Genomic DNA, 72089 nt, shown 5'->3' on the forward strand with positions numbered 1-72089 from the left:
TCCAGAAAATGGGATCAGCATGCACAAGTGGCACTAGGCAGGAGACACAAGAGACACTGGTTCGATCCCTGGGTCCGGAAGATCCCTGGAGGAGGGCATGGCAGCCCACTCCAGTATTCTTGCCTAGAGAATCCCAAGAACAGAGGAGCCTGGTGGGCTTACAGTCCATAGGATTGCAAAGAGTCGGACATGACTGAAGCAACTTAGCAGACATGCACACATACAATGGCACAGAGTAATAAAAGGGCCAGTGATGTTGCATGCAATTCTGTATAACTACCAGAAGGTTCATTATTGTGGATCCTTCCAGACAGTGTCTGTGACATTTATCTTTGGTGCTCTAAAATCTTAAAACAACTGTTAAATTGTAGGTGTTTAAAAAATCAGGTCAATTTACAAAAGAAGGAATAAATGTGTTTTACATATTAAAAGATAATAAAAATGCAAATTTTATCTGATATTGTTTGTTGAAGCTCGGAGTTACTACACCAGAAATATGACCCATGTGGAAGAGCCACATAGTCCATTTTCTGATCTAAAAATATTCTTTCAAATATTTATGATGCATCATCTAGTTATTAGGGTCTGTGATAAACATGGTCCGTGTTCTCATTGAGCTTCCATTTAAATGGAGCAGATAAACAACTAACAAATGATTATATTTGCAAAGAAAACAAAGAGATTTTAGAGGATAAGCCCAAGCCAGATGCTCTAAGTTGGTGGCCTTAATATTTGAGTCCTAGAGGATGATAATGGTTGTCTTGAGGAGGCCTTACAAATAGCTGTGAAAAGAAGAGAAGCAAAAAGCAAAGGAGAAAAGGAAAGATATTCCCATTTGAATGCAGAGTTCCAAAGAATAGCCAAGAGAGATAAGAAAGCCTTCCTCAGTGATCAATGCAAAGAAATAGAGGAAAACAACAGAATGGGAAAGAGTAGAGATCTCTTCAAGAAAATTAGAGATACCAAGGGAACATTGCATGCAGAAATGGGCTCAATAAAGGACAGAAATGGTATGGACCTAACAGAAGCAGAAGATATTAAGAAGAGGTGGCAAGAATACACAGAAGAACTGTACAAAAAAGATCTTCATGACCCAGATAATCACGATGGTGTGATCACTCACCTAGAGCCAGACATCCTGGAATGTGACGTCAAGTGGGCCTTAAGAAGCATCACTACTAACAAAGCTAGTGGATGTGATGGAATTCCAGTTGAGCTATTTCAAATCCTGAAAGATGATGCTGTGAAAGTGCTGCACTCAATATGCCAGCAAATTTGGAAAACTCAGCAATGGCCACAGGACTGGAAAAGGTCTGTTTTCATTCCAATCCCAAAGAAAGGCAATCCCAAAGAATGCTCAGACTACCGCACAATTACACTCATCTCACACGGTAGTAAAGTAATGTTCAAAATTCTCAAAGCCAGGCTTCAGCAATACATGAACCATGAACTTCCAGATGTTCAAGCTGGTTGAAGAAAAGGGAGAGGAACCAGAGATCAAATTGCCAATATCCGCTGGATCATCGAAAAAGCAAGAGAGTTCCAGAAAAACATCTATTTCTGCTTTATTGACTACGCCAAAGCCTTCGACTGTGTGGATCACAATATATTGTGGAAAATTCTGAAGGAGATGGGAATACCAGACCATCTGACCTGCCTCTTGAGAAACCTATATGCAGGTCAGGAAGCAACAGTTAGAACTGGACATGGAACAACAGACTGGTTCCAAATAGGAAAAGAAGTACATCAAGGCTGTATATTGTCACACTGCTTATTTAACTTACATGCAGAGTACATCATGAGAAATACTGGGCTGGAAGAAGCCCAAGCTGGAATCAAGATTGCTGGGAGAAATATCAGTAACCTCAGATATGCAGATGACACCACCCTTATGGCAGAAAGTGAAGAGGAACTAAAAAGCCTCTTGATGAAAGTGAAAGAGGAGAGTGAAAAAGTTGGCTTAACGCTCAGCATTCAGAAAACTAAGATCATGGCATCTGGTCCCATCACCTCATGGGAAATAGATGGGGAGACAGTGGAAACAGTGTCAGACTTTATTATTTTGGGCTCCAAAATCACTGCATATGGTGCCTGCAGCCACGAAATTAAAAGACGCTTACTCCTTGGAAGGAAAGTTATGACCAACCTTGACAGCATATTAAAAAGCAGAGACATTACTTTGCCAACAAAGGTCCGTCTGGTCAAGGCTACAGTTTTTCCAGTGGCCGTGTATGGATGTGAGAGTTGGACTGTGAAGAAAGCTAAGGGCTGAAAAATTGATGCTTTTGAACTGTGGTATTGGAGAAGCCTCTTGAGAGTCCCTTGGGCTGCAAGGAGATGCAACCAGTCCATCCTAAAGATCAGTCCTGGGTGTTCATTGGAAGGACTGATGCTGAAGCTGAAACTCCGGTACTTTGGCCACCTCATGCGAACAGCTGACTCATTGGAAAAGACCCTGATGCTGGGAGGGATTGGGAACAGGAGGAGAAGGGGACGACAGAGGATGAGATGGCTGGATGGCATCACCTACTCGATGGCCATGAGTTTGAATAAACTGTGGGAGTTGGTGATGGACAGGGAGGCCTGGCATACTGTGATTCATGGGGTCGCAAAGAGTCAGACACGACTGAGCAACTGAACTGAACTGAAAGGACGATAAGGAGTTAATCATGGGAAAAGCTAAAGAAAGAGCATTCCAGGCTGGGTGTGTGTTATTTTGATTAGTTGAATTTTACAGTTAATAGAAAACAAAAGCTTATTGATATTTTGTTTTCTTCATCCTTATTTGATTTCCAAATTCTGATACGTTTAAATTTCAAATGCAGCACTAAATCCACTATTCCTACTGGAAAATGTTCTTTAAGAACATGCAATGCCCAGATGCTTTCCAGTATTAGAACTGTGAATGAAAGATTAGAGTTTCAATACAAGTCAGAAGCCTGCCTGGGGACCAGGTAGACTTCAGACTAAGCTGGATTTCTGGCTTCTTTATGATACAGAGCAGAAAAACTGTGTTCACTAGATTGTCTAATAGATTGACAATAAGACACAGTTCTGCTTCCTAAACAGCAGTGAGAGAAGCTTGCCCTTAACTGATTTCCCACATGATCAGATTCAGCTTACATTTCCCAGTGATCTCTCTATTGAAGCTTTTCTCCCCTCTTTGCAGTGTGGCTCCTCCCAAGAATAGGAATTCCCTCCTCACCTCTTTTCTGGTACTGCTGCTCTACAGTCATCTTCTCCCGCCTTCACTCCCTTGGCTTTCACTGTCCTTGTATCTCCAGAGAGTAGTTCTCCTGTGGGTTTTAACAACCTCCGACACTATTATGGCAGGACCGTGCTTCCACATCTCACAGAAGCCTGGGGGAAAACGTGTTCACCCTAGGCATAGATGTAGGTGGATATAGCCACACTGCTGCTGTGTTTTGCTTTCACAGGCAAGTTGCCTAAAACAGTCACAATCATATAGAATTTAAATCTCAGGATGCTCAATTTGACTTTATTAAGTAGAAATGCAAAAGCAAAATGATAAACTGCTAGTGGGGTCTTCTTCAAACCACACTGTTTCACTGCTGAGATTTATAGAAGGAATAATGGGAACGTACTAAAATTGCTGAAGTTTTATGCCTCTTCCCTTCCTACCATTTTCTTCAGGAGCTATTTTCTTGCTTACTTAACTTTATTTTAAAAAGACACTACGTGGAGCAGTAACTTTTTCTATTGCCAACTATAGGGGAAAAGTAAATGCAGGCACTAGGACCAGAGGAAATCTACCAGACCTACTGAAGTATGGACTCCTCGAGATAACAAGGCATTTCTCTTTCTGCCCAAATGCTCTTTTGTGCCTTTCCACCTAATCAGTTACAGTGTAATGCATTGGGAAGGGCAAAAACTCCAGTGCCAGGTTACAACAGCAGCCCTTCATATCCCAGTTTTATGCCCATCCTCTCTGGAGATGATCACAGCAAGAGTTGCAAGTGGAACAGACAGCTGCTGCGACTGGGTGATTGAAATGATAGCCAGTGGGTTAAATACAGAAAGATGGGTGTTTCTGGTATTTAAAGTACTACGGACCAGTGCCCAAATGGAAGAGTTAGACTACTTTAGAATATAGGGCACCCGAGACATTTTCCTTACTGTACGAACAACTAAGACTCTGTTGCAGCATATTCACTCCTGGATAACTCACAGAAATGCTTTTGTAGAAGTTCTATTCCTTTGCAATGAGTCAGTGTCTATAGACTCTGATTTTATTTAAGCATTAAAAAAAATATATTTATTTGGCTGTGTTGGGTCTTAATTGCAGCTCACAGGATCTTCCACCTTCCTTGTGGCATGCGGGACATTTAGTTGTGCATGTGGGATCTAGTTCCCTGACCAGGGATCAAACCCACCCCTTGTGCATTTAGGGCACAGAATCTTAGCCACTGGACTACCAGAGAAGTCCCTATGTGTAGATGGCACTTCCTTGTCTCTCTGTTGTAAGTTTTGTTTGAAATGTGGATATTTCGGATGATATATTGTAGCACTGATGGATTCTGATCTCGTACTCAGGGTTGGAAGTTGCCCCTGGTGCTTTTTGTTCAATTATTTAATGACTTTATTGGACAGAATTTTGTAGATGTCTTCCATAGATTCTATGGCCACTGATATCTCAGCTCATCCTTTTTACTCTTGACTGGCTTCTTAGCTGTTGCTTCCTTCTTAGGATAGCTTTGTTGTTGTTGTTCAGTGGCTGCGTCTTGTCTGACTCTGTGACCCCACTGACTGAAGCAAGCTAGGCTTCCCTGTCCTTCACTGTTTTCTGGGGTTTGCACGCAAACTCATGTCCATTGAGTCAATGATGTCATCCATCTTCTGTCGCACCCTTTTCCCCCTGTCCTCAATCTTTCCCATCATATCACATCATGCAATTGCTCAGTCTTGTCTGACTCTTTGGGACCCCATAGTCCTCCAGTCTTCTCTGTCCATAGGATTCTCCAGGCAAGAATACTGAAGTGGGTTGCCAGTTCCTTCTCCAGGGGATCTGCCTGACTCAGGGATTGAAGCTGGGTCTCCCATCTTGCAGGTAGATTCTTTATATTAGCATAGCTTAAAGGTCAACCAATGACTGGTTAGAGATTATACATAGACATTTTGAGCCAATGGCTTTCCAGTTGTTGCTGAGGGGTTCTATGTGTGGGGTGGGGCATACATTCAAAGTTCTCTTCACAAGTCTTCCCCAGCTTTCACTTCTTGCTTGTGTGAGTCTCAGATTTTACTAGCAATAGGTATATAAGTGGGAACTTTTCCAGTCTCTCTTAAACTTCATGTAACTTTTCCAACCTCTTCCCCTGGGAAGCTTATCAAAGTTTATTTGGGAGCTTATCAAAGCCCACTATGGCTATCTCATTCTGCTAGAATTAATTTTTTTTGGCTGGTTTGTTACTTTCCCCAAACAGTATTGAAGTCTCAGGCAGTGGTAAGGCAATGGTAATGTTCACCTTCCTTGATTGTTTGCCCCTGAGATTGAGATCCTTTCATTTTCAACAAAGCACTTTGGCTTTTACGCAGTGTTCCAGGTCAGATCCTACCAATACACAGCTGGGGATGCACCTCTGGAATAGTGAAGTAAGGATTTCTGAAAAAATAAACTTCATAAAAGCAACAAGAGCACCAACAAGTGTCAAAAACAACTGTTTCAGAATTCTGAAAATTAATGAAAGGCTTGAAACAGTCTGAGGAGCATTTATTCCAAAAAACATACTGTTTTGAGATTATGTGATTTTGAAAACACATAAGATCTTTAAAAAAAAAGTTAATTTTGCCATTATTTTGTGAATAATTGACATATGACAATCAACTCATCTTAGAGGTTCAATTATTCTGTTTTAACTACATTTTTAGCTCTAAATCTGTGGTTCTTAAAAATTTCTTGGTCATAAACAGCTTTGAAAATTGATAAGAACTATCAAACTTTTCCTTAACAAAATGTAGAATTTGCAAATTTTTGTATGTAATTTCCTGAACTTCATGGAGTTCTAAAAGTCCATCAGTGACTACCTCCCCCGACCCAGGGTTTAAGAAAGCCTATTGTTAAGGCAAAGTTCATACTGTATACTGCTTTCTATCCTTTTAAAATTTAACATTATAAACATTTTAAATTCTCATTACATAAGTATTTTTAAAAATTATTTTCAGTGGAGATATCTGAATATTTCCAGTTAAATAATTACTCAACTGGGGTAGGATAAAAGTATTTTAATATTAATTAATTTTGTAAAAATTACTTGCTGTGTGACCTTGAGAAAATCTTCCAACCTCGGTTGAACCCTGTTTTTGCCTACCTCCTATAATCATTGTTATGGTCACATGAAATGATTGTCTGAAGGAATTCTCAAAATGATACATTATGAACACATGAGGCACCAAAATCATTTCCTGCTTAATTAGGTTTCCTATAAATTGTGAAAGATGTACCAAAGGCTTTCTTTGCTTTAAGCCTGAAAGAATCATATCTGTCCTTGGCTGCACAAGTTAAAAAGAAAAATAAAATGGGATTCTCTGGCATCTATTTGTCCCTGGATTCTGCTAACTGAAGTTCTCAATTTTAAGTAGTGATGTAAGAAGAAAACGAGTTGATGTAACTGATTTGCGTAGTTTGGGCAACAAGTACTTCTGTGCCTGTGATAATGTTTCATGCAGTTGAGGAAGGACATAGAATTAGGAAGCTGGACACAAGACATGGAGGAAAAGAACCGGGATGTGGAGGCAGTAAGGTATGAACAAATGTTTTCAGAAAGCAAGAGGAGCTAGTAGCCCACTCAGGCCAAGACTAAATCTCTTTTTAGTGGTTTACATTACAATTTCTCTTTGTGGAAGGACAAATTAAACTAAGAAGCAGTGTGATAATACAAGGAGAATACAAGTTTTTGAGCCAGACATCACTTTGAATACAGATTCCCTGACTTAATAGCTACATGAACTTGGATAGGTTATTTGAACCTCTGTAAAGCAGTTATCTCATACCTAAACTTACAGAAACATATAAACAGATCTTGCTGGATTTCTGTGAGGAAGAATAATGCCCTGGCAATTGATCTGGATTCATGGTTGGTGCTCCATAAATGTGAGCTATTGTTTTGTACCAAAGGTTGGATAAGAATAGATTAGAAGGCAGTGAGAGGCTTAACTGTTAAATAAGAGCAAGCAAGGTCTTGGGTGGTGTGTGGTATATGAAGTTGAAAGTGCATTCATCAATAATGAGTAAAAATCATTTCCAGTAAGAGTGAATATATCAGGTAATTAGAGGTTGATAAAATGAACCATCTTAGTTGTCACATATTTTTCATCCACTTTGAAAGTAGATTTCGATTATAGTATGGTAATTACTTTGAGACCTGAGTGAACCTCTGGATCACTCAGTTCATGGGACTCATTTTAAGCCACAGTGGAGTGTACAAGAATAAATGTAAGCAGTGGCATACCACTAGTTATCTATTATCCCAGGAGATCTTAGTGTGGCCTTTAAGTAAGAGATGGCACTGGGCTAAAACTGGTGTCTTGGTGAAATTTTTCACATAGGAAGAAATGCCTATAGTATGGGATGAATTAGGTACTTGCATGTAGATGATAATATGCTATTTAAATATTGTAGAAAAGGATTTATTTGGATCACAGAGTCTCCCCAAATGGGAAGAATGTTCAGAAAAATGACTATTGGAGAATTTAGGGTCATGCATCATAGGAACTATAAACTGATTTTCAAGTAGATGTTAAAAAATGTGTTGGGTTGGCCAAAAAGTTCATTTGGGAAAAACTGAATGGCCTTTCTGGCCAACCCGATACTTTTACCCTCCACCTCACTAAGCAGGCCTGTGCTTAGGAAAGCAATCTTCTTGAGTCCAGCATGTTCAGGGATGTTTGTGCAGCCTCCTTTCTGGATGTAGACTAGCATTGCTTCCCATTGGGTTATCCTCTCATTCTAACCCGTTAGTTTCTTAGATTGATGCTGTTGTCGATGTTTTAGTGTTGTGAGATTTGACTCTTAAATGAGATGCCTTTTATGCTCTAGAGACAACAAAGCTATGCTTTCTTGGACTTTTAATATCTTTAGATTCAGTTCTGTATTTTTCCCTGTCTACTTTGCCCGGCTTTTGACAAAAGTTTCCATCAGAAAAGTTCAGACCAGAGAACAGGTGGAGAGCAGTGCTACCACTCAGATCACCTCTTCTCTTTTTTTGTGGATTTAATTCCCTCATCAGTCTTATTCTTCTACATCCTAGTCTTTTATGGTGATTTTCCTTTCAGGCAACATTTTTCCTTAAATAAATTATTCCCTAATAAATTATTCTCTGTTTCAGCAAGTATTTTCAACTTTGAAAATAATATTCCAAGTAATATTTAATGGAACCTGGATGAAAGAGAAAGAGGAGACTCTTTCTGAAGGTGCAAAAAGTAAATTAAATCTGTCAATTAAAAACGTGGTAGAAGACTGGCATGTTTATGAAAGTTCTTACATATAATAAGCCACATGTTTAGCTGTGAGATTAAGTTTGAATTTCATGTTGCTCACTTTCAAATAGCAATTTCTACATTGTGTTTTGGAAAGCTCAGGTTTGCTGCTGGCCACTTCATTAATAAATGCTATTCAGTTTTTCCTTCAATGAGAAAGGAAGACGTTAAATGTCTGTGGCATGCATAGAAATGAACAAACCTCCAAATTTTAATGGGAACAATGCCATATTTCTAGAATCATTCATTCCTTATCTTGTGGATGCATGCCTGCTAAGTCGGCCTCTGTATTTGCTTCAAATTCATCAGTTTGAGATGGCTGTTATATTCCATTCTTGCAGATGGAAAAAAAATGGAGCCTTTACTGAGAGGAGAAACATATTTTTAGTTTCACACCATGCCACATCGCTGTTGAATAGGTTTTTATGTTTAGTGCTTCAACTCTTGTAAGGTAGGTGATCAATTCAAAATTTACTCAGAAATCATTGAGATGATTATGAACCCATAAAAAACAGAGAGCTTGTTTTGTTTATTTAAACACTAAACTTTCACATTAAAGCTGGGCTGTTGCAGGTGGCATCTTTTCACAGTATCCTCAGTCTGTATCTCAAATGGATAGGCCCAGTGGTCCTAACTTCAATAGACAGCTTTACCATAGGTTAGTTAGGGACATAAATGAAATGGACATTAGGATTTTTTTTTTCTTTTCCTGGAGATACTTTTCTGGAGAGAGTTATCATTTCTTATATCATGTACAATTAGAGCTGAGACAAAGATTTTTTCTTTCCTCCTCTTTAGTTGTCACATACTCCTGTCTTCTCATTTACAAAGGTGATAAACAAGGCTCAGAGCCCACGCAGGGTCACCTAACCATAATGTGTCAAAAGCAATCTTAGGACCAGATTTTCTGGTCCCAGTTGAGGGCCATTTCATCAGTAATTCTGAATAGCTGGTTTAATATAGCCCCACAGTAGATTAAAAGAGCCAACACATTGGAAAAGACTCTGATATTAGGAAAGATTGAGGGCAAGAGGAGAAGGGGTGACAGAAGATAAGATGGTTGGATGGCAGTACTGACTCAATGGACATGAGTTTGAGCAAACTCGGGGCGTTAATGAAGGGTAGCGAAGCCTGGCGTGCAGTTCATGGGGTCGCAAAGAGTCCAATACAACTTAGCACCTGAACAACAATGGTAGATTAAACAATATTTAATACATTTGATGTAAAATTAAGAAAAGATCCTTACTATAATTGTAATATGAACTAAAGTAAATGATGGTGATAAGAAGCCCAATACTGAGATGGATAAGGACTTGGAATAAGTGAACTAACAATTCCAATTAAGGACATTTAGACCACCAGGTGGCTCAGTGGTTAAAAACCCACTTGCCAATGCAGGAGACAGAAGACACTGTAGGTTAATCCCTGGGTTGGGAAGATCCCCTGGAGGAGGGCATGGCCACCCACTCCAGTTTTCTTGCCTGGAGAATCCCAGGGACAGAGGAACCTGGTGGCCTACCATCTATGAGGTCACAAAGAGTTGGACATGATTGAAGAGACTTAGCACACATAGCACACATACATGTATTTATAAAAGCAGCAGTTCTTGAAAGTATCCATGTGTTGAAAATGGATACTTAGGCAAAATAATGCTTCTTGACAACTATAGTGTTTGATCTTGATGAATCCAGTCTAGATTTACATATTAAGGTTCTTCTACCTAATGGGCACTCGGCATGACTATGCTCTGATGCTACCGGGTAAAAGTCAAAGTCTTCTCTTTTCCTGAGTTCTCCCATTGGTATATCATGGTCAATTTTTTTTTTTTTAATCCTAAAGTCCACCAACTGACTCTAAGCTCCTTCTTTTGTTGACATTTTGCTTATTTGAAAAAGTAACATAAGTCCTACCATCTATGATCCCACTAGCCCATATGTCTTTTGGAACATCTGCACAAAACAGCATTTTAAAAAAAGACTACTCCTCCATAGTAGTTGGTCCATCACATACTTTACAGACTGCTTGACATAACAAAGATGTAAGATTTGTCCACCTACTCAGCCACCTGTGATCTCCTCCCTCAACACTTTGCAGGAAGCAGTGAAGCAGTCTGACAGATGGCCACAATTTTGGTTCCCTGGCTGGCTAACATAGGACGATATGTCCGTACTGATGAGGCAAGATCTGAAAAAGGATGAGCTGATGAGTAGGCTGTAATGTCACAACAGAACTATTTCTCAAGTAATGTTCTTAATGTTTATGCCAAATTTTTATCTTCTTTTCATTTGATATTTTTATGCCTAGATTTTTAGATCTGATATTTATATTTATAATAATCAAATAACTTATTGTTTACATTTCAGTTGAGATTGAGGAGGCCAAGTCTACATTAGGTAGCAGGAGTGACTCATTCCAGGGTATGCAACTCTTATTTTCCATGAGGCTGTGGCTAAAATTATTAACCTGTTTTAGATTTCAGACTTGCTAAGTATATAACTGATATTATGTCTGTAAAAATAAGGTAACTAATATTTACACAAATCAAGTAAGATGCTGCAGATCAAAGCCTTATTTTACAGTGCCTGGCACATAGTGAGGCATTCAATGAATTTAGCAATAATAATATTAATAGTAGTAATGATAATAATAATGTCTTTTGCAGTTAGAGGATTGAGGTAATTAAGTTTAATTGTCACTAAGTGAATCTGTGTGTGACTAGGAAGTAAAATTCAATTTGTAGAGAGTATTTTTAATGACTGCTAAGGTATTTTATTCTTTATAATTTTATATGCTGTTTTAAACTTATAAACTCATGCTCTCTTGACAAAGAATTTAAGGAGGATTGTAATAAAAACAAGATGTTTTGTATATAGTGGGGAAGTCAGAACTAAGAAATAGAAAAGAATAGTATATCCAGCACAGGATCCTTCACTGTTACTCTGTTGAAAATAAGATTGGTTTAAAATTTGATGCAGCTGGGACAAAAGGGTCATTTCATTCAGGCCTCATAAACATGAGAGGCCTTGAATTTAGAATAGTAGCATTATCTACTAATTCATGTATGTCTGAAGACCCAGAAATACTATGAGGCCAACATCTCCATAATAGAAGTTTAGTTCTGTGTCTTTTTGCTGAACCCATTGTCTTAAATATTCTAACTAATTAATATTTATAAATCCTCAAGTATCTTGGATAGCCTAATTAAATTTTATTGAATCTGTGTATATGCCCAAGACAAATCAATAACTTTTAAAATATAAGCATTTTAGGTATATCACAATTTTTATAACTCTGTTTTATTGTTTCTTTTTTTTTTTCTTTAATATAAATGGGGCCTCCAAAAGTGGAAATGGGCCAGGCTTCTCCTGACCTTTGGGATTGCTTAGCCAAAAGATCCAAATAGGATTTTTATCAGTATTTAATGGGAGAGGAGGAAGCAGGAAACCAGAGAAATTGTGGAGTAGCCTTGAAGGCTTGTTAACAATTGTTGCAGAAATGGAGATGGTTAGCTCTACTCTGTATGAAATAAGAATTAGGCTCCTACAGAATGTAGCAGTAAATACTGCATCCCTCACCAAAAATTATTGAAAACCCTTTCCCTGGAGTTTTAAGTCATTAAGCCAAACATTTAACCTTCTGTCTCAATGTGCCTAGTTGATATATACTGCTAAGACACAAAATACATAAAAAGTGTAAAAATATCAAAGTGATAGATTTGCAGTTGAGATGTATGAATAACTTGAGTTATTCCTATTTGCAACACAAACAAACAGCCCATTACCTGATCTTGAGTATGACCAGATAGGATGCATAAATAGCAGCAAAATTTATGTTAATTTTAGAATATGTAAATTCTCTTTATGAATGCATTGCACTGAATGTGAAATGTGTGCTCCACCACTACAGACCTTTAATAAAAAAGAGCAACAGAAAACCCATCTTTTATATGATGGACATAAAATACAAATTAAAAATCAAACAGAGTAGGGGAAAAAGAAAATTGTTAGATGCTGAAAATGAATCTGTTTATTCAAATATATTTGTCCTTTAGCACTGATAAATTTTGTATCTGCATCAAAGAACAGAAAATATTATTTTGCTTTGGGTTAATACAACCATATGTAGGTCTCAAATAAATTTATTACTAGAAATTGCATTCAAATTGATTCCAGTATATTGATTGAAGTTACAGAAAAAGAGATATTACTTAACACTTGAATTTTTTATTGCATTGTTGTCCTAATTTCAGGCAAGGTCATTTTAGTAATCTAGAAGTAAAACTCTCATTTATAAAGCCTTAATTTTAATACAGGCTTATTGCAAGAACTCTTATAGTTTAGAAATTATGCATATATATATTATATATACATATTTGTGGTATGTGTATATAGATCCTGACTATTAAAGTATGGGCAATTGGTATATTTCTACTTAAACAAAGGTGACATAATCAAATGTCTTATAATAGGTAGAGGCAGAAGCATACCTTTTTATAACAAATACTCAGTAATTACTCCTTGAATCAATGCATGCATAAAGTGAAGTATTAGAAAACTGAAGAGGGATGGCAGTAGTCCACATATGAATTGATAGGTGCTATATGTAAAAGCACTATTATGGGTAAGCAAAAAAGTAAAGAGAAGTAGTTACCCAGGTTGTACTGAAACTGTGGATTCTGCCTCACTATTACTATAAAAATACTTCCCTGGTTCAGTTCAGTCCAGTCGCTCAGTCATGTCCTACTCTTTGCGACCCCATGGACTGCAGCCCTCCAGGCTTCCCTGTCCATCACCAACTCCCAGAGCTTGCTCAAACTCATGTCCATTGAGTCAGTGATGCCATCCAACCACCTCATCCTCAGTCATCCCTTTCTCCTCCCGCTTCAACCCTTCCCCAAATCAGGATCTTTTTCAATGAGTCAGTTCTTCACATCAGGTGGTCAAAGTATTGGAGCTTCAGCATCAGTCCTTCCAACGAATATTCAGGACTGATTTCCTTTAGGATGGACTGGTTGGATCTCCTTGCAGTCCAACGGACTCTCAAGAGTCTTCTCCAACACCACAGTTCAAAAGCATCAATTCTTCAGCTTTCTTTATAGTCCAGCTCTCACATCCATACATGACCACTGGAAAAACCATAGCTTTGACTAGACAGACCTTTGTTGGCAAAGTAATGTCTTTGCTTTTTAGTGTGTTGTCTAGGTTGGTCATAATTTTTCTTCCAAGGAGCAAGTGCCTTTTAATTTCATGGCTGCAGTCACCATCTGCAGTGATTTTGGAGCCCCCAAAATAAAGTCTGTCACTGTTTCCATTGTTTCCCCATCTATTTGCCATAAGTGATGGGATCAGATGCCATGATCTTAGTTTTCTGAATGTTGAGTTTTAAGCCAACTTTTTCACTCTCCTCTTTCACTTTCATCATGAGGCTTTTTAGTTCTTCACTTTCTGCCATAAGGGTGGTGTCATCTGCATATCTGAGATTATTGATATTTCTCCCGGCAATCTTGATTCCAGCTTGTGCTTCCTCCAGCCCAGCCTCAACTAGAGAAGACTGTGTGCCTCAACAAAGACCCAGCGCAGCCAAGAAAAAAAAAAAAAAAAAAACCAAATCCCCAAAACATAAAGACAAACACTGTAATAGTGTGTAATAGTGGTTAATTTCAACTTCCTAAATAATTGCCAGCACTTTATTTTCTAAAAAAAGGCATTGGGTAAAATTATGATTAGTCTCTGAAACAGTTTTACCTGTTAGTAAGTAAAGAAAGTGATGACATCTTAGAAGGCACATGGATGTATTTGAATTCTGACTCCATTATTACAATTGTGAATTCTGATCCCAGATCTCCCCACCTTTAAAAGGACCATAGTCATGTTCAGTCTAGATTAATTTTGAGTCAATTAAACAAAACAGTGCTTTTTTCCCCCTAGTTCATAGCATGAAATATAATATTGAAGTAAATGTTAATTATTTTTCTTCCTAAATCAGAGAAAGAAAAACTGAGTTCTATGAACAACAGAAACCTTAGGAAAAGTGAAAGTTGACAGTATCATTTGAGATTCTATTATGGACATATTTGTACATGTATCATACATTTTAGGAGAGTCAATAGAAATATGCAAATGTCAGTATAATTTCATGGTGTCACTAAAATAATTGCTTCTTTTTTTCTCCATCTTTGCTCTGTTTTATTTTGACAGATTGACCCAGTCAGTGCATACCTGTGGGCTTAGCTTAGAGCCAGTTCTATCTCTGTGTGTCTGAATCATTGGATTCCTTTGTTGCATTGCAGTTTTCCGTTTTATTCTCCAAGTGGCTAATACTTTGACTTTTATTAATCCTAATGACTGAGTTTTCCATAACCTATTTTAAGTCTTCAAGTTACTGAACATCAGTTCATTTGGTCTCTACTCATATTTAGATATTAATTCAGTCTTGTTTCTCTTTCTTATCCAACATGGTTTTCTGGTGTTTATCTAACTTGATTTTTTCTTTGCAGATTGGCACTCTTTTCTCTTGTCGCCAGAATAATAGCACCTTGAACTCTTTGCCAAACATTCTTGTTATGATTTGAATTTGTGTGGACCTAACATCTCATGTGTTGTTATTCAGTCACCAAGTCACGTCAGACTCTTTGTGACCCCATGGACTGCAGCACTCCAGGCTTCCCTGCCCTTCACTATCTCCCTGAGTTTGCTAAAACTCATGTCCATTGAGTCGGTGATGCCATTCAAGGATCTCATCCTCTGTCGCCCCTTCTCTTCCCACCCTCAACCTTTCCCAGAATCAGGGCTCATCTTTTCCAATAAGTGTTTGTTGTAATACGGTATGAACATTGTTGCCTAAATCCAGTTATGACCGGAAGCTGAGGCACCTAAGACCTCAGACTTAGAACCGATAGGCTGAAGGTGGCAGGAAATCAGTATACCAGATTTGTAAAGAGAGATCTAAAGTCAGTTTTAGATGGTGGACATCTTTACCTTCTTTAGCTACTTTGCCTGAGAGCACCTTCCTCCTGTGACTCCTGATTACAGAAAATGGTGCTTCCTTCCTACTCCTTCCAGTACCTTGTTTACTACTAAGAGAGTTCTTCCTTTCTACCCTCTTTTTGCCCAAGAATTTGGAAATAATAATTTTCTTTTAGAATTAAACTAAAATATTATTATATTACTATGTCATAGATCACAGTAAAAATACATATTACCTTATAGCAATTTAGGACTCATTACTTAATAATAAAAGTAATAACAAAGGAATTCAAAGTAATAACATAAAGAGGAATATTAACTGTGTAGATTAGACATTCCAGAGGTTGAATAGCATATTCTTCTTCTAATGTTGAACAAATTATGCCAACATTTAGCAGATTGAGTCAATAAGCTTTTTTTTCCCCCATGGTTTCTGTGGTTCAGGGATTATGGAATGACGTTCCTGGGTGATTCTAGCTTGATTTCTCATGAGATGGCAGTCAAGATGTTAGCTAGGGCTTCCTTCATTTCAATACATGCCTAAGCTTGGAGAACCCCCTTCCGGGGTAACTCACTCATGTCATGGTTGGGCAAAGGTGTCAGCTCCTTCCTGGGCTTAGCAGGAGGCCCCAGTTCCACACCATGTGGGCCTTTCTGTAGGCCACTTCGGGTGTCCCCTTGGCATGGCAGCTATCTCCCCAAGCAACAGGGAGAGGATGGGAGAGAGGGAAGGAGGGAGGAGGGAGAGAAAGAGAGAGAGAGAGAACAAGGAAGGTGCTGCAGCGTCCTCTCTGGCCTAGTCTTGGAAGTTACTGTTACTCTGCCACACTTAATTGTTACAGGTTCTAGGTTCAGTTAAAGTGAAAGAAGTTAATTTTAGATTTTAAAGGAAGATGTATCTGACACTTAGTGGACAGATTTTAAATCTTCCTCAGTTTGTCTTCATATAATTGTCTTAATCAAATATGATTTGATTAAGCATATCGGTGATGTTACGTTAGAGCAATTCCTGCCTTTGGGTTCTGCCTTTGCAGGATGAGCAAAGTCATCCAAGCTTGGTTCTCTATGTGGTAGTAAAATCACCCTAGCCTTAGTATCTCACATTACACTTTCCAGAAAGAGAATGTGCTTGTAGTTTTCTGAGTGGAATAAGACATCATCTTTTGCAAAGGTTACTAGCACACCATGCTTCATTTTTCATTTGTTTGAGCTTGTTCACATGCTTTTTTATAAATCAGGTCGGTGGGAACAAGGCATTTTGATCACTGCCTTTGGGATGGGTAATCTGCACCAATCAATATGGCAGAGGTTTTGGGAGTATCCTGATTGTTTTGGAAACTCTGGGGTTGACCCTGAACTGGGGTGGAGTAATCTCTGTCTCCCCCTTCCATACTCCTACCCAAACTGCATGGCTGCTCTGCTGGGGGAAAGAACTGAATGGATATTAGTTGGGCAAAAAAATTAAAAATCTGTCTCATGCCATAAAAAGATCAGATTTTGGGCTGGTAAGAATAGACTGAATAACTAAAAGAAATAGTATATTTCACATTTTCTTTTTTAGTTTTCTAAGGGCAGGCATAAACAAAAGTTAAGAGATATAGGCAGTGGCGATTAACCTATTATCAAGACCAAATTAAAAAGACCATCCCTACTGGGGAAGTGGATATAGAAAGCCTTATCCAGAGATTTTTAACATTCCAATGGGAGAAGCTGCTACAAGGGAATAGCTTGAGGCCAATAAAATTCAATTAATATAAATCCTGTTCTGAGGCCAAGCACCTACCAAATGACTCTTTGGCTCAGAGAATGGAGATTAAGAATTTACTAGTCTGTATTACCTTCATATTTTTCATCATGCCTTAGCAAATTAGAATTCTGCTTTACATGTTAGGTTTGTGAACTAAACTAGTTAACACAAGTCTACAGGATTTTACATTCACTTGGTGTACTGTCAAAATCTGAGCCTAAAAGGCAAACTGGCTTCAGATAAATTTGGCTGTAGAATATCATGCTTATTACCAATGTTTCTGTGACAGTTAAATATTAACCTTTAAATAAATCTCAGTATCTGCACTGACCATACTTTACTTATTTATTTATTTTTTTAATTTGACTTGTGTCAGATCTTAGTTGCCTCACAGGGTGCTCTAGTTGTGGCAGGAGGGCCCAGTTGCCCCACGATACGTGGGATCCCCGTTCCCCAAACAGGGATTGTACCCATGTCCCGCACGTTGCAAGGCAGATTCTTAACCACTAGAAGTGGTTTGTCCCACTTTAGATGGAAAGGAAAGTCCCTTAGTTAGAAAGGGAAGTCCCAACTTTACTCATTTTGATAAGGACCTAGAATCCCCTCTAATACTTGCTGTTCTACCCCCTCTAACTGTACAAACATTATATCTAGTTGTTAGTAAAGAAAAATAAGTGTAAGCACTTCTCATGGTTTCAGTTTTTAATTATTCTTTGTTGAGGAAAACTTTTTGCTGTGTGACAAGAAATGCTCATTTTTTTCTTTTTCAAAGTAACTTTTTCCGTGGTTTCTTATGACTTGTGGGTATTATATATATATATATATATATATATATATATATATATATATTCCCCCCCCCCCCCCCCGCCCCGCCATTGGCTTCTTTAGGTTCGATAATGGAAGCAAGCAGTTTGGCATTATGGGAAAATTTTTAAATGACTGTACCACATCATCTCATAGTTGAAATATTAAATGATTTTTACTTTTCTAATGAGGAGTGCATAATCTATCATACTTAATAGTGTTAGATGTAGAATGTGCTGTTCAGAATGAATAATTCTATAGGATAAATAAGTTAATATCTTGATGAGTCCACCTTGGTTATTATTTAACCAAATCCATACGATTTTGAGATGAGGACTTGGGGTATGAATTTTGTACATGAATGACTGATTTGTTCCTAATGTGGACTACTCTTTATGTTCAGGTTTTAAGTCTAACAAAATGCTGTTTATGTTACTAAGGAAGTAATATACTACTATTTTTGCTACATTTCCCTTATAATACTAGAGTGTCTAAAGTTCTGCCTGAACAAAGTCCTTATATATATATATTTTTTAAATTTGTTTTTGGCTGCATTGGGTCTTCATTGCTCACATGGGCTTTCTCTAGTTGCAGGGGGGGTGGGTAGTGGTGGGGCGGGGTGTGAGGAGGGTGGCTACCTTTCATTTCAGTGCAGCAGCTTCTCATGGCGGTGACTCCTCATTGCTCAGCGTGGGCTCTAGATGTGTGGGCTCAATAATTGTTGTGCACCAGCCTAGCCCCTCTGCTGCATTTGGGTCTTCCCGAACAAGGGATCGAACCCATATCCCCTTCATTGGCAGGTGGATTCTTAACAATTGGACCATCAGGGAAGTCCCCTAATACGGTTTAAAAGACATTTGATAACTGTACATCATATCAAGAATATAAAATATTTATATGTAGATAGATTTGTATATTTATGTGTATGTGGATGTATGTTTTGATTATACCTATTGATAGTTTTATATAGTTAAATACCCCTAAATCCTGGATATCTTCCACCAACAAACATAAATTTCAAGATTTCTGACTTACTATAAGTGCTTTTATTTAAATTTTTTCTTGTCAATGAATCCATGGAGGTAACATAAAGTTGTAGATAATATTTACTGAATTATGTAAACAGAAAATAATTTTTATAAGTGTTGTTCTGAGGTAAGTATTCTGTGTAAACTCATCTTTTACCCACTTCACCTTTGATCTGTGTAGACAATAATGTGATCAGTGTAAAGGTCATGAGTACAAAAAAAGTGGATTAATCCTCTCCCCTCCATGCAATATAGTGAAGTGGAATAGATGAAAGATTAAACTCTGTTCTCAACAATAGAGGAGGAGGAAGATTGAAAAGAATTTAGAAAATTAAAAATTTATTGAAACATCTGAATTATTTTCTTAAAGGGCAGGTACAAAACAACTGAAAATATAGCTCTACCTATGAATGGAAATAATCTACTCGGAGGGGAAGAATCAATATTCAAACACACACATGAAAATTAAAAAACAGCTTGACTTATTTTCTGAACATACACATTTGGGATTTATCTTTTATGCCCCTTACACATAACTTGTATTGTTAAGAAAGAACTAAATTTAAACTGAGCTGTCATTACTTACGGGGCGCCTGCTCTTTGCTAGACACTGGATTAGGTGTTATATAGGCCTTAGAGTTGGTGGGTCACTCAGACGTGTCCTACTCTTTGCAACCCCATTGACTGCAGCATGCCAGACTTCTCTGTCCTCTACTATTTCCCAGAGTTTGCTCAAGTTCATGTCCATTGAGTCAGTGATGCCATTCAACCATCTCATCCTCTGTCGTCCCCTTCTCCTCCTGCCTTCAGTCTTTCCCAGCATCAGGATCTTTTCCAAAGAGTCGGCTCTTCACATCAGGTAGCCAAAGTATTGGTGCTTCAGCATCGGCTCTTCCAATGAATATTCATAGTTGCTTTCTTTTAGGTTTAACTGGCTTGATCTCCTTGCTGCCCAAGAGACTCTCAAGAGTCTTCTCCAGTACCACAGTTTGAAAGCATCAATTATTTGTGCTCAGCCTTTTTTAATGCCTAATAGTATTACTTCTATATAAGAATGTATCGTTGAAACACATACTGTTTTGACACCACTTTCTAAATAGCAAACTTGTGTTTAGAAAGGGTAGTAAATTGGTGTGAGATTAAAAGCTGATAATTGTTGGATCTGAGGTGTGACCCCATACCCATTGTGTTTTACTATTTTAATTTTTTTGTAAATTGACTGTATTTTTTAAGAGCAGTTTTAGGTCTACAGCAAAATTGAAGGCAAGGTACAAGATTTCTTTTATACATCTTGCCCTCACCCATGCATAGCTTCCCCTATGATGAACATTCCGTACCAGAACAGAACATCTGCTACAACTGATGAACCTACATTGACTCACTATAATTACCCAAAGTCCATAGATTGTTTTATTTGTTCACTCTTGGAGTTGCATATTGTGTTGGTTTGTACAAATGTATGATGGAGATGTGTCCATCATTATGGTCTCACACAGGGTACTTTGCTGCAAATCCTGTGTTCCACCTATTCATGCTTCCCCCTACCGTTAACCTCTGGCAACCACTGACCTTTTTGTTGTCCTCTTAGTTTAGCCTTTTTCAGAATGTCATTTTGGTGACACTGTATAGTTTGTAGCCTTTTCAGATTGGCTTCTTATGTTTTTCTAAAGGTTGTAAAATTTTTAAGGTTTTTGAACATTTCTAGGAAATCATTGAACTTGATTCTAAAGTTCAAAGATTATAGAAGAAGACATGTTAGATAGGTGGTTATCTGTGTCTGGCAGACCCACTAAGTGTGGGTTGTAAGCACCAAAGCAGCTGGAAAATAAAAAAGATAAGTCTGTTTCCTCTTATTCCTGTATATCAGATCATTTTCTTAACCAATGTGGTGAAGTCTTGTATTAGAAATGCCTCTGAACCTGGATGGTTGGCTGCAAAGGAGGAGAAACAATTGTTTGGTTCTTGACTTGGACACTAAGTTGGAATTTAGTTGCCTTTCTTCTACTCTTCCCCACTCCCCCCCCCCCCTTTTTTTTTTTTTTTTAAATCTCTTCTTCCTCCTTTTAAAATTTCCTTTTCACAAACACTTAGATATTTATTATAGCCCCAGAGATTCTGCTTTAAAGGCTGGCCAGCCTAGGTGGGCTGAGGATGGGGTGGGGGTCCTTCTGGGGGCACAGCTCAGCTCAGTGTCCAAGCTGCCGCAGAGCTGGGACAAGCTCCTGCTCAGAGCTGTCCCTGATTTCCTCTGCAGACGTCAGCACTTGATGGAGCTCCTTGGTGTCCAGGGTTCCTTGAGGGTGGCACAGGTGTCGCAGATGGCCTGGAGGCTGGGAGTAGGGTACTGGATCCATCTGCCCAGCTGCTGTCTTTTCTCCATCCATTCTTCACACTTGTTTCAGCCTCAGGGCAACAGCTCCTGCACAGACGGGCTTGTTCTAGAGAGCTCCCGCATGGAGGGTGAGGAGTGGGCAGAGAGCAGACAGCCTGGTGGTCCCTGATTCAGGGTCCCCTGGGATTCTGCAGGGGCGATTCCATGGGGCGTGGCCCTAGAGTCCCACCAGACCCTGTATCAAGAGGGCCAAGTGGAGAGCAGACTCCTGATTGTCCTCTGCGCCCTCCACAAGGAAGCCGTGGGCCACCTGGGAGATGGAGACAGCTGGCAGCAGCCAGGCTCTGCTACCCTTGCACCCACTCAGAGCCAGGGGATGCGGCGTGGCCGCAGGAATAGCGCTCCCAGGGGTGGCCTTGGGTGTCACCTCCTGCCCTCAACCACGTGGTCCTGGACTAGCTCTCTAGGCTTCGATGCTGGGGCCCTGGGCCTCGTCTCCTGTGCCACCCACATGAAGCCCCCAAGTGTCGCTTGCGTAGCCTGTGGGTGCCGGGCAGCCGCTTGACTCCTAGGCCTGTGCGTGGCAATATTGGTTCTGCTGAGGTCCAATCCACACACAGCGGAATCTGTGCTTCAGGCCTGGCCCCACGGTGAGTTCTTTGTAGTCAAATGTAGGATGGCTTTGATGATGCATCATTTCATAACCTAGTACAGCTCACAGAGATGAAGGATCTCTCAAAGGTTTTTCACAAATGATGGCTTTAAATATATATGTGTATATATATGTCAAACATCATGAACAAAATAACAAGCATATTATGTAAGTGTCAGTGCCACTGGTTGGTGGTTTTGTAATTTATTCTGTAGAAGGTGAGCAAAGAACCTAGGAATTAGTGTTTTTCACCAGAGCATATGACTGCCACACCCAGTTATTACTGAAGTGAATTTGACTTTCTTTTCTAGATAACATTAAGTAGAAGGTGTGTTTTTACCCCTTCAAGCATGGCTTTTCATTGAAAACTTTTTTTTTAATCAGTTTGGAACTCTATAGCTAATATTGAATACCTCTGGTTATCTAATAGATGACTCATAATTGTTAGCTTAGGATAATCTATGTTTTTAATTCAACTTAGTCTGAATGCTTTTTTGTAGTGAGTGCCCATGGTCAGAAATTGATTAATTGAACTCTGGGAAAATTACTTATGCATCTTTTGTGCTTTGGGGGTCGTTTAGATGTCACTGATATATTCTCTATAGATGAAAAAAAATTATAGCATTTTTGAGATGATTTCTTTTGATTTAGGACTTCTTACAATTCTTTAGTGTAATTTGAATTTATTTCAGTAATGAAGTACAAGACAATATGATTAGCCAAGAGAAACTTGAGATCAAAATGATTTTTCAGTTTTTAACCTGATGATCAAAATCTGAGCAAAAATGGTACAGAAGTCCTAGGAATTATTTCTAATAAAAGTACTCCTGTTTATTGCAGTAGAACTACAAGCAAGGGATCTCTCACTAGGCACACATGCTCCCAATGATTATTTAATACAACGACATCTCTGTAACATGCAGAAAGTTTACTTTATAACTTTTGATGACTTTCTAAAATAATATGAAACAAAAAAGTAGCACAAAAATAGTTAGATATTCCCTAGAAGTTTTCTGTATTGAAGTACAATTTGTATGTACTTAACATACGTATTTTATACTACAAAAGATATATGTATACACACATACACACACGTATAAATAAATATTTCTACCTTAAACTAGATGTCAAGAATCCAGAAAACCAAGGAAAAAACATTATAAATTAGTAATAGAAACTCAAGGTTTCTTTGTTCTTTTAGATGTAGAATGAAATACGTGAAGCAAGTATACCGTTTAATCACGTGTAACTCCAACATCAGGGTTTTTTGTCAAATTTTTAGACTGTGGTTATTGTTACTTTTTCTTTGCACATTTCTGTAATTACTCTTAGCAAAATCCCAAGAAACTTAAAGTCAATATGATACAGTGAAATTAGCTTTAGTGTTACATGGATTTAACTGTAGAGCTTAACTTCAGACTCTACTACTGAGTGGCTAAGGGGTTTTTGGCTACTTACTTAACTTCTCTGGTTATCAGACTTCCAGTTGTGAAATGAAAATGATAAATTCTACCTTGTTGAGTTGTTGGATCTAATGACATGTTGTAGGTGAAACACCAAACACTTGGCAAAATATGTTATTTGTCTTCCTTGCTTTCCCTTAATCCTATGAAGTTTTTGCAATTAGTGTGGACAATTTCTGGTTTAGCATATAATGAACATTTTCATGTAGAATTAAGAAGAAAAACAGCAAGCCATATGCATTTTAATATTTGGATATTTTGAATGAAAGCATTTTACAGATTTTACTCTAAGAAATTATTTGAAGAATCTTGGTATTTGTAACAGCAAATGCCTTTTCTTAAAATGTCCTTTCTAGAGCATAGGATAAGCACTAGATATTTTGCAATCTCCCAAATTTCTGTCAGATAAGTCTTATTCATTGTCCTTTTGGAAAATACTAAAGGGCTACAACTTATTCATAAATATGTTACAGGAAAGTGTTCTTTGTCACTTTCAAAAGTTCAACATTTTTTTCCCCCTCAGGTATCTCATAGGTATTTCATTTCTATTTTTTTATTTCCTATCCTTGTGATTTAACTTTTGTCTGGTGTAAGTCTAGTTTACATTTTCTTTTTTGGTAAATATTTATTTAACTAAGTGAAGCTATTGTTAGCTCATTATATCTGAATCAGATAACTTTTTACACTTATCAATGGTCCTTAAGGATATGTTTGCCTTGAAAAGAAAAATGAGCAACATGTCTGCAGATTATGCTAAAGTGAGTTGACTCCTGATAAAAAAATAAGGTGGTAGTTTTGAACTTTCAGAGTTCAAAATACAGCATTTCCCTCAGTAATTAACTAGAATTTAAAAAAAAAGAGGAATCAACTTAAGCTCACAATTTTATGTATTTTAAGGATATTTTTCACCACAGGTATTTTTTTCCTGATATAATAAGAGCTTGACTATCTTTGAGACAATCTGCCTCAGTCATCAAGTTGGGGAGAGCTCTGACATTATCGCCAAGGCACATGGGCAACAGATAAATATTTTTTTGATGATGGTGGTATTTTATATATTAGGAACAAGACACATCTAAAACTTTCTATTGTACTCTGGGGGTTTCTTACTAGGTAGATGATGAAGAAGCTGAAAGTGAGAGAGGGAAGTAGAAGTATGATGGCCGCCAGGTCTAGTCAATACCCCAAAGCCCAGCAAAAGACAGAGATGCAGTTCTAATATAATTTAACTGAACAATGTGTCTCCAAGGTGAAGGTAGATTGTAATCTGAATAAACGGTGCCAGTATTTTTGGCTCGAAAGAACTCTAGAGATAGAGATTTTATGTCTTTTACTCAGGTATATAAACAAGAGGACTTAACAACATTTACTATACAAGTGGTTTATCCTAAATCTCTCTGGATTTGATGTCATTCTATATGTTCCTTCCAGAAATGGGAAAGAGATGGCTTAGCTCTCTTTGTAAAATCTCATATGCCTCAATTATGAGGCCCATGGAATTCCTGAATGTCCATATGATAGCTCTCCAAGGGACTTTTTACTTTAGCTGAAGTCTCCATATTAGCAAAGAGAGGGAAGCTTGCCGTCATATTCTGCATTTAAAAAGTTCTGATAGAAATTTTACTGTTCTTTGTGATGTGTTTTCCTGGCTAAAGAAAATGTCAAGTTACTTTCCTTTTAGCTAGAAGGATATGAATTCAGTGTTGAAATGGCACTTAACATTAATCTTAATGATTAGGGGGCCCAATTGACAGAATATTATTTAAAAAAAAAGAGATGAATTACCTTTAACAAAATGTGGAAGTGAATGTATTTAATACCTACCATTACTGAGCATAATGCATGAAGGATGGACATGTACCTGGGGCCTGAAGAGGGTAGGTATAAACAATTTTTGTAGGAATAATCTGGGCTACTGACATACAGAATATTCTGGAGTCATGGAATTTTTTGGATGAACGGAAGTGTTTTTATGAGTTAAAGAGTCTTCAACTTCATGAAAGTGAAACCCCCAGTGATGTATTGATTCAAAACTCAAACTGAGGAAGAATATTAAGAAGGGATGGAGTCTAGAAGGAGCAATAGGGTGATGGAGCCTTTGATGAGGAGAAAGTAGTGGTAAGCTGTGAGAACTATTATGACACACACTGGAGGAATGAACAGGATGATATGATACTGTGGGGAAATTCAGGAAGGTCCTCCTACATCATCACATTGCTCACTGTTCATTATGTTGTATCCTAAAGACAAAACCATTAGGTGCCTAGGGAGAATTGACTCCAAGGAGAGTTGCCATTAAAAGAAATCAGTTTCTGTGACCAAGTCCATAAGAACACTGTTGGCGCAAGTAGCAAAGAACTTACATGGAGTCCAGGAAACTGGGATCCAGGATCGTAGCTGCAAGTAAGGACTTGGAGTTTTATGGAAGTGTTGGTGAAGATGGAAATGTAGAATGTCTTTTGGTAAACAAGACTTGTAGCAAGTCTTTGGTAAACATCATCACAGTGGAATGTCTCAGTAAAAACACATATAGAGAACAGTAGTGGGTATTTTATATTTGTTAATGGGGTGAAACTTTTCTTTGAAGAAAAAGAATTGGCAAGACAGTCACATTTCTTGCGATTGTTAATGGTCTTCTCTCAAACCCTATATTCTAGCCATGTTGATCTATTTATAGTTCCTTGTTCTTGCCTGGTTCTCTCACCAGGCTTGGTACTGTGAGCTTGCTATACCTCCAGTCAAAAACTCTTTCCTTGTATTCTTTGCTTCTTTCTCTTAAACCACGATGGAGACTCCTCTGCAGTAGGCCTTCCTTGAATCATCCTGGCCAAGCCCATTTTTCATACTCTCTTGGTTCTCTGTGCTTCCATCTATCATAGCATCGAACACATTGCCTCGCTTTTAGTGAAGTGTGAGTGCTCTCAGATCAGAGGTTGTTTCCATTCTATTGTTTACATCATGATGCTTGGTCCTGAGTAGGTGTGCTCAATAAATATTTGTTGAGTAAATGAATAAATGAATGAATGAAAATAAGCAGTGCCAAGTACTTTCTGGCACTATTATGTGTCCTCATAATAGAATTCCATAGTCTTTGAACCATGAGACTAAAGTTTTTGCAGACAGATTTTTTCCCTGAATTTTGTACAAGGGCTTTTATTCTCACTGAACAGGGGAAAGATTTCTCCTGACTTCATGCAAATTCTGCAGAGATAGAACTGGCTATCTGACGGATGAATCCGTGTATCAGCTGTCCCAAACTGCTGTGTTTGTATGTTCTTCTCCTCAGTTAGGCACCTAAGTCTCTAACCTAATTAGAGTCTAAGGATTTGTGGGTTTTAATATTAGGTTAAGCACCAAAACTGAGAATAAATGTAGACACATTCTTTCAGTGTTCTATAACCATATCCACATTAAGATAATCATATTTCTTTTTTTTTTTTTTTTTTTTTTGTATGCTGCCTCAAAGCCTTTGTAGAAAGAAGGATATAAATAAATTCAGTACAGCTGCCACATGAATATTACTCTCTAGGGATGGTTTGGGAAATTGTGTTTCAGCCTATCCAGTTGGGTAATAAAATCTTGCTGTTGGAGTCTTCTGAAGGAGAAAAAAGAAAAACACAAACAGACAGATTCTCGAAGTATCCAGATTTCACTGGAGAATATTGACACGTCTAGTGTGAACCCCAGTTGAGTTGTGTCTAGCTGTCAGTATTCTCCTCATCTCTAGTATTATCTCCTCCTGTCTGTCACTCACTTGATTATAAGAATAGCAGTTTGGCTTCCCAGTATGATCTTGACTCCAGAGTAGCCAATGGCATGGAATTGAGTCTAAGAGATTCTATTGTCTAAATACATCCTAGTGACTTTGGTATGGAGGAGATGTATGTAAGCTAGAGAAATGTTGGCAGTAGTTGTTTTCCTTATGTAAACCAGGAAGCAATAGAATCTGGTCTTCACTGAGGGAGAAGAATGAAGTAGAATGAATAAAGCAGAGAGGCATATGGAAAACTTGATGGGTTATCTGTATTCGTGAGGTGTTGGTTCATTTTTCCTAAGGATATCCCCAGATACTCTGTATTCCTATGACAATTAAATCCCAATTATGAGTTCCAGCTCAGGGACATTTCTGTTACTTGCAGCCTAAAGAATCTAATTCTTCGATTACTGTTGACTGACTGATCACAGAGACACAAACCTGTGCTTCCTATCACTGCAGCAGGCACAATCAGGAGTGGTAATGAGTGTTAAGACTTAACCCTGCCTCAGAACACTGTGGAAAATGTGTCCTACTTTTCAAAATTTGCTCTCAGGAAAGAGAGCATGACATGATATCTCAGCACCCAGTCTGCCTCTAATCAAGCGTCTTAATTTTTTTAAGGAATTCAGAATTTGATCTAAAGAAATGGCACTTCATGAGAAAATTTAGGAATCGTGGATTGTTTCCTTCCTCCTTTCTTCCCTCTCTTCTAAGCTTCCTCCATTTTTCATTGAAAGAATTAGTGGAGAGAGAATGCTGGACCTCTGAACTCATGGCAGCAAGTGGATTTCTATTTTGTCTGAGGGTAGAATACACTTGAAAATCTTGAGCCCCTCATTGGCAAAGCAGCTTCAAGCCCTGTTTCTCCACATTTGTGAGTTGTAATAATGCAGTATGGTGGGGTGATTAAGATAGAAACCCAAGGGTTAAGCCAGGGATCCATTATAGGAGATGTTGTAAGTTACGCTTCTGATTCTCATATAAGCTTTATCACTCTCATAGACATCACTGTTTCATCCTAATGCACTCTTGTTCATAGCTCATCTCTATTCATCTTCCACTTCCAATCTGAGACCAAATGTCTTCATCTCTACCTTAAGCAGCATAGAAGAGGTGCCTCTTCTGGTAGCTCTCCATTCCCTACTTCTGCCCACGCATACCGCAGACTGGTGTTGAAAGGTAACTTAGAAGCCTAACCTGGTCACCCTGTTTCTCTGTTGAGGAATATGAGTATTAGAGAGAAAACTTGGTCTGGATTCCTATCACAGTACCAGGTCTCTAATAAGTGATGTTTTCCTGTCGGTGTGACTGGATGACAGAAAGTTCCAAGATAAACACCTCCTGTCCTGTTGGATTTCTCAAGAACCCTTTAGACCAGTGTTTCCCCACATTTTGCCCTGGGACACGTCTGAAAGTGGATGGGAGATAAATCATCCTTAGTGACCTGACAGAAGAAATTTCCCAATCACTTAATTTTTTTTAATTTTACGTTGGAGTATAGTTTTATTAACAATGTTTCTGTTAGTTTTATGTGTTTGGCAAAGTGATTCCGTTCTATATATGCATGTATCTGTTCTTTCTCAGATTCTTTTCCCCATTTAGATTATTACACAATATTGAGCAGAGTTCCATGTACTATATAGCAGATCTTTGTTGGTTATCTATTTTAAATATTTTTTGAAGTCATGTGTTATCTCTAAAATTCCTATACATTTTGCATGTTCATTAGAATATGGCCATGTCTGTTTAAATATAAAAGAGAAAATTTAAGTATTATACTATTGAATAACATTGTTCCACACAGTATTAATATTATCCCATGGCTTCTATGTTCCCAAAACACTATTGTGTACTCAAATTTCTACAACTTGAAATAAGAAGGCATTTGGATATCATGTTTTAATAAGATGGCTATTTTCTCCCTGGCCCTAAGTATTCAGAAGACTAGAAAGGCTGATGCTAATAGTAGCTTACCTTACAGGAATAATAGCAGTAAAACAATAGTTATAAATAGATTGCTGTTTATGCGGTGCTTATATTTTGCAATGCTAGTGCTGTAATCTCACATTTCTTGACTCTGGTGCTTTGGAAATATCATCGGGCTAAATGAGCTACTTCCTGGCTCTAATTTATTCCTATTTTAATACCTTTAATATTTATCTATATTATAAGCATAATACAGCAGTTGGTTTACAAGTGGAAACTAAATTCATACTTTTTGAACCATGGAGTTAATATGTTGGGTATTGAAAAATGGGGGGGGGGCGATATTGGTTCTGTAACCAGACAGAAAAGGAATAAATTTATTCATAAACTCAATGAATTGCAAAGGGTAACTTCCAGGAAGGCATTATGGGCTTCTATGCATGGATTCTTCATTACATAGAGAGCGAGTGTAATTAGCAAAATATGTTTTTAAAGCACACATCAACCCCAAGGATGAAATGCAGCCATGAAATAGGCTTCTCAAGTTCTGGAAGCCATAAATTACCAATGCTGTAACTTAATCTTCTGGATATTCTCCACATAGCAACCCTGAGTTCCCCGGAGTGATAGGCTCTCATTTTCTCCCCATGTGCATTCAACTCTATTCTTTATTGAATTAAACAAAAAGGATTTTAAAAACGTGCTTGGTTTATTGCTCCTAATAAAATAAATGCAATCTGAATACTCAAGGATATAATCAGGTCATAGCATTTCAATTGTATTACTAACAGGGCCGTAAAATAAGTTGTACACTAAAAAAGCCCACCATGCAAGCTCATCTTGTCATGGTGCCCCATCCATCTTTTCTTACTGTTTCCAGTCTGTCAGCATTTTCCCTCCTCTCTTAGGTTGCACCTAGTGATTTTTCACACATCTTTCACTGACATCTTATTACCTTCTAGTTTAATATATAGAGATAGAAAGGGTCCCTTGTACTCCATTTGTGCATCCTTAGGCTGCTCAGTTGTATTCGCCTCTTTGCAACCCCATGTTCTGTAGTCCGCCAGGCTCCTCTGTCCATGGGATTTTTCAGGCAAGAATACTGGAGTGGGTTGTCATTTCCTTCTCCAGGGCATCTTCCTGACCCAGGAATCGAACCTGCATCTCTTGTGTCTCCTGAATTAGTAGGTGGATTCTTTACCACTGCATCATTTGGGAAACTCTTACATCCTTAGGCTTTGGACTCTAAATTTGTCACCTGACCCCTACACCTGTTCATTTCTATCTTTGTGCATCAAATCAGATGCTAATGCAGGGATGGGTATTTTTCATATTAATATTTCTCAGTGACAAACCTTTAAATTCTCTGAGCCTTGCAAGCTGAATTTTTTTTCCCTGATGATCTCTAGTAGAAAAATGAAGCAATAGGAAATGTTTCTTTAACTTCCTAAGTAAAATTTGAAATCTTAGACAATATAGAAGAATTTCCATATAAAGTTTTAAAATAAATCTTTCTAAGAACTGACTTAACTGGTACTTTAATTTTTAGTGGAGAGAGGCTAACTAGTATTTTTCTCTTAGCTTTGTAACCTTTTATTTACATGGGGCAGTTTATTTAAAACTATTCTTATTAGATCATCTTAATTTTGACCATTACTAAACCCAATTCCCAGATTTAGTACAGCATAATTAATTTGAATCTTTTGATCTTTACTTAGTAAACATTTGAGCAATGTTATATAAATTCTATTAAAAGAGAGATTAAGTTCTAAAGTGGTCAACAGCATTCACTGATGGACATTCCTATTGCTCAGGTGAGAAATCTTGTATTATTTAATAAAATACTTTAGAAAAATGGATATTTTATTTTTATACTCAATTCTGGAAAGATACTCTACTTTTCCCTGCTTTGTGGGCACTAGAAGGGAGCCATTTGACAACATAGTTGAGTTACAGCTCTAGTTATTGACCCCTGGTAGTAAATGAGATGCACTTGGAGTTGATTGACTCCTATGAGAGCCTCCCCAGACAGAGAGATTTAGGACAGATCCTTCTTTCCTCTATTTTAGTTGAAAAACCATCAAGTTACAATAATGTCTCAAATATACCACATCATTGAGATTTGTTCTTGGAAGCAGTCTTCTTGTAATGTTCTCTTGTGCAAAAAGCTTTGTGTTTCCTTTGGAACTGAGTGTGTTCTCTAGGAAAAAACAAAGCGAAAACGAAAAACTCTCCATGTCTGCTAAGGGTTATGGGTGGAACTCTTACTAAAGTATTCAGTCCAATAAATCATTGAATTGACGCCTCCTTCCCACATTGGGATTGATTTGTAGTTTGCCTGATTTGAATAGGTAGTTGCTATGCCTTATATGGGCAAGGTCACTGCCACCATGGAAAGGTACCTTTAGAAAACACGGCCGTGGTAGTCAAAGAGAAAAGAGCATTTCACCTTCACAGGCCTGCGTTAAATCTCACAGTATTAACTCTCCACAAGTCCTTCAAATCAGCTGGCATTTTAAAGTGGTAGAAGGTCTGAAATGGCTCACCAAAGCCATCCTTTCTGGTGTCCCAGTGATAGATGCTTAGTTGGAGAGATATCAGCTGTCCTATAGTCTTTGAGTTCCCTGACTGCAGATTTCCAGACTCCCTACTCTTGCCTCTAATCCCCCATACTCAGGGTTACACTGTCCTTTAGTGATTATATTATTGTGGTTTATTGTTTAGGCCAGAGAATCTCTACAAAAGATAGACACTTTGAATGTGGGCATAACGGAGCTTTGACAAAGCAAAAACATCAAATCTAAACAAAAGCAACACGCCAAAGGAGATTTCCTAGATTCCAGGAGGTAAAAAGGACAGAAAAAGATGATGTCAAATAGTATTGAAAAATCAAAGTAAGTAAATAAAGATATTGCAACATAAGTTGAGAAGATGGATACAGGAATAAAAAGAGGACAACTAGAGGGGCTATTCATATTCTGGTCTCTTTATCTGGTACTTTAGCTTGGCCTTGATTAAAATGACTTGGAGAGTTAATTGGTGGGGAGGGGGCCAGTAGGAAAATACATTGAGCACTAGCAAACTTGACACTGGATTTTGAAATTCCTTTACATGTTATCGAAAGGATAGCCCAGTTGGAACACATTTTAATTTACTAAAAGCTCTGCTTGTCCTTTTCTGGGTCTACTTTCTGTATATGTTATATGCAAAAGCTGTAGAGGTAAAAGTGTTCTTAATTTTAGTGTTACTGATATTATTCATTTCAAATAAATTCAAAATAATTGTTTTTGTATATATTTTGGGTCTCTGAATGTTGTACACTTTATTTGAAAAAATGTGCATTATTAACATACTAATTTATAAACTTCAGTGTAAATATCAGGGCTTCACTTCTTTGTAAAACAGAGTATTTCAAACTTTGAGAGGATAACTTATTTGATCTTTAGGTCTTTCAGTTCAGTTCAGTTGCTCAGTCATGTCCAAGTCCTTGCCAGCCCTGGACTATAGCACACCAGGCTTCCTTTCACCAACTCTTCACCTTCCTTCACCAACTCTCAGAGCTTGCTCAAACTCGTCCAGAGAGTTGGTGATGCCATCCAGCCATCTCATCCTCTGTCATCCCCTTTTCCTCCTGCCTTCAGTCTTTCCCAGCATCAGAATCTTTTCCAGTGAGGCAGTTCTTTGCATCAGGTGGCCAAAGTATTGGAGCTTCAACTTCAGCATCAGTCCTTCCAATGAATATTCAGGACTGATTTCCTTTAGGATGGACTGGTTGGATTTCCTTGCAGTCCAAGGGACTTTCAAGAGTCCATTCTCCAACACCACAGTTCAAAAGCATCAATTCTTCGGCACTCAAGCCTTCTTTATAGTCCAACTCTCACATCCATACATGACCACTGGAAAAATCATAGCTTTGACTAGATGGACCTTTGCCAGCAAAGTAGTGGTCTCTGCTATTTAATATCCTGTCTAGGTTGGTCATAACTTTTCTTCCAAGGAGCAAGCGTCTTTTAATTTCATGGCTGCAGTCACCAGCAACAGTGACTTTGGAGCCCTCCGAAATTAAGTCTGTCACTGTTTCCATTGTTTCCCCATCTATTTGCCATGAAGTGATGGGACCAGATGCCATGATCTTCATTTTTTGAATGTTGAGTCTTAAGCCAACTTTTTCACTCTCCTCTTTCAATTTCATCAAGAGGTTCTTCAGTTCCTCTTTGCTTTCTGCCCTAAGGGTGGTGTCATCTGTATATCTGAGGTTATTGATATTTCTCCCAGCAATCTTGATTCTAGCTTGTACTTCCTCCAGCCCAGCATTTCTCATGATGTACTCTGCATAGAATTTAAATAAGCAGGGTGACTCCTTTCCCAATTTGGAACTAGTCCGTTGTTCCATATTCAGTTCTACCTGTTGCTTCTTGACCTGCATACAGATTTCTCAGGAGACAGGTCAGGTGGTTTGGTATTCCCATCTCTTTAAGAATTTTCGGGTTGGTTGTAATCCACCCAATCAAAGGCTTTGGCATAGTCAATAAAGCAGAAGTAGATGTTTTTCTGGAACTCTCTTGCTTTTTTTATGATCCAACAGATGTTGGCAATTTGACCTCTGTTTCCCCTGCCTGTTCTAAAACCAGCTTGAACATCTGGAAATTCTTGGTTTACATACTGTTGAAGCCTGGCTTGGAGAATTTTGAGCATTATTTGCTGGCGTGTGAGATGAGTGTAATTGTGTGGTTTTGACTGAACATTCTTTGTTGATAAATTGAACAAAGAATTGAACATTCTTTGGCATTGTCTTTCTTTGGGATTGGAATGAAAACTAACCTTTTCCAGTCCTGCGGCCACTGCTGAGTTTTCCAAATTTGCTGGCATATTGAGTGCAGCACTTTCACAGCATCATCTTTTAGGATTTGAAATAGCTCAGCTGGAATTCCATCACCTCCACTAGCTTTGTTCGTAGTGATTCATCCTAAGGCCCACTTGGTCTTTACTCACAAGTTCTTTATTCTCTTTTTAAAGTATCTCATGCCTACTTACCTGTCCAATACAATAACTTTAAAGATTTTTGTGTGTGCATGTGTGTGTGTTTTTAAACTTACTTATAGAGTACCTAACTGTGTGTCAGGCACTGTGTTAATTTCTTTCTACGTACTATCTTAATACTCAGAATGACCCGGTAAGTTAATTGTTTTTCCTATTCAGTTAGTGATGAAATGTACACAAAGAGATTAAAAAGCATGATGAAAATTACATATTAAATAAGTGGCAGAGCCAGAAATTGAAACCAAATTTGCCAAACTCAAACCTGTAATTTAAACTTCTAGTTTTATTGCTTGCATTATCCAGAATGGAACTCCTAATCTCAAAGCTACATATTAAGAACAATTTTGAAAGCATTTTTGTTTGTTTTTTTAAACAAAAACTACTGCAATGCGATAATGGATACCTAAGAGAGACTACATTGGCTTTTATTCTAATATCCTGGTTATCTACAAAGAGTAACTCTAAATGTGTCTACACAAAAGCATTCATTCATTCATCCTATAAAAATATTCATAGAGTACTTACTAGGTTACCAGTTTTTGCTATGCTGTGGCCAACTATTTTTAACGTCTCTCTGGTACAGTGAATACAAATAGTACACATGTATTGTACCTCTTTGTAAACAAAGAAATCCACTTTGCTTAGCTATGTTCTAGCTCATAAGTTTTGATGGACACTCCAGAGGGCGCTTGCAGTGATTTCATTATGTCTGATCACTAATAAACAGCCTTGTCTTTTTGATAAGTTAGTGAAGTTTATTCTTAAGTATATTTTAATTTATACTTTAATTTTAAATGGGATCACTTTTTTGCTTTCTCTTTCTGTTATTACTGTATAGAAAACCAAATTTTGGTATGTTTTGTATTCTGCTACTTTGCTGAATTCATGTATTAGTTATAATAATTTTTGGTGGATACATTAGGATTTTCTATGCATAGTGTCACATCTTCTGCAAACACTTATAGTTTTACTTCTTTCTTTCCCAGTTCAATTCCTTTTAATTTTCTTGTCTGATTCCTGTGGCTAGGACATCTAACACTATGTTGAATAAGCATGGAAAAGGTGGGCATTCTTGTCTAGTTCCTGTTTTTAGAGGAAAGAATTTCAGCTTTTAACCTTTGAGTAGGATGTTAACTGTGGATTTGTTATAAATGAACTTTGTTATGTTGACATATGTTCCTTTTCTACCAGCCTTGGGAGATTTATCATGTATAGATGTTGGATTTTTGTGAAATATTTTATTTATTGAGATGATCATGTGATTTTTATTCTTTTGTTAATATGGTATATCACTTCTTGGCCTTTTGCCTCAGATCAAGTGTTAATGCTATGTTTCACATTGATTTGCAGATACTGAACCATCTTTGCATCTCAAGTAAATCCCACTTGATCATGGTGTATAAGCCCACTTATATATTGTTGGATTCAGTTTGTTAATATATTCTTGAGGATATTTGCATCTGTATTCATCAGTGATATTAGCCTGCAAGTTTTGTTTTTTTGTGTGTGTGGTATCTTTGTATGGTGTTGATATCAGAATAATGTTGGCCTCATAGAATGAATTCAGCAGTATTCCTTCCTCTTCAATATTTTGGCATAGTTTGAGAGGATGGTTACTAGTTCTTTTTTATATGTTTTGTTAAACTTCCCTATGAAACTGTGTGGTCCTCGACATTACTTTGCTGGGAGTTTTTATTTTGCTATTTTAATGATGGTATTTCTTCATGTGAGTCTCTTTAAATTCATCTTGTTTGGGACTCTTTGTGCTTTCTGTACCTGAATATCTCTTTCCTTCATCAGATTTGAAGTTTTCAACCATAATTTCATCAAATATATTTTCCACCCTTTACTCTCACTCTTCTCATTCTGGGACCTTGCTAATGAGAATGTTGGTACTCTTGCTGTTTTCATAGAACTCCCTTTAAAGTGTTCTCATTTTTCAGAATTTCTTTTTTGAGTTCTGTTTGGGCAGTTTCCATTTTTCCATCTTCTACATCACTTGCATATTTTCCTGTATTACCTACTCAGTTGTTAATTCATTCTAGTTTGTTTTTCACTTCAGTTATTGTATTCCTCAGTTTAGACTGGTTCTTTTTCATATTTTATATTTCCTCACTAAAATTATTATTGTCTTCATCTATTATTACCCATAGTTTAGTTAGTGTTCTTATTACTAATCCTTTAAATGCTTTATCTGGTAAATTATCTCTGTTAAATTAGCTATCTTTTCAGTTTTCTTTCCTTGTTACTTCATTAGAAACAAAATCATGTGTCTTCTCATTTTGCTTACCTTTCCCTTTCTCTATGAAGTTCAGGTGAAACACTTACCCACCTTGATCTGGAAGGGGTGTTTTTACGTGAGAGCATTCCTGCAGTGTCTGCATGCTTACAGTGGCTTGGGTGGGGGAGCTGGACATGAAGCAAGCATGGATCTTGTCTTCCCCCACGATGTCCTGCAGCTATTATCTTGGTAACTGGTGGGGCTGGAGATGGAAGGGCTGTAACTAGAGTCAGGTGTGAGCCAACACGTCTGCTCTTCTCAGCGGTTAAACCACCACCCTACCAGGGGTAGGCTCAGCTTCCACACTGCTGGAGCAGAAGCCCCGAGTGTTGGGTCTGATCAGGCTCATCCCCTAGAAATGTGTACTCTTCCCAGCTGCATTGCGCATCAAGAAGGGCCTGAGAGATGCCTGGTGTCGGCTGGGGCGAATATGGAGCGATTCCCAGCACCGTCCAGAGCACCAGCCTAGTCTTTGATCTTCATGTTGGCCTTTATGAGTGTCAGTGATGGCTGCCCATGCCCTGTTTGGATGCTTGCCATGTCTGAGCTATCTCCAGGCCCTATAATTTCACATTCTTCTTGGCTGGGACAGCCTTTGCCCTTCTTTGGATCTGTACCATGGGGCAGGAGGAGCCAGAGCAGAAATCCGGCTTGGGCTGGAATACTCACTGGGGTGTTCATGGAAACTGGTTCAGAGTTCCCTGCAGCCTCAGTCTGTTTCCTTGGCGTCGCTTCAGGAGCAAGCAAGCACGTACCTGCTGGTCATGGGTGGAGTCTAAGTTCTTACATCCTTGATGTCATACCCATTGGTTTTCAAACCAGTTAACAGCCCTCGTCCTTCTGTGTAGGACTTCACAGTTTGGGATCCCAGTATGTGTTTCAAACTGCTCTCTCCCCAGGGAGAATCTCTGAGCACATGTAACCACCCTCCTCTTGTGTGTCCCCTTCTAACTGTGCAGATTCCGACCTGATTACTTCACTTCCATTCCTACTGGGTTCTGTGAGGATATTTCTTATAGGCTTGGTTGTATAAGAATTTTTCTGCCAGTCTTCATCTTGTTTTCAGTGAAAATACTCCACACTTAGGTGTATTTTTGCTGTGTTCATGGGGGGAGACAATGTGAGCTCTGCATCCCATTACTCTAAGTCTTTATTTCCTCCTCTGTAATTCTTGACTAAAAAAATTCAGTGCATAAAGTTTGAGCATCTGCTTTGTGATAGTCTTACATTGATCCATTTATGTACCCAGCAAATTTGTGAAGACCTTAAAGGTCTGCATGAAATTCAAATAATCAATAACATAAATGACTTTAAATACTTTTTAGTTTAAATCTTTGGCCATATTTATATTTACTGCTCCCTTTGTCTTTGAAAAGTATTGTAATAAATATTTTGCTCAGTTAGCTTACTTTTTGAATAAGAAGATACAGCCAATGAGATTTATTGAATATTTTCAGGAGGTGATTGTATAAATAAAGGCTTTAAAGGTGGGCAATCAAGAAACACTCAATTTTCTTCATAAAAGACAATATGATGGAATAATTAATTTCATACCTGTCAGTTACTGAATCCATACCATGGGATGGAACTGATTTCCTATTTAAGAGACAGACTTTTGTAGCATGCACAGTACAGCTGTTGAATTTGATTTGGAAACTGTTCAGACAAAAGAGTTCCTGTTAGATTCTCTCAGAACTGACCCCGAGTCCCGAGGCTATTCTGAACAAAGTGTATCTGCCTTTTTTAATATTGAATGGTTTCTAGTTTGGAAATTGTGCCTGAGTGTGACCAAACCTCCTGGCCAAATCAGTCTAAACTCTGAATGCCCTAATTCTTGAATATTTCTGTAGGGATGCAAGGAGACCATTCTTGAGGTCAGTTGGCTTATACAAGATGTCCATAAACCAGAGTACAGCTTGCCAAGACATCTGCTCAGAGTTTCACCTCTAAGCATATCTATGCCAGGGTAGAGTTGAATTAAAAAGGGGAGCAGCCACTCTTGAGATATTTTGAGGAAAAAAATACTGGTACATTGGCATTCATCTCAGGTTACAGCTGTTCTCCAAAACAGACGCGGTTCCAAATCACAGACTTCTGAAGAGAACCAGTTATAAGTTTCCTGACATATAATTGTGTCTTATTTTTCTAGACCACATCATTAGTATTGTAAATAAGTAACATAAATGAGTAAATTAGCAGTTTTATATTGATCATGTAAAGAGGACCTTTCCAATATTAATACATTATTCATGGTCCTAGTGCTTTATTTTTTTGCCTAAACCGTATTCAGTCATATTTTACAGAAATTAGGGATGATAACTTTCTTGAAAAAAAAATATAGTTTTTTTTAAACTTTTGTTAAACTTTTATTTTGTATTGGGGTATAGCTGGTTCACAAGGTTGTGACAGTCTCAGGCGAACAGAGATGGAACTCGGGGACACATACACATGTATCCATTCTTAAGGAGTGATAACACTTGAGGTTCAATTGTCCACGAGCAGTTAGGAGCTTCCCATGCGTCAGAAACCACTTTGTTTCCTTGCAGATCAGTAATGGCTTTATGCTTTTTCATCTCAATGTCAAAATTCTAGCCCTGGCTAGTCGTTTGAAGACTTGTCAACATTCCTGCTCATTTTCAATTCCTGTAATAGCTCAGCAATTACACAGCAGGTAGGTTAGTATTTTTCTTCTGATAGTAGTCTCCTCCAAAGAAAAGGTGTCATTTTCAGAAGAGCTAAACACAGGAGCTCCAAGATATAAGACTTTAAATATACAAATATTTCCTTCATGTGCTCTTTTACTCTCTTTCCCTGAATGGAAAATAACCTGAAGAGAAATGGTGAGACAGATGATTCAGGAAAAAACACAAAAACTAAGAAAAGATGAAATAATTATATACACACACATATCTATATATGACTTCATAACATTTTAGTTGCTTTAAAATAAAAATGAGCTATGTAAAAGGAGAACTGTGTTTGTAGCTTGGCAGGAAATGGAGAAGACAAAGGATGCAGAAATAAGAAAATGGGATAAAAGACTGTCATGAGTAAAGAGACAAAGAGAACAAAGGTATGCCCTGTACACCTGTTCCTCTAACATATTTGCTATCCTGGAACCTCTGGATTATATTGAGAAGTTTTTGAAAGTCAGGAATACTAAAACTGGCCAAGACTTTAGATATCATTTAGGAGATTATACATTTAGAGAGATTATATTCATTATACTTAATATGCCAAAATGATTGACATTTTAATTAGATGAAAAAATATAATTATATTTTTAACTTTGAAAGGACCCCTTGTAAGAAACATGGACATTAAATAAATTTAAAAAGAATACCTCATCTTAGGGAGGAAGTAGGCAATGAGGATAGAGAAAAGAAGGAGAAAATCAGAACTGGTAAAAATAATAAAAGTAATTAGGAATAGAGGAAAAAGAGAGTCTGATAGATAATCTTCCAGTTTGCTTTTCTAGAACTTTTTAATTCTGAAACTCAATATACAAAATTACAAGGGGTGGTAGAGAAGAAAGTTTATATTCATTTATTTCCCTGCCAGTATATAACATTTTGGTTTCCAGCTGTTTATTATCCAAATCATTTCATGCACTAGATAAAGCACTACCAGCAGGACTCTAAGATGTTTTATGCTAATGAGGGGAAAAAATCTTGGACAAGTTGCAAAGCATAGATTTTTGAGTGACATGACAAAATAATCAGAATCTAAATGAAAAGAAAACTTGGGTAACAGCCATTATATTTAATATGCCAAAATAAATGATTGACATTTTAATTGGATGAGAAAAATGTAATTATATTTTTAACTTTGAAAGGACCCCTTGCAAGAAAGATGGACATTAAATAAATTAAAAAAACACTTGCAAGAACACAAAGGAGTACAAAAATGTAAAGATGCACTCCATTTTCAGTGTTCATGATATGAGTTATTAATTCCATGGATCATGAAGCAAAACTTTTTAAAAAGTTAACTTGCATTTACCCTTTTGACAACAGTTTGCATCATAGTGATTGAATTTTATTAAGAGAATTGTTTGCTAGAGCTATTTGTCTTCATTTTGGCCGCTCTGGCATAAATATTTAATTTAATCTATGTTTCAAATTAAAAAAATGTCTCATAAAAACTGAGTGTCTCTGCTGTACCTGTTCACTATAAATAAAAAAAAATGAGGCTCACATATTGCTGCACATGATGTAAAGTACATCTACGTGAAAGAAGGCTTTGTCTGACTTGAGGGTAGTCCCCATTTCTAGGGTCTGTGGAAAAGAAGAGCTGGAAAAGCTAAAAATAATAGGGCACCATTTTCAGTTATACATCACGACTTCCCCAGACAAACCTTGCTTTTAAATTTTACTTCTTATCAGGTACTTCTGATTCCTACTTAACACAGATACTCTTCTGAAAATAATTAAGTAGAAAATTTATAGATGGGAGAATGATAATGATAATTGTTGTTGTTTAGTTGCTAATTCGTGTCTGACTCTTTGTGACCTGGTGGACTCTAGCCCAGCAGACTCCTCTGTCCATGAGATTTCTCAGGCAAGAATACTGGAGTGGGTTGCCATTTTTTTTCTCCACGGGGCTCTTTCTGACCCAGAAATTGAACCCAGGGCTCCTGCATTGGCAAATGGATTCTTCACCACTGAGTCACCAGGGACGCCTTTTCCAAACAATAAACTTGCTTGCATTTTAAAATTTCTTCTTGTATTCTCAGTTACCTGTTTATTTGCATTTTCCATTAGTCTACGTGCTGGTTGTAATTTGGATCTTCAAAGTGGCAATATGTAGCAGATACTTCTGGGAGTCTTGAAGGTTTTAGATGGTAATGCTGTATGTTCACTTCTAAAGTATAGGTTGTAGTTTCCATTACAGAAAGGGGATATTATGACCATACAATGATTTCATTCTGTGTGCAACAGAATTCATAAGGGAGGATTCAGGCAGTCAGAGATATACATAAGAAACCTGACTGTAAGATGTTACCATAGTCTTATGTTCAAGTACTGACATGTGTATATCTATATGCATATATACTTTGTAAAATCGTGGAAGGGTTCTGGCAGATTGAGTTTGCAAAGATGGCCAGCACAGTATCTCCCATCTCACATGGTCCAGTGCAGTGTGATCAATAAGACCTGGAGTCTGACTATCTTGCCTTTGAATTTACAGGGTTGATTTCTGTGACTCATTTGTTATGATTGAAATACAGTGAAGTAATACTGGGTGAACTTTGGAGTTTGTTGAAGAGGAACCATACAGGTTTCTCCTCATACTTTAGGAATACTTGCTGTCAGGACACTCCGTCTCAACTCAGCTACAGGGCTGTGAAAAACCCAAGCCACCTAGAGAGATTCTGTGTAGATGCTCTGGTTCACAGTCTCAACTGAATCTAGCCTTTCAGTTGTCCCAGTCTAGGTGCCAAACACGATGGTGTAAACATTTCCAGGTTAGGGCTTGGCTGACTTACAGTCTGTGAACCAAATCTAGCCTGCAGGCTGCTTTTGTGAGACCTGTGAGGTAAAATTTATTTTAAAATAAATTGTAAGTAGAAAAAGACAAAATGCAGCAGGCATTGTTTGTGAACCACAAGGCTGTAAATATTTATTATCTGGCATTTTAAAGGGAGATGTTTACTGACCTTTGTTCCAGAAGATTCTAGTCCTAAATGCTATGGAGCAGGATCAAGTCATCTCTCCTGTAGGTTGTCCACATGCCTGAATCATAGACTCTCTGAAAATGATTGTAAGGTATAGTTTGGGCCAAGGCAGAAATGGAGAGCCGACCTCAACAGAAGTAGGTTACCTTTATTCAGGCAAGGAAGGGTGACAGTCAGCCTAACGATCAGGCTGAGCGCCGAGAGGGATCAGGGAGGATCCATATTTTATAGGGAGGTTTGTGGAAGCGATAAGGGAAACGTTAAACAGGCGGGATGTTTCGGGTATTCTTTAGTTGAGATGGCATTTGTAGTTGGGCAGGGGGTGATAAGTCTTCTGGACAGGTGTAAGGGGTGGAAGGTTTCTGGACAGTGGGTGATAAGTCCCAGATAGATACAACCAGCCTGGATCATCAGGGCGGGACCTAAAGTTCTGATTTGTTTTCTCTGAAGTTAGATGATTCAGCAAGAGCCTTTGAGACTGTTGTTTTCTTTTCTAGGCCCAAAGGCTCCTTCAGTGATAAACTGGTATTGTTCTACTGCAGGAAATTTTGAGTAATTTGTTACGCATTAGTTGGTAACCCAAAGAAGAATTAGGCACTGTTTACTAAAAATTGAAAAGCTACAAGCATGACCTCCATGCAGTGGATACCCAGTGACCAAATGTAAGTCGCTCAGTCATGTCCATCTCTTTGGGATTTCATGGACTGTAGCCCACCAGGCTCCTCTGTCCTTGGGATTCGCCAGACACGAATACTGGAGTGGGTTGCCAGTTTCTTCTCCAGGGTGTCTTCCCTACCCAGGGATCTCTTATGCTGCAGACTGATTCTTTACCATCTGAGCCACGAGGGAAGCCAATAGACCTAGAGATGACTGTAATAACAAACCGTCCGTGCCCGAGTTACTTGGTTGATAGGATCTTGCTATCATGAATCTGGATTGCTCTTCGCTGAATTTGTATTTTTAGAATATTTGCCCACATTAGCTACTTAGTGAAAAGTAAATTTTTTGTTCTATATTGTCTTAAATGTTTAAATGGACAATAATAAAGAAGCTCTCCTAACAGTGTACTTAATTACAAAAATTGAGAGTTATATGATGTGGCAAAATCTGTCTTGTTGGCCGTATTATTCTAAAGCTATACAAATTCAGATAGTGTGCATGTGCCGTGAAGCCATTCTTCTCTGCAGTGACTTCATGTCCAATATTGAACTTCTAATATATGAGCTTTCTAGGTATTCGTAGTTAAAGCGTTACCATAGATAAAAAAAAGTCCTTTTTAGTAATACACTAGCCTTTCCTTATTATTCTAGCTCTTTGAGGGTTTAGATGGACCTCTCTGAGACTAATACTCTAGTTTAGCCTTTTATATTTTCATAAGAAAATGTCACTTTTGCTACTTTATGAATCTAAAATCTAAACTATTGGACATTGTTTAATCAACCTCTGACTGGCTACACTGCTGACGTTTGTAAGTAAATCCTTAATTGGTCATTTTTGTCCATTGCTGAAGAGGTGACATTTTAACCATTTCTATTTTTTGGAAAATTTTATGCATATATATAAACATGTATTAGTATGTAATCTTTTTCTCTTACACAGTGGTCATACTGTGTATCTGATCCTCAAATTTGCAACCTTTTAAGAATACCTTTTCATAGTAGCACACATAGATATATATTATTCTTTTTGATGGTTATGTACTTTTCCAGAATATAATTTTGTCAAAATATATTTAACTAACTAATGGGCTTCTCAGGTGGCTCAGTGGTAAAAAGTCCATCTGTAAGTGCAGGAGATGCAGGAGAAAGGGGTTCAATCCCTGGGTTGGGATGATCCCTTGGAGAAGGAAATGGCAACCCACTCCAGTATTCTTGCCTGGAAAATCCTATGGATGGAGGAGCCTGGCGGGCTATAGCCCATGGGGTCTCAAAGAGTTGGACACAACTGAGCGACTGAGCACACATACTTATTTAACTAATCCTGTATTGTTGATCATGTTAGATAGTTTCCATGAGCAGCTTTTAAAGTAACCTTGCTTTAAAGTAACCTTAAAGATGTTTGATTATGTGCCAAAGACTTCTGGTCTGAGTTCTAAATGTCATATTTAATTATTCACATGAATTAAACAGGTACATCAGTCTCCACGTGGAATGAGCAGAGTGGACCAAGTTCAAGGCAGAATCAATAAAAAGTAAAATGCTCAATGATTTGGTTGTTGTAGCCACAGGTCTTAGAGAAGATCCTCAGGTTGACTCAACATTTGATTTGGGGCTAAGAGCAGCCCAAACGTTGTATCCTTTCTTTTACCAAAACTTGGCAACTGTTAGGAAAATGTCTTATGCAGGTATAAACAAGAGTAGCAGCAGAGTCAGTTTATTTCCAGTTCATAGCGGATGACTCTAGACACGTGATCCAGCGTTGATCACACGTCTGTCTCCAGATGGTGCTAGTCTCTCTCCAACCTTTCACCAATGTGTAACACTAAGAGAAAAATAAAGGCAGTGTATTGGGTTTTCTGCGAGACTGGATTTAACTATTCAAGCTAACTGATCAATTTAAAGGACTGTTTTTATTCTAAGATTGTCTTTTCTCATTTTGGCAGTTATAGTGTACTTGATCATGAACTAATCATAAATAATAAGTTGTTGTGGGCCTTTCTCCCACCAAATGTGCTTCTGAAATATGTAAATGCCAGGAACCAAAGTTTTGATCATCTCTTATTCACCTTATTGATGAATTCACCTTTTTTCCACCATAGTATGAGATGGCTGAATATATGATGCCTGACCTTTGACAGGTGAATTTGACAGTAGTTTGGTAGTCACACTCATGGCCTGGGTGGGGGGAGACTACTCTGCATGCCATGTTGAGCCATACAAAAAGAGAAGAAAGGGCTGTTGGAGACACTCTTTGTAGTAACAGGAGGGTGGGGTACCCTCTGATCCCTGCAAGAGTGTGTAATTGAATTATTGGAACAACTCCATGGGTTGGCAGCAAATGGAGACTTATTGGGTTGAGGACCAGGTCGAGTGAAGCTAATCTAGCTGGTGGGTTAAGTTGCCAGATGAGAAGCCTTCCCCATTGGGTATAAAGTCAGGGTATGGATCTATTGAGAATGAGGGAATGCCTGATGAGGCCCTTGTGGTCCTGTGAGGCTCAAAGATGTGAAGGCAACACTTTAAATTTTAGGTATTAAAAGCACTCACTTTAATTATGACCAATTCAATGTGCAGCCTTAGGTGGGCTGCTTTTTAACTTCTAACCAATTGTATACATTTTGACTTGTGGCTCACATCGTTGCCTCAGGTGTTGCCTGAGGCATTGCCTCTGGAGGATGAGGTAAGGAACTTAACAAGAATGTGTGGGGGGATCAGAGCATCTCTTCACTGGGAACAGACAACTGGAAGTGGCTTGGTGAGAGTAAGATGCTGAGTGGTAATGAACAAAAAGGCTAGGACAATCTCCAAGGCTGCAGGCAGTTTTGGAGTTGGTTCTGATTTAATAGTCAACGTTCCATGAAGCTAAGGAAAATGTTTTCTTACCACATATCAAGTAAATGGACCTACTATCCACTGCCAAGCCTGGAGGAGATGAGTGGCAGGAAGAGAGATCTACAGATAGGAAAACACACACTCACACTCTTAGTGATAGAGGAGAAAGTGCAGTTTTGCAGCGACAGCGGACGCATACCATAACATATCTGTTATCTCTGTGCTCATTATTGACAACCTCACTTAGACCAGAAAGCTCTTGGGTTTTAGGGTCAAGAGCAGTGATTGAACCTCTTTTAAGTCTTAGCCTTCTCCTGTGCAGTGTAGTGATTGATGTTGCTATCAGCCTCATAGGCTTGTCACGGGGAGTGTATAAAATAGCACATGCAGAGTTCTCCACAAGATTGGTTCACAGTAGGCATGCAGTAAAAGGCAGACTTAAACAATGAGAGCCAGTGGCAAAGTGACACTGATTCTTGGTTTTTAAAGTTGTGTCCAGATTTTCGGGAACATTTCTATTCTGAATGCAGAGGTCACAGTCATAAAGCTTTTGCAAATAACCTGGTAAAAAGACTTGGATTAATGTCAGGAAGCCAACAAATATATCTATATGTGTAAAACTTCTCAGATGCTCATTTCAAAGTGTGAAATGTGCACAGGGTAATTCAAAACAAATTTTAGTGAGTTTCAGATCATAAATTCCCTTAGCCTAGATAAATGGCTCCACTCCACCACTGCTCCCCCGCCCCACTTTAAAATGGGTTTTGCTAAAGAGGAATTAAAAAAAAAAAGTAGACCACAGCATCCTGATTTATTTTGGAATCACCTCACACATTTTAATAGTAATTATCAACAGGCATTCTGCTGTCCCCCTCATTTTCTGTACTTGCAAGAGGGCAGTGTCTGCTTGGCTGTCCCCTGTGTAATTTGTTACAGTTACACAAACTTTCTGTGAGTCATAGATTTGTTCTAATGTAACATTAGAAAAATAATTTCAAGTTAGGGTTTAAATATTATGGCATACATTCAAATGACATTGTGTATCACATTATTTCCCGGAACCATATTTCAAATTATCTGTATGTATAAAAAAGAGTTGGGCAAAAAGGTAAAAAGTGGTGATTTTAATAATAGGAAATAGCCTTTAAGAAACAACTGTACACTATCACTGTGAAGTTAATTATCTGAAGAAGGTATTTATTTTTTTACACATAATTGGAAAGGGTCAAGAATCTATAGGGTCAGTTCAGTTCACTTGCTCAGTCATATCCAGCTCTTTGTGACCCCCTGAATTGCAGCATGCCAGGCCTCCCTGTCCATCACCAACTCCAAAAGTTTACCCAAACTCATGTCCATTGAGTCGGTGATGCCATCAACCATCTCATCCTCTGTCGTCCCCTTCTGCTCCTGCCTTCAATCTTTCCCAGCATCAGGGTCTTTTCAGATGAGTCAGCTCTTCGCATGAGGTGGCCAAAGTGTTGGAGTTTCAGCTTCAACATCAGTCCTACCAATGAACACCCAAGACTGAGTTGGATCTCCTTGCAGCCCAAGGGACTCTCAAGAGTCTTCTCCAACACCACAGTTCAAAAGCATCAATTCTTTGGCGCTTAGCTTTTTTTTACAGTCCAACTCTCACATCCATACATGACCACTGGAAAAACCATAGCCTTGACTAGATGGACCTTTGTTGACAAAGTAATGTCTCTGCTTTTTAATATGCTATCTAGGTTGGGCATAACTTTTCTTCCAAGGAGTAGCATCCTTTTATTTCATGGCTGCAATCACCATCTGCAGTGATTTTGGAGCCCCCCCAAAAAAGTCAGCCACTGTTTCCCCATCTATTTGCCATGAAGTGATGGGACCAGATGCCATGATCTTAGTTTTCCGAATGTTGAGCTTTAAGCCAACTTTTTCACTCTCCTCTTTCACTTTCATCAAGAGGCTCTTTAGTTCTTCTTCACTTTCTGCCATAAGGGTGGTGGCATCTGCATATCTGAGGTTATTGATATTTCTCCCAGCAATCTTGATTCTAGCTTGTGCTTCCTCCAGCCCAGTGTTTCTCATGATGTACTCTGCATATAAGTTAAATAAGCAGGACGACAATACACAGCCTTGACATACTCCTTTTCCTGTTTGGAACCAGTCTGTTGTTGCTTCCTGACCTGCATGCAGGTTTCTCAAGAGGCGCGTCAGGTGGTCTGGTATTCCCATCTCTTTCAGAATTTTCCACAGTTTATTGTGATCCACACAGTCAAAGGCTTTGCTGTAGTCAGTAAAGCAGAAATAGATTTTTTTTTTTGAACTCTCTTGCTTTTTCGATGATCCAACGGATGTTGTCAATTTGATCTCTGGTTCCTCTGCCTTTTCTAAAACCACCTTGAACATTTGGAAGTTCACGGTTCACATATTGCAGAAGCCTGGCTTGGAGAATTTTGAGCATTACTTTACTAGCGTTGAGATGAGTGCAGAATTCATAGGCTAAAGAATGTAAATATATATGAAATGTAGAGACTGGATGTGTTTGGATCACCCTGCTAAACACAGGAAGGAGAACTAATCTGATAGTAAGTCCCAGATACTGTATTAAACTGCCTTAAGGTGGAGCTCAGTTGGTAAAGTATCTGCCTGCACTGCAGGAGACTGGGTTCAATCCCTGGACTGGGAATATCCTCTGGAGAAGGAACCCATTCCAATATTCTTGGCTGGGAAATCAATCCCATGGACCGAGGAGCCTGGCAGGCTACAGTCCTGGGTTCACGAGAGTCAGACATGACTTAGTGACTAAACCACCACCATCAAGGTTCTTATAGTCATTAATTTATTTTATCCCTCACTTGCTTTTTAGAGTATATTTTTGTATTAGCTGAAGTAGGCTTACTGCCGTAATAAATGTTCACAACATATTAGTGGCTCAACTTAGTAAAATATCCTTACTCATGTCACAGTCCAGTATACGTCAGTGAGGGTTGGCCTGATATGGAGGCCTGAACAACAAGTTCTATTCATTAGAACTATTCAGAGTCCAGGCTTCTTCTGTCTTATGATTCTACCACCCTCAATGACCTTGAGGTCTATGCCAGAAGACTGATTAGCAGGTGAAAGAAGTGTGTGCTGTGCTAAGGCACTTCAGCTGTGTCCGACTCTTTTCAACCCCTTAGGCTGTAGCCCGCCAGGCTCCTCTGTCCATGGGATTCTCCAGGCAAGAATACTGGAGTGGGTTACCATGCCCTCCTCCAGGGGAATTTTCTTGACCCAGGGATCCAACCCGCATCTGTTTTGTCTCTTCCATTAGCAGGCGGGTTCTTTTTCACTAGTGCTGCATATGAAACATTAAAAAGAATCTTTTAGGAAATCAGTTCATTTCAGTTCCTCAGTCATGTCCGACTCTTTGCAACCCCATGGACTGCAGCATGCCAGGCCTCCCCGTCCACATCACCAACTCCCAGAGTTTATTCAAATTCATGTCCATTGCATTGGTGATGCCATCCTCTGTTGTCCCCTTCTCCTCCCGCCTTCAATCTTTCCCAGCATCAAGCAGTCAATTCTTCGCATCAGGTAGCCAAAGTATTGAAGTTTCAGCTTCAGCATCAGTCCTTCAATGAAGTTTAGGAAATAAGACCAGGCTTATTAATGGCTTAGTTACTTTTCCCCAATGTTTCATTGACCAGTTGAGTCTCATACCCCAAACTCACCATGATGGAGGCTGGGAAATATAGTCAGCCAGTCTTCCCAAGATAAAAATGACTCTGGTTTCGGTGAACACACTGCCCTGCTTTTGCTGCAGTGTAATTATTGCCAATTTCATGTGCTGAGGAAACTGAACCTCAGAGAAATTAATTTACTTAGGGTAACATTGTAAGTCTGGTTTGTCTGTCTTGAAAGCCAGTGTAGTATCGCTGCATCTGAAATTCTCTTTAGAAAAATTTGAGGAAGATAAATTTTCAAACTTAGTAACTCTAATAAAACTGTAAAGATGTCTTGACAGCAGAAAAAATCAGATCATTTTAGCTTTTAGTAGACCGTTCTAGACAAATCTAATACAGTGCTTGAGTTTCAAGACTTAAATATGTATGATACATATATTTCTTAAATTATATATATCTTTATCCGGCATTCATTATTTCCCCTAAATCATTGTATGGCTTTTTAGAGACATTATGAATTAGGTTATCAAGGTGTTCAGCCAACTTTCTTACAGTATTTCCGTTTATGTAGCAATTGGATGGATATATTATCACCATACTTTCTTTTTGATGTCTCGTGATAACTCAGGCTAGGTTGTGGTTTTTAGGCTGGCATGAAATTCAGCTATTATAAATCTGAGCTGTTCACTCAGTAACCTTAATGCGTAGGCAAAGATGCTGACTGATCGCTTGTGTAATGATCTACTGCATTCATTCTCCATGATCCATTTGTTTCACTCCTGAAACCAAAATCTTAAAAACATACTGGAATCATTTGATACTGACTGATGTAGAATTTCAGTTATGCATTTTTCTGTGCCCTAAAATTATATAAAATACAGGATGAGGGCGTGCTAAGAATCAATCTGACATCTTAATCTAGTATAACATTTTTTCCTTTCTGACCAAACAATATGAATAGTATATTCAGACATCTATAGTCTATTTTGATATTTAATTTGGATCAGTGGAAAGTACTGTGAAGTTGGTATGAGAAATCTTGAATTTAGATTCTGGCTTTATAAATATTTGTTATAGATTTTGATGGATTGATTCATTCATTCATTTATGCAATATGCTTTGTGCATTAACTCATTCAACACACATCTAACAGTGCCTGCCATGTGCTGCCAGTATACAAATAACCTGGAAAGAAAATGGAAAGAGTATTCTGTGATAGTAAATCCCTGTGTTTAATCACTCAGTCATGTCTGACTCTTTGCAACTCCATGGACTGTAGACCGCCAGTCTCCTCTGTCCATGGAATTTCCAGGCAAGAGTATTGGAGTGGGTTTCCATTTCCTACTCCTAGTAAACACTTTAAGATCTACAAATCCATGAAGGATCAGGGTAGAGATACATACAGTTATCATGTAAAGACAAATTAGTCTCCAAATACACTGACTAATAGTAAGAATGAAATATAAAAATCATAAAAGGGCATAATATAAAATTTTATATATTTATCCTTACTTTAATGATAATGGAAGAATTACAGGGACATACTAGGTGGTGGTACTAAAGGTCAAAGCTATAAAAACGAATCCTTATGGTGGAGTGCATTAGAAGAGGAGAGGGCAGCATGAACAAATTACTGAGGCCACCTCTATTATCTAGATGGATTTGGATTGTCCAAAGTTGTAGTGACATTCCTTGCAGCTCAGTTGGTAAAGAATCCGCCTGCAATGCAGGAGACCTGGGTTCGATTCCTGAATTGGGAAGATCCCCTGGAGAAGGAAATGGCAATCCACTCCGGTATTCTTGCCTGGGAAATCCCATGGACAGAGAAGCCTGGCGGGCTACCGTCCATGGGGTCTCAAGAGTCAGACATGACTTAGTGACTAAACCAGCACCACCAAAGTTGTAGTGAAGAAGGAAGACCTAGAGGCACTGAAACTTCATGAGAGTCATGTGCACCAAAACTTCCAGTGTCTCCTGGTAACTTAGACAGTTTAAAGGGATAATGAGTTGAACTTTAGCTCTATTGGTAATCCCAGGTGGTGCTAGTGGTAAAGAATCTGCCTGCCAACACAGGACACACTGGTTTGATCCCTGGGTCAGGAAGATGCCCTCTAGAAGGAAAAGGCTACCCACTCCAGGATTCTCGCCTGAGAAGTCCCATGGACAGAGGAGCTTGGGGGGCTACATTCCATGGGGTCACAAAAGAGTTGAACATGACTGAGCACCAAAAAGGATACCTCAATAAAAGACACCAAATTTTTATCCACTGTTCAATAGCAGTGGACAAGACATATATTGATTTCTTGTGTTTTTTAAATGTGCAGATCTGAAATTTTTCTTAAATTAGAAGAGGTTTTAGTAAAAATTTGTCATAAAGGAAACTAGAGTGTTAACCTCTTTTTACTATCTATGTTAGGTTTCATAATGGGTCCAAAGCATATTTTAGGCATTCAGCCAGCCTAAAACTTACTGAAAACGGGCATAACATGAAATGCTTGCAAAATAGATGGTGTACAGTTAACCCTTGAACAACATAGCTTTGAACATTATGGGTTCACTTATATGTGAATTTTTCTTTAATAAATATGTAACGCTGTACTAAGGATTTGTGGTTGGTTGAATCTGTGCATGCAAGACTGTGGGTACAGAGTGCTGACTGCAAAGTTAATTTCCAATGTGCATGGATTAGGGGTCACCTACACAGGTGTCAGCCACCTCTAACTCCTCCATTGTTCCAGGGTCAACTGTATTTTGAAATAACACATAAGGATTGGCATTTAATGAAGACTCATAGTATTATTCAAAGATGCCAAGTGTATTTTGTTACTATCTCATGTTGTTTTCCTTTGTCTTGTCCTTTCTCCACCTTTCTTTTTTCAGCCTGTTTTTCTTTCTATTCCATATTTTTCTTCCTCCTGTCCCTCCTCCCTTTCTTGCCCTTTTCTATCACTGTTCTTGCCCTCATCTTCACTCTACAAGGTCCTTAAACCTGTATTGATTCTACTTTTAATATTGAACTTTAACCTTTACCTAATATTCAGTGGAAATGCAAAATACAGGCATATATTGTTTTATTGCACTTTTTTATTGTACTTTGCAGATGTAACTTTTTTTTTTTTTTTAAAGAATTTGGTGGTTTGTGGCAATTCTATATCAAGCAAGTCTATTGGTACCATTTTTCCAACATTTGCTCACTTTGTGCCTCTGTGTCATACTTTGGTAATTCTTGCAATATTTCAAACTCTTTCATTATTATATTTGTTGTATTGATCTATTATCAGTTAAATTTGATGTTACTATTGCAAAGAAAATTATGATTTGCTGAAGGCTCCTATGGGGTCGCATAGAGTCGGACACGACTGAAGCAACGCAGCAGCAGCAGCATATGATGATTAGCAATTTTTTAGCAGTCAAGTATTTATAAATTAAGGTATGTACATTTTCTTCATGGCTTATTCATGTCAATGTATGACAAAAACCACTACAATATTGTGATGTAATTAGCCTCCAACTAATAAAAATAAATGGAAAAAAAAATTGGATCCTTAATAGACTATAGTATAGTGTAAATGCAACTCATATGCACTTGGAAAACCAAAAAGATTGTGTGGCTTGCTTTATTGCGATATTCACTTTATTGCTGTAGGCCAAGATTGAACTTGCAGTATCTCAGAGGTATGCTTGTACTGTAAACTGTGCTATGAGAACAGGAGGAGTCAATATTTTCACCAAGGAAGAAAAACGAAATTATGATGCAGCTGGGTCTCTTTTACCCATGAAACATTCAGACACTTTTTGTTTTTTTTTTAATTCAAAATCAGAAATCAGAGAGACACTGTTATTTTTCTTCCCCACACCAAGTTATCCTAGGAGAATGAAGTGAGGGTGTCAAAGAAATGTTATCTAAATAACTTTCCATGTGGGGAAAATTTCAGGTAGGAAAAGAGTTTCTTAAGGCAGCTGTGTCATAAATCACAATGCAGATTGTAAACACTGATTTAGTTCTGTAAAGATTTTTTTTGAAAATTTGAATATTATGTTCATTGTGACCTTCTAAAGAAGCAATGTAAACTCTTTCTTTAGAATTTTAAACTCTCTCTTTTTCCCTCACCTGTAGTCAAGTAGAGTCATCAGTCAGTATCTAAGGGGGGATTGGTTCCAGGATCTGTCACCAATACCAAAATCCGTGAATGTTCAAATCCCATAGTTGGTCCTTTGTACCCATGGATTCCACATCCTTGGATTCAGCCGTCTCCAGTCTTAAGCATACTAAATGATCAAAGGTTCATTGAATCCCTGGATGTATAGACCCTGGATGTGGATGGATGACTGCAAATAGATTACTATACTATACTTATTGAAAAAGTGAGAATTTTCTTCCTCAAAAGACACTTGAATAGAGTACAAACCTACTTTTTAGAGTCAGATAAAATGTCTGAAGTGCACATAACCAACACAATCTTGATATTCAAAATGTTAATAGTTTTCTGTGAATCAATAAGAAAAAGTGATACCCTATTTCTCTGCAGGCAAAAATATCGAACAAGACTTTCAGGAAAGAGGAAATTCAATTGATTGATTAGCTTATGGAACGGTACTCCACCTCATTAGTATTATGAAAAGTTTAGTACAGCTGTTGAAGTGTGTGCACTAGAGTGTCTCAAGTGAAAATGATTTAGAACGTTATTTCAGGTTGAGGTTTCTCCTCCTAACTGCGCAGGAGCAGGAAGCTGGAGGATGTGGAAGAACAACCACTGAGGAAAGGAGGATGTATCTGACTCTCAGCCACGGTTGCACATGTGGAGCCACTAGAATTCCCATACAGTGCTGGCGGGATTACAAATTGGTACAGCCACTTTGAAAAACCATTTGTTAGGGTCTAGCATAATGGAACATGTGTATTCTCCTATTAGCGTAGCGAGGTAAGTTTCTTGCTTGTGTGTGCATGTTCGCACGTGTGTGTGTGTGAGTCACTGGGTTATTTCACTTAAGAAAAGGGGAGCTGTTGTCTAATGATTATAGACTTGGAGATTTGTAAGAAGAAGAAGTTCTGGAGGCCTGTTTCACAGTAGTGTGAATGTGCTTAACACTGCTGAGTTGCCCACTTCAAATAGATAAGATTTTTTTTTTTTTTTGCTTTTTCTTTTTTTTCATTTATTTTTATTAGTTGGAGGCTAATTCCTTTACAATATTGTAGTGGTTTTTGTCATACATTGACATGAATCATCCATGGATTTACATGTATTCCCCATCCCGATCCCCCCTCCCACCTCCCTCTCCACCTGATTCCTCTGGGTCTTCCCAGTGTACCAGGCCCGAGCACTTATCTCATGCATCCAGCCTGGGCTGGTGATCTGTTTCACCCTAGATAATATACGGAGGGGGGATCGGGATGGGGAATACATGTAAATCCATGGCTGATTCATGTCAATGTATGACAAAAACCACTACAATATTGTAAAGGAATTAGCCTCCAACTAATAAAAATAAATGGAAAAAAAAAAAAGAAAAAAAATTTTCTGATATATGTTACTGTGATTTTTCATGGTGCTTTATGTGTTGTTCCTCTGTTGCTACATTTGAAGCTGCAAATATCTTTCTTAAAGTTTTGTTTGCTTTACTTCCAACAATTTAGTAAATTGGAAATTAGAAAAAATAAATAAAATGGGTAAGATGATAAATCTTACGTTTCTGTGTTTTACCACAATCAGAAATATTTCCTGCTATATGTTGCCAGGCTGCCTTAGGGTTAGCTGATCTAAGCTGAACTCAGCATGACTCTGCTTTAAGCAGCGTGTCTCTTGGGTTTGGCCCCTTTGGGTAGGTTGGGATCAGATGTGTACTAGCTATTTTCATTCTGGAGCCCAAGTTTAAAATGACATTAGCTCCTCAGGGAGAGCTCATTTCATAGTGATAGCAGAAAATCTGCAGTGCTTCTTTGGCCTGGGAGTGGAACTGGCAAACTATCACTTCTGCTCATGTTTAGTTGGCCAACACAAATTCCAGTACCAAGCCCAAAGTTTAAGGTTGGGGGATTATATTCTGCCTTTAATGCAAGCAACTACAAAGTCACATAGCAGAGGAGATAGAAAGGGGTAAAGAGCTTCAGCTAAGATTTCAATCTACAACAGTTAACTATGACCCAACAATTCCACTGGCTAGACCAGATAAAAAAATCACATGTTAGTAGAAGGCATATGAAAGTATGTTCTTAGCCTGAACCTGGAAATAACATAAATATCTAACAGTAGTAGAATTGAAGTACATCCATATAATTTAATGTTACAGAGCAGTGAAAATTTACTACAGTAGTTAACACCATGGGTAGATCTCATAAACATAATTTGAGTGAAAGAAGCCCATATGAAAACATTATATATTTTATTCTCTGTCCATACATTTTAAAAACTGGTGAAGTCAATTCATGGTGATCGAAGTTAGAATAATGGCTCTTTAGGCAAGGAGGTGAGCAATGTTCCGCTTGTAAATATGGTTGTGGACACATAGGTATGTCACTTGTAAATTCAAGTATAGATATTCACTTACTTTAAATAGCGTATCTTTGGCAATTTTGTCCTTTCCTCATCTTGGGAAGAGGTGGGAGATGGAAGGAAAACAGATATGCAGAAAAGAAAGATCAAAGAAAATGTAAGATGACTTTTCTATTAATACATAGAAAACTTTGATATAGTGAGAGAAACGTGGTGAATGAAATCAGAAAGCTTGGATTCAAACCTCTTCTCCTGCCCTTTGAGAGTGTACAAATTGCTTCTTGTTCCTTATGTTGCATATATCCTTTTATAGAGGTGTTTAACAGTTCCCATCTCTTGCATTGCAGTGAGAATTAAATAAGGAAAGATATATAAAGCATCTGTCATAGGTATTGGTTCACTGTGGTGGTTAAACTATGTTAGTATCTTCTCCTCCTTTTCCTTTTCAAATTCTCAGTTTAGCCCAGATGTTGTTGTTGCCAATGGAGATTTACAAAAAAAATCCATATTTTAGAAACTTAGTTTGGGATTGTGTGTTGCATTGTCTTCAGTCACATTCTTTTTATAGGACCAATAATGATTTTGGTACTTATTCATTTGGTTTCTGATTATAGTAAACAATAAGAATTTTACATGGATTTCTCATATTACAAAGCTCCCAGTAATAAACTACACATCATGGTATATTTGAATTGTACGAAATATTAGATATCATCGATTCATCCATCTCATCTTGAAATAGAAAAAGTTGAGTCCTAAAACTTACAAGTCACACTTAACATAGCTAGGTAGGAATGAGTTGAGGTATGAATTCAATTCTGATTTTAGTGATGCTGGCTTTCCATCACATCATACTACCTGCTTAATATGGGAGCCTGAGCATCAATTGTTTCTGATGCTTCTCCGTGAGGGTATGGATCCTTGTTGTAATTCTAGTGCCCAGTGTAGTAAATGACATGCTGTAGACATTCAATGAATTTAGAAGTGAAAAATTTAGTGGTATTAAGTTATTCTTTTATATCACTTGGCTGGATAGAACATTGCAAGTTATGTATATTATGCTAGATAAGATATGAATATAGATTCCAGTAGGTAATGTCTCCAGTTCATTCCTATGGTCAATCTCATCTCTGGCTCTTACACACATAAATGGTCTGGGTTTTCACTTTCTCTCAAGATCTAGATCAAAGTAGGCTACATAGCTCCCATCAGTCCTGGAGAAGGAAATGGCAACCCATTTCAGTATTCTTGCCTGGAGAATCCCATGGACTGAGGAGCCTGGCGGGCTACAGTCCATGGGGTCGCACAGAGTCGGACACGACTGAGGGACAAATGCACACACACTCCCATTATTTCCATGGTGTATAAAGGTCCAAAGCCCTTTAAAAGACTTCTGCAAATTCAAGGGGACATTTTCATGGCTACTTTGGTCTTTGTGCTCTTGTTTCTACCCATGTAAACTTTACTCTTAATTCTATTCATCCTGATGGAAAATTTCACATTTGCTTTGACTTATACACAAACATAGGCATAGAAATGTTACTCAGAAAAAATTTATACATGAAGTATAAATTCATACATTTATATGTGAAATAGCCTTATTTAAAATTTGGAAAGGGAGAAATATCTCAATAATGCAAGTGACTTTAAAATTTTTCATCACTGTTCTGAAAAATCTTGTAGTCACCCTACACCATGGAATTTCACTGGCCCTCCTTCCCAATCTGTTTAGCCACTGTTCATCTTGGTGAGCCTGCCTGTCACTTCTGGCTTTTCCGTCCCCTCTCTGTTTATAGAGTCAAGAATATCAGTGTTTTTGTCTCATGCAAAGCAAATTTTTTCTTTCAGTTGACGTCTTGAGTAGACTACAGTCCTGATCCTTGGGCTCTGGAAAGGACTGAGAGGTATGGAGGTGCTGACTCTTATCTTCTACCTCAAGTCTAAGATGTTTTCCCTTCTCATGTCTGTGTCACCTCTATTCATTCTATCTCTTTGAAAAGGAGTGGCTTATCTGATTGATAAAATATGTCTCAAAGATAAACTGAATGTGATAGGCTCAGTTTATTTCTCCTGCGTATCTTAGACTTGTCTGCAGAGAGACCCATTTTGGAACAGAGTTATGAGTATATTGCACACTACTTAATATCCTATTTTTTTTCATTTAACATTAGGTGGAGGACATCTTCTAAATAGTTCTTTTAAACTTTGAACTTTTTAAAAGCAACAAAGCATGAATTGTGAGGAACCAATAGTATATCAATCATCATCGTACCTACAGAAGCTGATAAAAATATTCTGTTGGCTTCTCTATAGGATTTAACATGTTTGCTTTCATATTATACATTGATAACATATCCTATGTATAAATTGATACACACTCACTTCCTTATTTGAAAAATAAATAAATATATTTACCCTCTACTTATTGATATATCTTTTCAAATTTCTACTGTTTCTAGTCTCTTTCTCCTGTTTTTACCTTCTTCCTCTAATGCGATATTTCTGTGATGTTGGACAAAGAAGACACAGAGATAGACAGGGTGTTTGCCTTGGGTTGGAAAAAAATAACCAGTCTTGAAGTGATTGGCATACCAAAGACCTGGAGCGAAGAAAAACCTGGAGATAGGGCATCAAATAATCTACTGTATCATGACCTAGACAAGCTTTGCCTATGGGCGCATTGGGGAACTCAGCAAGGACTAAGCAATGGGAGTGGGAGGAAGGAATATTTGCAAAGTGAGCTCTGCACAAGACCAAGATCAGAAACCTTATTGGATTATGGATCTGGCCACAGGAAGGATAGTCAGCAGTTCTGACTACACTGTGGGAAGAAAGGGGTGATCTCAGAATTTATCTGTCTCTCATCCAGAAGTGTCCAATGGGATGAGTCACATGTTTAGAGGTCTCCAGATGGTGATAACTGAAGCCAGAAGGTGATAGGGATCTTTGTGGTCTACCATGTTTGAGACTTCTTACTGGCTAATAATGAAGGATTTGGGATCAAGATCTAGTTTCTAAGAATTCCAGGATGGGACAGGTTAAGAGGGTTGTCACAGTTCCTGTTGAGAGGGCTCCAGTTAGCCAGGGCACAAATCAAAAACTGAGATTGAAGTCCAAGTGCCTCTTGTGAGCACCTACTTTACCCCATGAAATGTAGGGGTGAGGGTAAGGCCCAGAGACATTGACATACACACCTGGGATTCACCCCAGGCACAGGACATTTTGTGGTTGAAGAAACATTTTTCTTGGAAGTTTAACTTCTTTGCTTATCTCCATACGTTTTAGTATTTGTTTCATACCTCCTCAGTTTATCTTGGATATTGATTACTTTTCTTTCAGCCTAAACATATAAAAGCTGAGTGTGGAGGTGTAAATAAGTAATTTGTGTATGTTAAAGGTAAATATATCCACCCAGACAAAGAAAGCCCACCTTCAAAAAAAAAAAGCACCCAGGGTTCAAAGAACCGCTTTGTATAACAGTGCAATGAACTCTTGTTGTATGATCACATTGGTAGAAAGGAGCCTACAGTGAAGTAGCTTTTTCTGTGTCTTGACTGCAGAAGTCAATGTTTAAACTGTAGTCTGAACACTATTGGGAAAAAAAAAAAAAAAAACAACCTGCAGTGGGTTAATTTTTAAATGTTTGATGCCCATCAGAATACATATTCATTAATTTTTTCCTACATCTTTGAGGGATACACCATTTGACCATTCATCCATAGATCCTGTAGACCTTCTAACTGTTGCCACTCATATCTGAGAATTCCAGACAACTGGCTCACTGTCTCTTGCAGACATTTCTTCTGTCATAAATCTTGAACATTTCAATATTCACAGAAAAGATGCTCCCAGTAATCTGTCCTCTGAGTTTTTGAGGCACCTCATCTCCAATGATGTTCTCCTGCACACCCTTCTAGCTATCCAACTCCATTTTTTCCAAACCCCTATTTCAAACACACACTTTCCAACTGTAACCCCCAACTTGCCTTCTTACTTCCTCTAACGTCCTCATAGCCAACAGTTCTTCAATCCCTCTACTGTTTCCAACCCACTGGACTGTTTTCATCTTTTACTCTCTCTGACTACAACTTAGCCTCTCTTCCCTCTTCACTGGCTAGCATCATAAGGCCCATTATTACACTCTTTTTCTTGCATACAGTCTCAATTCCTCTGCCCCTCATTCTCTCCCTCTGTCATCATCATCTGGCTACATTTAAATTCCAGTCTTTTCTCAGCTATACTGACAGATAATTTGAATTAAAAAAAAAAAAAGTCGCACAACCACACTGGTCTCACTTTAAATTCATGGCAGATATGTGTTGTACTGTTATCCAATTACATTCCCCTAGTTTCATCCTCTCTTAGGCAAATACTTTAAAACTTCTCCTATGCCTTCAAATCACCAATAACTCCTCCCTCCTCATTATTTTTCCTTTTTTTTTTTAATGTTTGACTAAGAAAATAGAGACAAATGCAAGAGAACTTTTATATATTTCTACAACAAGTATGCCAGTTTATCTGAATTTGAACCTGTGATTTGTCTTTCTTTTTTATAACATTGTGTTAATATTTCTTTTTATGGCTGATTCTTCTATTTGCATTGGAATCCATCCTCTTTTCTATGGTTATGACATCTGCTTTTTCCCTCTTCCCCATATTATCAAGTTTTCTTTTTCCTGGATCATTTTCGTTTAATACACATATGTGCCAATATCTCATTAAAGTAATTCTCTTGGTCTTATATCTGCATGTTGCCCCCCACCCCCATTTCTCAGATCTCTGGCTTAGCAGAATATCATTTCTTCACTCAAAAAACATTCACTTTGACAGCTCTCTGCCACATGGTCTTAATAAGGCATCGATGGCATTACCTTTGCCAAATTTGATCAAATCTTAGTCCTCATCTCACTTTTCCTGTAAGCAGCAATGAGCAGAGGTGATGACTTTTTTTCTTGAAATACTCTTTACTTCATCTCTTAACACTTCTAATAGTGATCCTCTCAGTTTACTTATCTTTAAAGTCTCTTACTGATATCTTTAACTTCGGGACTTCTGAGCAAGGGAATGTTACAGGTGCCAACTTTCTTCCTCTCTATTTTCACTCACTGCCTGGTTGATCACATCCAATATCACAGTGATAAATAATTTAAGTACTTTGTGTATTCTAACTCAACCTTTCCTCTGAATTCTAGACTCATATGTATCATTGTCTATTTATATCCCCACCTGGATGTCTAATGAATGAACTTAAAATGTCTGGAAGTGGACTCTGGATTCACATGCATCTCCTGATATATACCTGTTCCTTCTATAATTAATTTATCTCTGCAAGTAGAACCTCACATCTTTTAGTTTCTTAGGACAGAAAAATCCGTCACCTCCTCTCTCATGCCTTACATCTGAATCTTCACCAAGTACAGCAAATCTTATTGGCTCTAGAATTGAAATAATTCTGAAACTTGGCTTCTTGAATAATCATTATTACTATTACCCTTTTCTAAGTCAAATTCCCAGTAAACATAGATATTCAGACACATGTATTATATATCTATCTCTCCATCTATCTACACAACTTGAATTTACACACAAACACACACTTTCAGTGGCTTCAAGATGTACATCTGAGTTTAAGAAAATATTTATTGGGGCTGGTTAGAGTCCATACTGGTATAAATCAATAATCGTAGAGTGCCTATAATTCATACTTGAGGACTAATTATTTTTCCCCCTTTGGGCTTACCCATTTTCCTATTAGGTCAAAACCAGAATATTTCGGGTCTGGCAATGAGAATAATGGTTTGTAGCAATGCTATTAACAAGTTGTATGGTACAGATGTATTTGCTTTACCACTTTGCTTCAGTTTTCTCAGCCACAAAACAGGCCTTGAAATATATTCATCATTTGCCTTTTAAAAAAATGTGGCTCCTTGGCATAACAAGAGGAAAATATTTTGAGAAACTGAAAGAAGAAAATCAAGATACAGTTTAAAATATTATATACCCACTGGGGATCTTGGAGGAAAGCAATTCCATTTCTCACCTCTTTTCCCCCAGCTCTGCTTCCCTGTGACTGTGCAATTTAACACCACAATCTGATGCCCAGGAAGTAAACTTGTACACTATCTATTCATCCTGCCAATCAAAAGCAGGGTAAAATGCAATCCCACCCGGGAAACGAGACTGGGTTGGAGAACTGGGGGAGGAAGAGAACTATTTGAAGATTATTAATATCAAAGATTTAATTTTGTCATTTTACAGAGTTGAGTTAATGGATTGAACTTGTGGCTGTTTAATGTAGCTTTGTCAGAAAGTGATGTGTCAGAATTTTTACATCTGAGATACTTGCTGTTTTAAGCTGACTGGAAGCATCAATCATAGGTAAAATTTTCCTGCTGATAGTTCTCTTTTTCTCTCGTTATCAAAAAAGGGGAATTTATATGTGATTTTTCAATGGAAATAGGAGGAGAAGAAAGCCAGCTCGTTTCAAAGACACTTTAAAGCTGCCTGCATTTCTATTTAACTTTGAAAACAAACTTAAAACTGATATTCTGAATTCTATTAGCAATCATGACTGCCCAAGACCCTATTATCATTCCTTACATCTTGACTTAGGTGTTGTAACATGAAACCCTCCAAAGTATGATGTTATATTTTTGGGGGGATTGGAGTCTGCAGACTGTGAGTGAGAGAAAGGAAGTTTACTTTTTTATGGACTTAGTAGGTTCTGAACTCTGTTCTAATTTGGCTCTTTGCATTCAAAGTTTATCTCATATATAATCATCATGGTAATTATTTGAGATAGGTGTTAACATTTCCCATTTAACAAATGAGGTTACAGAGGCTCCGAGAAATTGAATGACTTGCCCAAGGTTATTCAGCTAATAAATAGCAGATTCAAGAATGAAGCTCAGATCTTTTTCTTTCAAAGCCTGAACTCTGGCATAATCTATTTATAGTTAGGATTACTTTCTGAAAATTATGAAGTGAATTTAGCCCAAATTTAGATAGACGTTTGTAGTCATTAATTTTAAAATGAAATATGCAAACAGAAAAAAAATAGAAATCTACCCAAATTAGTGTAATTTAATATCACATGGTTTAACGTGGGATTTAGAAGACATTCTTTTTGGTCTCAACTGTCATACTAACTAGCTTTGTGACCTGGGGCATCACTTTTGGGACCTTAGATTTCTCATCTGTAAAATGAGGATATTGAACTCAATGATCTTTCTATCATTTCTAGCATAAAAATATTTTGTGTTTCTGAGTGGGAATTAGTTGCAATGTATTTTCCTTGTCTCAGAATCATATTAGTAAAGCAACTGAAGGGGAAAAAAATGGACAGGGGAACAAAACCACTTGCCACACTTCTATGCCATTGCATAATCTCATTAAATTCCTATAACCAACCTGGGTTTCAGGTGTTATTAGCCCAGTTTCACTGAAGGAAAAAGACTCAGAAGTAAAGAAGCTTACCCAAGTTCACTAGCAAGATACAACACTGAGGGAGTGTTTGAAAGGGTTCAGTTCAGTTCAGTCGCTCAGTCTTGTCCGACTCTTTGCGACCCCATGAACAGGCACACCAGGCCTCCCTGTCCATCACCAACTCCGGAAGTTTACTCAAACTCATGTCCATCGAGTCAGTGATGCCATCCAGCCATCTCATCCTCTGTCATCCCCTTTTCCTCCTGCCCTCAATCTTTCCTAACATCAGGGTCTTTTAAATGAGAAAGCTCTTCGCATCAGGTAGCCAAAGTATTGGAGTTTCAGCTTCAACATCAGTCCTTCCAATGAACACCCAGGACTGATCTCCTTTAGGATGGACTGGGTGGATTTCCTTGCAGTCCAAGGAACTCTCAAGAGTCTTCTCCAACACCACAGTTCAAAAGCATCAATTCTTCGGCACTCAGCTTTCTTTATAGTCCAACTCTCACATCCATACATGACTACTGGAAAAACCATAGCCTTGACTAGATGGACCTTTGTTGACAAAGTAATGTCTCTGCTTTTTAATATGCTGTCTAGGTTGGTCATAACTTTCCTTCCAAGGAGTAAGCATCTTTTAATTTCATGGCTGCAATCACCATCTGAGTGATTTTGGAGCCCCCAAAAATAAAGTCAGCCACTGTTTCCCCATCTATTTGCCATGAAGTGATGGGAACAGATGCCATGATCTTAGTTTTCTGAATGTTGAGCTTTAAGCCAACTTTTTCACTCTCCTCTTTCACTTTCATCAAGACGCTCTTTAGTTCTTCACTTTCTGTCATAAGGGTGGTGGCATCTGCATATCTGAGGTTATTGATATTTCTCCCAGCAATCTTGATTCCAGCTTGTGCTTCCTCCAGCCCAGTGTTTCTCATAATGTACTCTGCATGTAAGTTAAATAAGCAGGGTGACAATATACAGCCTTGACGTACTCCTTTTTCCTATTTGGAACCAGTCTGTTGATCCATGTCCAGTTCTAACTGTTGCTTCCTGACCTGGATACAGGTTTCTCAAGAGGCAGGTCAGGTGGTCTGGTATTCCCATCTCTTTCAGAATTTTCCACAGTTTATTGTGATCCACACAGTCAAAGACTTTGGCACAGTCAATAAAGCAGAAATAAATGTTTTTTTTTAACTCTCTTGCTTTTTCGATGATCCAGTGAATGTTGGCAATTTGAACTCTGGTTCCTCTGCCTTTTCTAAAACCATTGAAAACTTCTCTAAACTTTGAGAAGTTAAGCTGGAGGGGAAAAAAAAGCCCTGCTACCATTCTGTGAAACAAAGTGCTTTGAAAGTCTTATTTACTTGGAGTAGACTCATGTGATCATATAAAGTTAGATAAATATGGGTTCTAATACACAAGGCACCTCTTTACTTTCCATATGAGTAGAGCATGTTTATGCAATGAAGGAAAGAAAATTTGATCCTACCTGTTTCCAAATGTTTATGAATGCTTAAATCTTAGTTCTTAATATGGTGAACCAAATTTATTACTTTGAATGTTTCTTCAAAATATGTACCTTAATTAGCTCTTTGCCTTTGCAAAAAAAAAAGTAGTATGGAGGAGAGCAACTATTGTATAGTACAGTTTTAAGCATCTATTCTTGTTGAGATCAGTACAGAAAAGTAGGAGGAAAATAAAGCCCAGTGGGGGTTGGAGAGGTAGGGAAAGAGGCTGGGGCAGCCCTCACAGGGCCTATTGGCTAACCTGAGGATTTTAATCTTTTCCTTAAGGAAAATAAGACATTTTTTAAGGATTACATGATCCAGATTGAAATCAAAAAAGATAATTTGAGCTGCACTAAGAATAATGGTGTTGGAGAAGACTCTTGAGAGTCCCTTGGACTGCAAGGAGATCCAACCTGTCCATCCTAAAGGAAATCAGTCCTGAATAATTATTGGAAGGACTGATATTGAAGCTGAAACTCCATTACTTTGACCACCTGATGTGAAGAAGTGACTCATTGGAAAAGACCCTGATGCTGGAAAAGATTGAAGGCAGGAGGAGAAGAGTATGACAGAGGGTGAGATAGATGGATGGCATCACTAACACAATGGACATGAGTTTGAGTAAACTCTGGGAGTTGGTAATGGACAGGGAGGCCTGGCATGCTGCAGTCCATGGGGTCACAAAGAGTGGGACATGACTGAGCAATTGAACTGAACTGAAGAACAATGGTGAGTTTAAGTGAAAGTTGGTCAGTAGTGTCCAACTCTTTGCAATCCCATGGACTGTGTCCATGGAATTCTCCAGGCCAGAATACTGGAGTGGGTAGCCTTTCCCTTCTCCAGAAGATCTTCCCAACCCAGGCATCGGACCCAGGTCTTGTTTCAGAGTCTCTAGAGAGGGTCAGATGAACTAGTTATGATGGGATTGCTATAAACCAGGTAAGAGAAAAGATGACATGCATTCAGACAGGTATGTCATATAGATAAAGTGAGGTGGATTGACTTGATTGAGAAATATATAGGAAATGAGGCTGACAGGACTTGAATACAGTTGTTGAAGCAGAACAACTCCTACATTTCTTTCTCATGCAACTGTCTGACAGTTCTGGAAAGGCACCAGGTTGAAAGGTTGATCATAGTGGGAAATGGATATTCCAATAAATATATTACAGAGTGTGGTGCTCTGCAGCTGAAATTTCTTCTAAAGAATGCTTTCTGATATAGCCTCTTGTTAATGCCACTATCCTCCTTAGAACACAAAATTCTCAAGAGAATGAGTATAATAAACATAATGATGTATATTTGAGAGAAAAAAGTCTTGATAACTTATTATTCTCTATTTCCGTCTAGCATTTGTACTTTCCCCTTAATAGGCTTGTCACAAAATGTGAAATCCCATTTATTGTGGATAACTAACAGCTGGCATTTCTGAAGAATGAGAGAAATACAGGTGCCTTTGGTTTGATGAGAAGCATTAAAAATACATGATTATCAACTATTTTTTTTTTAATCATCCAAGTAGTTAGGTATTCAGGGGCTTAAATGTATTCAGGGTTATTGACTCTGTAGTTTCTCAGTGGCCAAGAAGGTGTGTCCTCTTCAGTTGTCTGTATTGCTTAACTCTTGATGTCTTTTGGATGGAATGCTCATCTAACATTTTTGTAGTGGGCTTTAGAAGGTATTTATTTAATTCTGGCGTGGTCCTGAAATTGTCTGTCAGCAATTTCCATTTGAAATTGGGACTCCTGGAAATTAGCCTAAACTTGTTGAAGCTGTTATTGGAAACACTTCAAAACTCATTTTATATGCTCTAGGTGCATGGTTAGTACAATGACTATTTTCTAAGCTCTCCTGCATTTTAGATCTTATGCTATTGTAACTGGGAAGGGTTAATTTTGAATTTATACTGGATCTGATTATGTGACTTTAACCCTTATTTTGCTGCTTTTGTTATTATAAGCATACACAATGGCCTGCCTCAGGGGAGATAACCTGAGCCACCCACTTGTGTAGGACTGACTGTAAGGAAGTAAAACTAACACATTCCCCTGACTGAAGCTTGCCATTCTAGGGGACATTTGCAAGGATTGAATAGTCTTTTTTCTTTGTTTCCTTACCCTCTCCCCCCATTTCTGATCTAGAAAAGAACCTGGCAACCAGGCACCCACAAGATGATTATTTTGAGTCACTAGTCTGCCATCTTCTTGGTTAGCTGGCTCTTGAATAAAGTCCCTTTCTGAGCCTAACACCTTGTCTCGGATTCAGTGACTCACCTTGGTTGCATTGAGTAGAGCGAGCTTGGCCTTGGTAACACTGTGTACTTTCAAATGTTATCCTTTGTATTTCCTAATGAAAAATGCTGAGACAGGTACCATTTTTTTCTAGCCATTTGACACAAAAGTGACAACTCTGGATCTCTATTTTTTGTACCTTGTTACTGCCAAAGCATTTGTGTAAGAGAGGAAAGTAAAAGAGGTGGAGAAAAGAGAAAAAGCAAAAGGAAGGGGATAACCTCAGTTATTTCAGAATAAGGAAGTGCTTTCTCTTAGAAACACCTGCCAAGAATCATGGCTCTTTGTCTATTTGGTCATATTGATTCTCCTCATGACAGCTGTTTGAAATGTTCATTCTGATCTTCTGTGGCTGTTGGAAGATGTGGCTTCTGTCACTCCACAAGTGACCAGAGAAAGCCAGAGAACATAGAACCCAGGAGTCTGCCAAAGGTGACTCACTCAAGTCAATCTACAGAGGAATCTGCTTAATTAAGAAAACCTACCCCATGGAGTCATAGAAATAAATCATTCTTCTGGGGACACAAAAATGTGGTTGAAATATCACCTAAATACAAGACTTCTTCCTAGAGTGCTCCCCAAAGTAATGAGAACTTTTAATAGTCTCCTTTCACAGTGCCCCTCCTCTGGCCTCTTAGTCTTCAGATACTAGTTAACACTGGTGGACTGCCCACTTCATTCTCAATACTGTGCTGCATTTGAGGGATCCCAGATGAAAAGCATTTTCAAGCAAAAATTAAATGTAGACCTTGAATAAGTAGGAGGGACAAAAGAAAGAGTAGGTAGAAAGGAGAAAAGATAGGGTACAGAGGGTGTGGGGAAGACTTTATCCAAGCTTCGATTTGTCTAACTTTGCCAGTCTATGATGTTTAAAATCAGCAAACCAAAATATTTTGTATTTCTTGTTCAAGTCCCGTTGTATTCTAGAGATTAGATTTCATGTATTCATTGAAATACCACCAACATTCTGATTTGGGGAATATGGAATAGGGTCCACAGACCTGCATTTTAAATAAAGCCTCCCAAGTAATTCCACTAAAGTATGAGCATCAGTTGTCTGCAGAAGTCACTTTTTGTCTACTCTGTGTCTTCAGTAAGGAACAATAGTCAGCCAAGTCTCAAAAGTAAAAGGGATTTAAGTAGAAGAAAATACACTTGTCTAGATGAGTAGTCATTGGGGGCATAAATTCCCAGTGAGTTGTACTTGAGAATTGACTTGCTGCCCATTTTTAGTTAGGATGAAATGCTGCATGCAAAAAAAGAAAAAAAAAAAAAAATCCCCAGTCTTTTTGCTGTAGCTATTAACAATCAGAAGCATATGCTGTCCCCTGAAAGTTAAAATTTACAAGGAGATCAGAAAGTGGGGATGGTGAGTAAGGTGGGAAGTGAAAGCAGTTTCATCAAGCAGCTCAAGATTGGAAATGTTAGAAGGTCATTCACTCAGGTACAACACTTTATTTTTATCTCTTCCCTGGAATATTTAGATCTGACCGTTGTGCCTGACGGCTTCTCTCCCAGAGCTGCCGTGGGCTGCCTTAAAAGGAAAATGCTTATGTAAAAGAAGACAAGTGTGGGAAGGCAGGCGTCAGCTTAACAGACCAAGGAGCTCAGCAATTCCACCCACTGCTTCTTTCCCGGAGCAAACTCCCGAGAGATGCTCTTCTAGCGAGATGTCTGGTGCTTTACAATGCTTCCCCAGCTCTGATGCGATGATTTCCTCCTGATAGCTTAATTTTATTAGATCATAGGAGCACAGCCTGGAAATGTGAAAACACTTAAAAGGAAAGAGAAACTTTCAAAGCAGCTGTTTAATGTAGAGTTTAAGGGAAAAAAAGAATCTGGTAGGGGAGGGAAAAAAAAAAAGAAAACACCTAAATCTGAAACCTTACAAAATAAAAGCTATTTAGGCAGGCTCCTTTTCCCTGTATGAGTAAAATATTCATGAATTTCGCTGCTATGGTATTGTATGCTAGATGCAATCAAGACTCTTCTGCAGAGCAGAAATCACTGAAAAGTGTACTGTTACCTTACAGTACCTCATGGAAAATCCATGAAATCTCCATTGCAAGGCACTGTCTCTTACTGTAGCAATGTTGCTTCATAAGTTTCCAGGGAGAAGGAGCAATGATCTTTACTTTCTGTAATGCTATTCATAACAAGATGCCTGGGAGATTTAACTGGCTGCTGATGGGAAGATAAAACATAGAAAAGGGGTGAATGATCTCACTCATAGCCTAGTCAATATCAGTGCCCTATGATTTAAGCCAGAGAAACATTTGATGATCTAGAAAGTGGGTATACCTCTTTATGAGGTAGAAAGACAACTCCAAAGGCAGTATATGTCAAAAGAGAGCTCTTTCCCATAGGTGATAGTTCACACAGTCTCTTTGAGTCATGAAGAAGTTGTTCTTTCTTGTGTCCATCCATCTACCCATCCACCCATCCTTCTTCCATTGATCTGTATGTTCATGTATTTATCCGTTCATTTAGTGAATGTTTTAGAGTGCCTGTCCTGTTTGATGCACTGTACACTAGAAACAAAAGGATGGATAAAATTCCTCTATCTCACTGCCGACTAGAAAAAAGAAAATACACAGTCTAAAAGTTGTTTTTTATTTTTATCTGGGGAACGTACTTGGAGCTATAGCCTGGGAGACAACCTCTCTGCTCTGAGATGCAGTTCCAAAGAGGTGTAAGAGAGGAACCAGGTGTATAGGAATTTTTCCTGGGGGAAAAAACCCCACATAATGGAACATCAAAATATAACTACTAATCACAAAAACCAGGCATCTCAAGTAAATGAGTTTAGTGCTTTTCTATGTATGAGAAGATCCAAAAATCTGAACTCATTAAGATAAATCCTTTGTGCATCTCAGGTATCTAGGGCTGGTCTCCTGTGTTTCTCCATCCCTTCAGGGTGCACTGCCCTTGTGGGCTGCTGTGGCTAATGGCTTGATGATGAGCAACATTTGTTGTTTACTGAAATGGCAGGCAGGGTTCTTTGTCTACTGAAACCCCTCACATTGGAATAGAAAGATGTATTGACATATTTCTGGTTAAAAATAATAGACTGAACACATAGTTACTTCAGCTCAATCTTATGAAAAGATGGTCAGAACAGGAAAGGATGAGTAGTAAGTAATTTATTTTATTTTTGTCTGAGCTAGGTCTTTGTTGCTGCTTGAGGGCTTTCTCTAGCTGCAGCAGATGGGGGCCATTCTCTAGACGTGGCGCTCAGGCTTCTCACTTGGTGGCTCCTCTTATTGCCCAGCACGGGCCCTAGGGCGTGCAGGCTTTAGTAGATGCGGCACAGGGGCTTAGTGGCTCCAGGGCATGTGAAACCTCTCTGGACCAGGGATCGAACCCATGTCCCCTGCATTGGCAGGCAGATTCTTCAGAGTAGTAACTAATCTAGAAGTCTCTAGAAAGCAGACTAATACAGGGACAGTGGGGAGGTCTAAGAAACCACCCAGTTCATTTGTAGCGACCTTTGAAGGGCTCAGGTGATACATAAATCTTAAGAAATGCCTGAAAGTTTGCTTAAGAAGCATTTAGAACACCAAAACTTTCTCCAACCCATCCTGCAGACAGGCAATGGTGTTTCTACCTCTAGATAGAATACACAGCGGTTCCATTCTCTGGCAAGAAATACCAGAGGATCTATGTACTGTCAATGCAAGCAGCCATGAAGAACAGTCTTCCCTATGGAAAACAGGCCACATTAGTACTAAATTATATGCCGAAGGTTGAGACCTTCGTTCTTCTACTGCTGTCCTCTGTCAGCTTTTAGACACCTCTAGCTGGGTACACCCAGACCAGCCAGAGGCTGAGACATGTTTTCTGTTGCACCTAACAACCTGAATGAGTTGACATGGGGGATTCACTAACTTTAAAAATAAACAAGTCGATATTATCTGTCACTTCCAAAAGACCACCATCCACAAGCTCTACCCACAAGCATGTACTTCTATTTGGATGTTCATTTTCACACTTTTATGTTAGAGGGGGAGCCAGAGATCAGGTTAGAAGGAAATATCTAATATGAAAAGGACCAAAACAAATAAAGAATAGAAAAAGCATCTTGAGAAAGCAGCCTCTTGAGAAAATAGCATCTCTATGGGAGAAAAAGAATACTAAAACAAAACAATTCTTTAACAAACTGAGATAGGAGAGAAGGTACTGAAGTTACTGGGAAAATAAAAGTTTCTCAGGTGGTGCTGGAAACAGGGGTGTTGTTCTAAATCTACACTGTGCAATGTAGCTGCACTCTGCAGTAATTGCTGGCCACGTGTCGCTGTTTAAATTTGATGACATTAAAAATGTCCTTTCTAAATATTTGGTGAATGGGATCGTGTCAGTGCTCACAGAGTGGTGGAGGAATACTGAAGAAGGTGTTAGTATCTTTGGCTCAGGAACCTGGAAAGGAGCCATTTCACCTGAGTCATGCTTTGACAAATTGGAAATGGGTGGAGAATGTCCTGAGTTTGAGACCAGCCAAGTCTATGTCCTGCCAGGCTTTGGTCCTCTCTCTGCCCTGTCCTGTGACTTGAGAGTTTGTAGAGGCTGTGAAAGCAGAAATGAGTGCTCTGGGGAGAGATGCAGACGTAGGAAGCCTGAGAAGACCCGAGGACATAATGTTAAAAAATTTTCTGTGTTGTTGGTTAGTTGGAAACAGAAGTGAAATATTGTCAGATGAGCCTTGGGGAAGAGTATAAAAGACCACAAAGAACATGGGTAGTGTGACCAATGTTGTAAAGGTGGAGTAAAATCTGTTTGGTGTAGTTACTCTTCACAGAAGCATGTTCTAACTCTGGCTGTTATATGTTTGCTGCTGCTGCTAAGTCGCTTCAGTCGTGTCCGACTCTATGCGACCCCATAGACAGCAGCCCACCAGGCTCCCCCGTCCCTGGGATCCTCCAGGCAAGAACACTGGAGTGGGTTGCCATTTCCTTCTCCAGTGCATGAAAGTGAAAGGGAAGTCATTCAGTTGTGTCCGACTCTTAGCGACCCCATGGCCTGCAGCCTACCAGGCTCCTCTGTCCATGGGATTTTCCAGGCAAGGGTACTGGAGTGG

The sequence above is a fragment of the Dama dama genome, chromosome 29 (genome assembly GCF_033118175.1).
Source record: "Dama dama isolate Ldn47 chromosome 29, ASM3311817v1, whole genome shotgun sequence".
Classification (NCBI taxonomy): domain Eukaryota; kingdom Metazoa; phylum Chordata; class Mammalia; order Artiodactyla; family Cervidae; genus Dama; species Dama dama.